Consider the following 72089-nt stretch of genomic DNA (forward strand, 5'->3'; position numbering starts at 1 on the left):
TATTCCTAAAAGTTACCTGTCCTATTTATATAATACCACCATTATATAATATATATAAAACAATGATGGCCATTTGCAACTGGACAAGCAATTGAGTATACTAATTTCTCCCAAAGGAAGGGCATCTCTCTTGATCCCAGTGTTCCTCAGTTGCTTATAGTTCTATCTGTTGTATCGATGAGCAGTTTTCTGATCACTATGAGATGTTCATTGCTGTTATCTTTATGAAGGAACATGTTGATTGGAGCTTGTGCTTGTCTAGAATTAGCACTTAAGACACAAGGAACTTAAACAACAAAGAATCCCCAAAAATATATGACTAAGAACTGATATAGTAGGAGGTTTTAAAGAGGTAAGTAGAAAAACTTATTCTTTAATTATTTGATCCAAAACCATAATTACTTCATAGGTAAACAGAATTGCTTTTGTTTCATGTGCATTCTGTACCTGAAAAGATGGAAAACCATTTGCATTTGCCTGTTCTTACCCTCCAATATACTTCCTTTATGCTGTGAAGAAGACCCCAACTTCTCTAAGTACGAACATTTTGCATAGGTATATGTGTCTACTGCTTTCTATAACTGTGAGTCCCTCTCCTTTCTTATTTCTGGAAGGTTGCATATATGATATTATTCATTACCCCATACTGCTAGTACTTGGCTGTTTCTCCTGATGAAACCATAAGTGAAATAATAGAAAAGGAATATGAAAAATAAAAATGTATTCCTATTGATAAACAGCTGCTCCATGGTATTGTACTCTAAGGACTATTGTAGACAATTTCTGATGCATATATCACTTGAACTGCCTGACAGTTAAATCCTTATTGTAGTTTTTAGTCTTCACTGTGATTGTTGCTATGATACCTATTCAACAATGTCAATAACAGAAATGATCCTATTTATAATTTTCATACTTAGTTGCCATCTCTTGACTGAAGCCGCTTTGTTAATGTGCCCATCATGGCAATCTTAGTATGATCATTGAGGTGTTGACTATTGATCAGTTTGATAATTGTATTGCTTTACAAATGGATATATGCTCTATATGAATTTCTAAATGGTCTTATTAAATTAAAACAAACAAACAAAACCATGAAGCCAGATATAGGGCTGAAAACCTGTGAGATCAGGGAAATAGGGAAAGCTACTTCCTGTCTACCTATGGCTACATGTCTTACTGTTCTGCCATCTGATTTACTCTCCCTGTCCAGCTACATCACTTCCTCTTCCTGCCTAGCTCTGTTACTTCCTGTCTATCTGTACAGACCTCCAGACCTCCATGGTTAACTAGTGTTGAAATTTAAAGCATGTGCCACCACACCTGATTCTCTTCTCACTGTGGCCTTTAACTCACAGAGATTCAGACAGACCTCTGACTGCCAAGTGATCAGATTAAAGGCATGTGCTACCAATGCCTGACTTCCATATAGTGGCTGGCTTTTTCCTCTGATCTCCAGGCAAGTATTATTTTATTGGAAGACACAGTATATTGGGGAACAAAATACATCACCACAACATGCTCTCTGGTAGATGTTAAAATAAAATAACAACAATATATGTGTGCTACTAGAGGCTACCTCTATAAAGAATCTCATAAAATTTATCTACCTATCCACCTGTCTCTCTATCTTTATCTATCTATCTATCTATCTATCTATCTATCTATCATCTATCATCTATCTATCTACCTGTCTATCTATCTATCTATCTATCTATCTATCTATCTGTCTATTTATTTTAGGAGTGTATGCATGAGAGTACATTTCACAGTGTGAGTTGGAGATTTGAGGACAACATGTGGGAGTGGGGTCTCTCATTCACCATATGGGACCAGGAATAAAACTCTTTCTTTTGCCAACTTCAGAAGTGCTGTCATATGATAAGCTATATTATTAGCCCAACAATTTATTCCAAGTCTTCTTGGTCAGTTGGAACAGCAAAACTCCAGTGGCAAGGAACTTCTATTTATTCCACAAAGTGTAAGGACAAGAACAACATCTGAAGTTGGGGTCAAAGAGAGAAATTCCTACAATCATTCTTCACAAAACTCCAATAAGGAGAAGAATTGTTAGTTACCAATCATGTATGATCTGTGTTTATACAGGAATGTGCCCCACAACTAAAGTGATATTAACCATATTCATGGAGTGACAAACTGACCACTACTAGACTTTAAATCCAGTATTATAATAATGTTCTGAAGCACAAGAAAAATAAGGACAAGAATAAGTTGTTCACAACATCTAAGAAACAGTGTAACATATTTTATTATTAAAAATAGATTTTATAATATAATATATTCTGATTATGCTTTCCCTGCTCCCAGATACTTGTCCCCTTAAACACATATCCTTTATTGCCATTTGAAAACAAACACTAGAAGGCAAACATGTATCTAAATTAAAAAAGAAAAATAATACAAATTAACCATCAAACAAAAAGGCACAAAAAAAGCACAAGAAACTTATGTAGACTTGAAGATACACAATTTACATTATTGACACCCACAGAAATCCCCTAAAACCACAAAATTAGATACCATAGTATATAAGCAAAATACCTGTAGGAAAAAAAAGAAAAATAAAATACAAAGAATACAAAAACATCAGACAAAGCATTATTAAACAAAACAAAATAAACAAAAAAATAAACTCAGATTTATCATTGAGTTCCTTTTTTGTTGGCAATCTGCTTCTGAACATATGGCCTAGCCTGAAGACTATTTCTTACACCAGGTGAGACTCTTGTAGAGAAAACTTATCTTTCATTTGTAGGTTTTTTTCCTCCTTGCTCTTTTAGGGGCTCACCACCCAGCTGCCAAATAAATTACATGGAGGTTTATTATCATTTATGAATGCCTGACCTTACCCTGGCTTGTTTCTTTCCAGCTTTTCTTAAATTTAAATTATCCCATCTACCTTTATCATCTGGCCTTTTTCCTTTTCTTATATCTCCAATCTTCCTTTCACTCTTAAATAGTGGCTGGCTGTGTGTCTGTGTGAATGGCCCCTAGCATCCTCCTCTCCTTGTTCTCTTTCTCTTCCCAGTGTCTCCTTCTATTTATTCTCTCTGCCTGCCAGCCCTGCCTATCCTTTCTCCTGCCTCCCTATTGGCTGTTCAGCTCTTTATTAGACCACCAGGTGTTTTACACAGGCACAGTAACACAGCTTCACAGAGTTAAACAAATGCAACATAACAGAATGTAACACATCTTTGCATTATAAAACAAATGTTCCAGAGCATAAACAAATGTAATATATCATAAAATAATATTCTACAACAGGAGGTGATTATCAATTGGTGATAGATTTTGTGTTAAAGCTGTGTGCTCTTGGCCACTTCCTCTGTCAGCATTGGGACCCCATCATGCCTAGAATTGTTCGGACCCTGTGCATGTCACATCTGTGAGTTCATTTGCTCATTAGACAACTATATTTAGAAGTCCTTATTTACATTGGTGTTCTCTGTTCCTTCGGATTCTTACAATCTTTCCAACTCCCCTTTCACAGGGTTCCTCTAGTTGTCAGATGGGGGAAGTGATGAAGACATCACCTTTAGGACTGAGTGTCCAAATTCCTCTCAGTCTCTGCATATTGTTCAATTGTAGGTCTCTGTATTTATTTTCAAATACTGTAGGCAGAAACTCTACTGACGATAGTTTAAAAAGACATTGTTAGAGGGAGATATGTGATTGGTATGTAAAATGAATAAAACATTTTTCTTAATGAAGAAAATTACATCAGATCAAAACAGAAAAAAGACATTGTTTTATGAGTATAGTAGAATGTTTTCAGGGTCATTTTGTTGTTATATTCCTTTAGCAGAAGAGTAGGGTTTGGTTTTTCCCAGATCCATTGCCTAGTCTCAGGTTCATGGCCACCCTAGCAGTGTTGGGCATGAGTTCCATCTCTGGAATGGCTCTTACTTTCAAGCAGATTGTGGTTGGTTACTCCCACAACTTCTCTGCCACTATTATACTAGTTTATCTTATAGGCAGGTTACCATTGTAAGTTGAAAGGTTTGTGATTGATTGTTGTTTATCTTTTTCTCTTGGTAGGGTGTAGAATATCCTTCAGAACCATGAACACTAGGCAGTAGGGGTGAAGGTGAAAGTTGTATTGAAACGTAATACTTTAGAATTTTCTGAAATATATACATATATTAATGGGGAATAAAGTGCCCCAAATTGGACATTTTCATCACAAAGTGAAGCTTCCAGTTCTGGGAATTGCTCTTATCTATTAGAATTAGTGAGCAAAGGGCCTAAGGAGAACCCCAAACAACTCAGAATGTAGTGACAGTTTTTCTTTGCTGGTGAAAAACTGTAACTCATGCCCTATTGCTTAAGACAAGACCAAGACAACCCACTGAAAGTGGAAAATATCAAGCTGATGTTTGCTTAGAGCAACTTTTAAAAAAGGAATTTAGTCACAAATTTATAATTTAATAGAATAAATCTTTGTGTGCATCAGTTTAATTTTGTATCAAGTTTACTTGCTAAGAGCCCCTAAGTGGGGTGGTAATATGCCCTACAGCAGAGACTACAATTTTCGTTTTGTGGATCATGTTGCCTTTTAAATATGCTTGTTTACTCCTATGGATTAATGCCATGTCCAGCATTTATTAGGTAATTTTCTTACTATAGCTTGCAGCTATTAATAAACCAATAAGCAGTCAAAGTGCCAAGAATAAGTAATGGTAGAGTGCTCTTATATAGAATATCTATACTATTTTCAACAAGATATAATGAATATCATGAAAAGGAGAACAGAGAATGTAAGAGAATAGAGATGGGGAGATGTGTAGCAAAATGATGTCTTCCTGACATGATGTAGCTTCCCTCTGTCAAACTTACTGTAATTGTGATGATCTTTACAACATCTTCATGTTATCATAATTGTTCAAATTTTTTCATAGCTTAAGGAACCCACAAGCCCCATGCTTGATGGAATGTGGGAGTAGCATTCCTCTCAATGATGTAGCCATCATTAATTTTCTCTTCCCCCAATAAATAAGTACTCACATACAATCAGTTAAGAAACTAGTTTAATCAGTGAATCGCAAAAGTATGTATGAAAGTAGAAGGGGAACTTTAAGAAAAAAATAAATCTTTAAATGAGTGAGGTATGAAAATGAGAGAGGAGAATGGGAAATTATGAAATAGCTGTATTTCCTTATACGAAAGATGAAATAAAAAATGTAGAAGACTTAATAATAAAGTGTATTTCTACACTAGCAATATTAGTTGGACAATGCATGTTTAGAAGAACAGGACCAAACAGTACTGAAAGGGTTGTCAGTTAGCCTCATATTCTGCTTACAATGTTATGTATGTTATGCTTAAAAAGTAAACTTGAAATTGCAATTGAAAGAGGTCATATAATTATCAATGAATTAAAACCATGTTAATTAGGGTAATTATTTGTGTTTTGATGATAGAATCAAAAGAATAACTTCAAAATTCCAACAGAATTTGTTATGAGCATTGGCAATTTAAAAAGAAAATGTATTAGAAATAAGAAAAGGTCCTGAAAGACTGCCATGCATTTTAGGCAGAATAAAGGAGGTGCATGTTTCCCTAGATAAAAATGGTTTATTATGAAAATGATAATGGCTAAGGAAATGTAATTTTAGCAGGAGTAAATGCAAATTACACAATTAAAAAGAACAAAAATAGAACAGATAGTAATAACACTAATTTATTGAAAAGCAGAATGTTGAGTAAAGGACAACCTTTAAAGTGAAGACTGTTGGGTCAATGGTGTAACAGCAGCCTGTCTGCCCTTCATGATCAGGGTTAACTGCTCTTGACAATATATTGTCTCCTTTTATTGCCTGTTCATCCTGGGTAGCTCACTAAATAATATGATTTATTGATCCATGGATATCCTTACTGCCATATCTCCTTTTAGTAAAAATACTTCTTTAAGTGTAAAAAATGATTTTGCATCGTCACAAGGACAGTGCTGCAAACACTGTCAAATCCTCACTGGACAAGCTCTTTCACAGAAAAAAGGCAGACTCATGTTGCCATGTGGTATGACTACTGAGCTCTGCTTCCTCATAGCGAATGCTAAATATGTATATACATTTTAGTTATCCATAATTCCCTTTGAAATAATCAGGCCTATTTCTAATCTCTTCTCCTTGGTGATTCCATATCCACAGCAGATTTAGCTAGGCAAGCTTATCTATCCAGGAGCTTATATTATTGGACCATTGATATCCCTGATTTATAACATTATGACTACTTCATATCCACATGCAGTGCCTGTTATGGTTAGCCAATGGCTAAGCCTTGCTAATGACAGCTTGTTGAGTTGCTGTTTCTCTGTGGATGTCTAGACATCAGTTTTTCTGGAATGCATGCATCCCAGCAGATAGAAAACATAATATTAAGTAACTCAAAACTTACTATGCACATACATCCACCCACATTTTATACCCAGATCTAGACATGTCTGTCTAAACATTTTGATTCAGATTCCAATTAATTATCTAAGTTATTTCTCACTTACCATAGGTCTGTTTATTCCTATCTGGTGACACTTCTATTTTTGCCCCAGTGGAATTATCTGTCATGCTGCCAATGCTCTGCTTTGTGGAAAGATTTCTGCATGTTGCAGACTATTAAACAAGAATGTAATAGGCTATATGGATATTGTGCTTCCTCACACTAGTGCTTAAAAGATATGAAAGCTTGGAAAGCTTGAATGGATAAAATAAAAATCTCAAAAAAAAGGTAAAATTAAAAGGGAGTTGTGAAGAACACTATGATATTTTACAGAAATTGGAATCAGGATTGAAAATTAAACTTTCCCTGTCAGGAAGTAGAAGTGAATGTTTTATCCTAATAGGGCCTCTAAATAGTATACACAGCTCCAGTGTGAGGCATTCAAATGTGTGTGTGTGTGTGTGTGTGTGTGTGTGTGTGTGTGTGTGTAATGGGATTTCTGTGACTGCCTTTTCCTTGAAACTGTTATCCTTAGGTAGTGCTCCTATTTGGAAAAAAATGGTTCTTGTTTCCTGAGATAAGAGGAGAAACAAAGCACACCATACATTTTATGAAGAACATTACAGTAAATAAATACAATGCAAATGACTACCACATAAAACAGGACTAATTGTAAACACTGCTGACTATTGAAATATTCTTTTTCTAATTATATAAGAGAATGAATGTAAAAGCACTTGGTATATTATAAGCCTTACACCAACACAAAGTGCTATCGTTATTAAAAGAAAAGCTTTAGGGCACTATCTGTCTTTATTTTCTTATGCTCTAATAAAAAGAAGCTGTTGTCAGCAGGCATGTGAACTGACTAAATAATTTAAAGCTCTGTAGTATTGGTTAATAAATACATAAGAAATAGGAGGGATCTTGTTTTCCTACTTAAAATGTGTCAATTCTCCTTCAATGTTCTTAATAAATAAAGTATAAGAAAACCTTTCAATTTATCATAAAGCCTGAGAGCAAAGAATAAAATAATGTTCGCACACATTTTAGGGCATCTAATATTACTGTGGTACATTATCGCAATCAATGCACTCATATTACTGTATGATCAAAATTCATTCATTATTCAGATTCATCATTTACCAAGTATCATCTTTCTGGTTTTAGTCCCTTCAGGATACTTCATTACAAGGAGCCATCACATTTTTTAGGCACACTTTGTTCATGCATTTTTAAGACAGCCTTGATGACCTTGGTTGTTTTGAAGATTACTAGAGAATTAGTTGCTGCAGGAATTTTGATCACACTGTGAAACTGAGACTGTTAAAGTGTTAAAGCAAAGTTGACCTTGAACCAGGGTGTAAAGCTAACAACTAGCTGACCGGAATTGGCCACAGAGAAGCCAAGAATTTGGATAGAGAAGATGCCAGAAAAGAAAGGATGGGGACTTGAGTTTGGCAATTTATTTTGGTTTTTTGGACAGGTGATGAAGCGTGTCTTTTGCTGAGTCAGTCTCTGGGCAGAAAGCAAAGTCAGGTATTTGTTTCTTGGCTGCTCTTGTCTAGAAAGTTTTCACTCCTACATCTGACTTCCAAGTCTTTGTTGGTAAATACAATGATAAAGACTGATTTTAAACCTACACATTGTGGCTAAGGCAGAGCCAGGTCCATGGGACCAAAATGCCCTCCAGGCTGTGACCTAAGTGGCCAAATGGTGTTGACTGCAGGACTATGGGGGCCACAAAAAATAATTAAAATATCAGTAGATTCAAATGTGGCCACTAACATGACTGATAAACATGTATTTTAGTTATCACTGAATTGCCAATTCCCAGAAGGTTTTATATATTTTCTGATTTTTTATAATAACAGATATCATTATTTCATTATCACATCAGTAATTATATGATTTCACTATACTATACTTTATACTTGTGTAGTTTTCAGATATTTCTAGAAATAATCTTAATACATTTCTATAATCAAAATAGAGATTGTTATTATTGCAAGATATATGATGGTGGTATATACTAACAATTAAACAAGAAATCTTTGCTGTTGAATACAGAGCAATGACCACACATGATTCCTTCACCTGGGAAGATTTACTGGTAACTTTTGCTCTGACACCTTTCTTAATGTTTTAAAACATCAACAATTGATAGAAAAAGTATCTAAACAATAAAGTGTTCTATTTTATAATCATTTTTAAAATTTAATTAATAAATATTGGTAGCCTGTTCATATTTTTCTATTTCAGCTATTGAAGGAAATGTTTATTAGTATAGCAATTATGAAATCACTAAAGCAGTAGTCTGATTCTTCAACAACTAAAAATTGAACTGCCATATAATCCAGCATTTCTTTTATGTTCTTAGTGAACATACAAAAAGATGAAATCATGATACCAAAAGATACTTGCACTCTCATGTTTACTTCAGTATTATTTAAAATAAATAAAGTATTGTTTAATTACAGATGCCATTGGGTGGATAAAAAAATGAGTGTTGTATATACACAATCATATGTTCTTTAGCTATAAAAATAGATTAATTATTTAATTGTCATTTTCAGTGGCATGATTATTACTAGAAGTCATTGTGTTGAACAAAATAAGCTAGAAACAGAAATAGAAATACCATGTTTCCACTCATTTGTGGAAAGTAATGAGTCAATCTTGCAAAAATATGGGATGGAGTAGTGTGCTCCTGTACACTGGAAAGGATGCAAGGAGGAGACAAAGATTCAATTAGTAGCCCAAAAATACAGTATGGAAGATTTACTTCTGGTTCTTCCTCAGGACAGTAGGGTAATGATCACTTAAAGCAATGCATGATGCATTTTAAATAACAAGAGTGTACAAAATTATTAATGCAGTTAACTTGTTAATATTAGATAAAGTAGAAACTATTATTTTAATTCATTTATAACACAATTGTTTAGAGGTAATGAAATAACACAACATATCCCATGAACATGGGTACATATTATGTCTATATTTATAAAATCATGATTCATGTTATGATAAAGAATTATGGAAAGCAGAGCAGTTGGGAAAATAGACCTTCAGATTCAATTTTACTTCAATACTCTTACTTCTTTTTCTATTTTGTTTATTTTTAAGGATATGAATTTTATTACAAAGAGATGGAAAATTGTGAGTCAGTATGTTCTGAGACATTATTGTTAAGGAATAAAATATGTAATTTTCTTAGTTTCTTTGTTTCAACACAACCAAGTTCTCAATCAAAGGTCATATTTATGACCCACTTACTCAGTGGGAAAGCACTACATTAAACATCAGAAAACACAGGCACCTGCAACTCACACTAACCTAGAAATTGCTTAAACCCTGTTTTCCTCATGAAGAAAATCAATAACTTATAGTCTTCATAAGTTTCTTACTTTCTTTTCATTTTTTTATTTCTGTTGTTGGTAGTGCTGTAGTTTGTTTTGTTTTTGTTTTTGTTTTTTCAAGACAGAGTTTCTCTCTGTATCATTGTCTGTGCTTCTGCCCAGATTTAACTATGCAACCACACTGTCCTGGAACTCACGGAGATCCATCTGCCTCTGTGTCACATTTGTTTGGATGAGATCTTTCTTTTTCTTTCTTTCTTCCTTCCTTCCTTCCTTTCTTTCTTTCTTTCTTTCTTTCTTTCTTTCTTTCTTTCTTTCCTTCCTTCCTTCCTTCTTTGCTCCCCCCTCTCTCTCCCTCCCTCCCTCCCTCCCTCCTTCCTTCTCTTTCTCTGTTTCTTTCTTCATTTCATTTAATGCTTATTAACCACCACCCCCTTTCTCCCTTTAATTCTCTGGTATGATGACTATGAGGAATGCAAGCAGGCATGAACAGTTGAACAAGGACGGTTAAGTTCTCCTTTTCACAATGCTTAAATTTTCCCAAGTGACTTTGATAAAGAGAATGGAATGATGTGGACCAATAAGAAAAATATTATGGACACAGAATTGACTACAGTTTATATCTTATATGCAAAGCATACAAAAGAAAGAAGCAAGGGTTACTCTTTCAACTGGGAACATAAGCAGAAGGTGGTACCATTCTTGAAGACACAGAAAATCAAGAGTGTCACAGACATTTTTCACATCTCCTTAATTGAGTTTGATAATCACAAAATTGGGAATTGGATGTGTTTAGGTGAAAAGAGGTAGAAAAGATATATAGTTGTAGAGTGGTGAATGTCAACTAAGTAATTAAATATGAGATCCTAGACCTTAGGGTAGAGGTCAAGGCCAGGGGCTGATATTTTGAGATTCACCATTATATCAGTTCAGTGGTCCCTTAAAATCACTTAAGAAACCTCTAGGCTTCATGACTCCAAAGTTAGTATTCATTAATGTAGTAATGATCCAAAGTGGTTTATAATTTGTAAGCATAGAAACTGTGATATGATTACAGTGTCATCTGTGAGTTCACTTGGGATGCCACAGGGAGATGAATGTAATGTTAGTTTGAAAGGTTACAATATTTGGGTTTTTTTTAATGTGTATGTTTCTTTTTATTGCTAACTTTAAGAAAAATTTACAAATGCAGTTTCCACTATTGTGTTCCAGACTCAGACCATAGACCTGGTGCTTCCCTCTTTACCAACACCACAGGAAATCTGACTTTACAGTTTATCTATTTCCTGTTTGGCTACTAATATCTCTATACCTTGTGCAATATGGATCTACAGAGCATTGTTTTACACATTTTAAATTATGAGAATGTTGACTTACATATTTTGAATATTACTATAAATCTTATCATGTCTTCAATCGACCTGCCTCTCCTTGTCTCCTACTGTTTTCCCCATTCAAATTGAAAGTAGATCTTTTTCTCATACAATATAGCTTCATTATGGTTTCCCCTGCCTCTAATTTACAACCTACCTCCCCTCCCATCTGGATCCCAATCTAAACAGAGTTCTCAACAAAGAAATCTCAAATGAAAACAAAACAAAACAAAACAAACAAACAAACAAAAACACTTAATAATGTTCAACATCATTAGCTATGTGGCAAGGTACAGATTTATAGAAATGGGTTAATTTAAGATGTAAGGACTAGATAGCTAGAAGCATTAGCCATTAGGCAAAACAGTTTAAATAATATAAGAGTCTGTGAGTTTACTATATAAGTGGGCTGCAGGACTGCCTGGACTTGGCACACAACGAATGGGCAAGAGTTTCCATCTAAAACCTGAGAAAAAAGATTCTAAAACAGAGGTAAAAACAGCTTCCTAATTGTCTCTCTCAAGTTAGCAGCAGCCTTCTGGTTTGAGCTACTATGGCAGGTTCCTGGGTGCATGCTTGACCTGCAATATGGTGGGAATGAGGCATCTACAAGTGACACATTATGCTGTGTGGTGAATTTAGTCTTTGCTAGCACAAAACAAACAAACAAACAAACAGACAATGGTTTCTGGGATACACACTGCTTTTATAAAAGCATAGACCCACTGTATCTGAGAGTTGATGGCTCCCAGAGCTGGCAGTAAGTGTACCTCCCAAAGGGGGTGGAGCCTGCAGCCACAGCACTGTTTCAGTCTTAGAACTCTTCAGTTTAAAGCAATAGGTTCACATTAAGACAGATTCAGATCCTGCCCTGGAACTCCCACCTGGACCAGAGGTGAATGCCTGGGGTTACACCCAGAGGTACCTGGGTCACAGCCCAGGGCACCAGCCACTCCAGGGAAGACCTTCCCAACTGGGCCCAGGTTCTAACCATACAGCAGGACCCCCCATCCCAACCAGGAAGGTTCCCCCTCCAAGACCCTCTGGTGAACCCTACAACCTCCACCCCCTGCTACCACGCCCTGCTACCACGCCGATCTGCCCGAGACCCCAGCCACTTGCTGAGACTTAGAAACCAGGCCCCAGCTTCCAGCTGGACAAGAAGTAAGTGCCTGGGGATGTAGTCAGAGAGGCAACCACCACTGGGTCCCACCCCTGGGCACCAGCCCTCCCAGGAGGACCTGCCCAACTTGGCCCCAGTTTCCAGCCAATCAGCAAGCCCTGCAGGAAGGCTCCAATTTCCAAGACTGCAGGCAGACCCTGCAGTATCCACACTCTGCCCCCACACCCATTTGCCTGAGACCCCAGCCACTTACTGTGACTCACAGACCAGGCCCCAGCTCCCATCCTGCCCTAGAACTCTCATCTGGACCAGAGAGCTCCAGCTACCATATGCCCTGGAATTCCCATCTGGACAAGAGAAGGAGACCCCAGGGACTTCCTGAGACTCAGAGTCCAGCCCCCCAGCTCCTATCTGGCCAGCACTCTCATCTGGACCAGAGCTCCCATCAGGCCCAGAGCTCCCATCTGGACCACAGAGAGGCTCCATAAATCTGTCAGGTCTGTGTGGACCAAGTACACTGACAAGATCAAGAACTAACCCAAAAGGAGATGGGAAGACATCAAGGCAGAAGTACATAAAACAAAATAAATAGCAATACAGCATCACCAGAACCTAGCCCTTCTCCAAAAGCGATAACTGAATTTCACTGAATGGAAGAAGAAGAAAACAACCTTATAAGTAACATCATGAAGAGGCTAGAGCCTTATATGGAAGAAACCAAAAATAAGTAGAGGAACAGACAAACAAAAAATGGGAAGAATGCTCTAAAAAACTAGAGGAAAGGACAATTAAAGCAGAAGAAAACAATAAGTGCCTGAAAGAAAATCATGAAAAAGCAAGGGAAACAGTCCAAGACCTGAAGACGGAAATAGAAAAAAATGAAGAAGACACTAGCAGAAGGAATGCTGGAAATAGAAAATCTGAGTAAACAAATAGGAACTTCAGATGCAATTATAACCAACAGAATGCAAGAGATGGAACAGAGGATCTCTGGTGTTGAAGATACGTTAGAAGAAATAGATTCATCAGTCAAAGAGAACACTAAAACCAACAAAGTCATGACTGAAAATGTCCAAGAAATTTGGGACACCATGAAAAGACCAAACCTACAAATAATAGAGATAGAGGAAGGAGAAGAATACCAACTCAAAGGCACAGAAAATCTATTTCAAAAGATCATAGAAGAAAACTTTTCCACCTTAAAGAAGGAAATGCCTATGAAGATACAAGAAGCCTATAAAACACCAAACAGACTAGACCCCCCAAAAAGACCCCTCACCACATAATAATTAAACAACTATACTTACAGAATAAAGAAAGAATATTAAGGGCAGCAAAGGCAAAAGGCCAAGTGACTTATAAAGGCAAAACTATCAGAATAACACCTGATTTCTCAATGGAGACTTTGAAAGACAAAAGGACCTTGACAGATAAAATGCAGACACTAAGAGACCAAGAATGCCAGCCTATCCAGGAAAACTTTCAATCATTACAGTTGGAGTGAACAAGACCTTCCAAGACAAAACCAGATTTAAATAATACTTATCAACAAACCCAGTCCTACAGAAAGCACTAGAAGAAAAATTCCAACCTAAGGAAGGAAGATATACCCATGAAAACACAGGCAATAGATAACACAACAGCAATAACCCCAAAGAAGAGAAGTACACACACACTACCACCAAAAAATAAAAATAATTACAGGAACAAACAGTCACTGCTCATTAATATCCTTTAATATCAATGGACTTAATTCATCTACAAAAAGACACAGACTAAGAGAATGGATATGAAAACAGGACCCAAATTTATGCTTCATACAAGAAACATACCTCAAATTCAAAGACAGACACCTCCTAAGAATAAAAGGCTGGGAAAAGACTTTCCAATCAAATGGTCTTAAGAAGAAAGCTGGTGTAGACATCTTAATATCCAGCAAAATAGACTTCAAACTAAAATCAATCAAAAGAGATGATGAAGGACAATACATACTCATCGCAGGAAAGACACCAAGATGAAGTCTCAATCCTGAACATTTATGCCCCAAACACAAGGGCACCTACATATGTAAAAGAAACATTACTAAAGCTTAAATCATATATAAAACCCCACACATTAATAGTGGGAGACTTCAACACACCACTTTCACCTCTGGACAGATCGGCCAAATTGAATCTTAACAGAGCCATAAAGGTCTTAACTGATGTTATGGCTCAAATGGACTTAATTGATATCTACAGAACATTCCACCCGAACAAAAAAGAATATACCTTTTTCTCAGCACCCCATGGAACCTTCTCTAAAATGGACCACATACTTGGCCACAAAGCAAATCTAAACAGATACAAAACAATTGTAATAACCTCTTGTGTTCTATTGGACCACCATGGTTTAAAGTAAGATTTCAACAAAGAAAAAACTACAGAAATCCTACAATCTCATGGAAACTGAATAATGCTCAACTGAGTCACCAATAGGGTAAGGAAGAAATAAACAAAATTAAAGATTTCCTAGAGATCAATGAAAATGAATACGCCACATACCCAAACTTATGGGACACTATGAAAGTAGTGCTAAGAGGCAAATTCATAGCACTAAATACCCACATAAAGAAGCTGGAGAAATCTCACACTAGTGACTTGATAGCACACCTGAAACCTCTTGAACAGGAAGAAGCAAAGTCTCCCAGGAGGAAAACATGCCAGGAAATTATCAAATTGAGAGCTGAAATCAATAAAATAGAAATAAAGAGAACAATACAAAGGATTAATGAAACAAAGAGTTGGTTCTTTGAGAAGATCAACAACATAGACAAGCCCTTATCAATACTAATCAAAAGACAGAGAGAGAGCATCCAAATTAAGAAAATCAGAAATTAAAATGGGGACATAACAACAGACAATGAGGAAATCCAGAGAATCATCAGGTCATACTTCAAAAACCTCTACTCCACAAAACTGGAAAATCTAAAAGAAATGGATAATTTTCTGGATAGGTACCCCATACCTAAGTTAAATCAAGACCAGATAAACCATTTCAATAGTCCAATAACCCCTAAGGAAACAGAATCAGTCACTAAAAGTCCCCTAACCAAAAAAAGCTCAGTACTAGATGGTTTCACTGCAGAATTTTACCAGATCTTCAAAGAAGACTTAATACCAATACTCTTTAAATTGGTCCACACAATAGAAGAAGAAGGAATATTACCAAACTCCTTCTATGAGGCTACAATTACCCTGATTCCTAAACCAAACAAAGATGCAACAAAGAAAGAGAACTACAGACTGATCTCCCTCATGAATATTGATGCAAAAATACTAAATAAAATACTGGCAAACAGACTCCAAGAACACATCAAAACAATTATCCACCAGGATCAAGTAGACTTCATCCCAGGAATGCAAGGGTGGTTCATCATATAAAAGTCTGTCAATGTAATACACCATATAAACAAACTCAAAGAAAAAACCAACATGATCATCTCACTAGATGCAGAAAAGGCATTTGACAAAATCCAACACCCCTTTATCATAAATGTCTTGGAGCAATCAGGAATACCGGGAACATACCTGAACCTAATAAAAGCAATCTACACCAAGCCAACAGCCTACATCAGATTAAATGGAGAGAACCTCAAAGCAATACCACTAAAATCAGGAAAAAGGCAAGGCTGTCCCCTGTCCCCATACTTATTAAATATAGTACTTGAAGTTCTAGCCCTAGCTATGAGACAACATAAGGAGATTTAGGGGATACAAATTGGAAAGGAAGAAGTCAAACTTTCCCTATTTGCAGATGACATGATAGTATACAGGAGTGACGCCAAAAATTCAACCAAGGAACTGATGCAGCTAATTAGAACCTTCAGCAATATAGCAGGATACAAGATCAACTCAAAAAAATCAGTAGCCCTCCTATATACAACAGACAAACAGGCAGAGAAGGAAATCAGAGATACATCACCATTTACAATAGCCACAAATGATATAAAATACCTTGAGGTTACTCTAACTAAGCATGTGAAGGACCAATATGACAAGAACTTTAAGTCCCTGATAAAAGAAGTTGAAGAAGATGTCAGAAAATGGAAAGATCTCCCATGCTCATGGATAGGCAGGATTAACATAGTAAAAATGGCGATCTTACCAAAAGCAATCTACAGATTCATTGCAATCCCCATCAAATTACCAACACAATTCTTCACAGATCTGGAAAGAATAATACTCAACTTCATATGGAAAAACAAAAAACCCAGGATAGCCAAAAGAATCCTGTACAATAAAACAACCTCTGGAGGCATCAAGATGCCTGACCTCAAGCTCTACTATAGAGCAACTTTAATAAAAATAGCTTGGTACTGGCATAAAAACTGACGTGTGGACCAATGGAAACAAATTGAAGACCCTGACATTAACCTGCACACTATGAACATAAAATTTTTGACAAAGAAGCCCAAACTGTACAATGGAAAAAACAAAGCATCTTCAACAAATGTTCCTGGTATAACTGGATGTCAATGTGTAGAAGGCTGCAAAGAGATCCATATCTGTCACCATGCACAAAACTTAAGTCCAAGTGGAACAAAGATCTCCACATAAATCCAGTTACTCTGAACCTGATAGAAGAGAAAGTTGGAAGTACTCTGAACGCATTGGCACTGGAGATCACTTTCTAAATATAATACCAGTAGCACAGACACTGAGAGAAACAATCAATCAATGGGACCTGATGGAACTGAGAAGTTTTGTAGAGCAATGGACAGGGTCAACAAGACAAAGCGACAGCCTACAGAATAGGAAAAGGTCTTCACCATGCCCACATCTGACAGAGGGCTGATATCCAGAATGTATAAATAACTCAAGAAATTAGACATCAAAGTGCCCAAAAGTTCAATTAAGAAATGGGCTATAGAACTAAACAGAGAATTCTCCACAGAGAAAGATCAAATGGCCGAAAGACATTTAAGGAAGTGCTCAACATCCCTAATTATCTGGGAAATGCAAATCAAAACGACTCTGAAATACCACCTTACACCTGTCAGAATGTTTAAGATCAAAAACATAAAAGACAGCTTATGCTGGAGAGGATGTGGAGCAAGGGGAACTCTCCTCCACTGCTGGTGGGAATGCAAGCTTGTACAGCCACTTTGGAAATCAATATGGCACTTCCTTAGAAAATTGGGAATCCATCTCCCCTAAGACCCAGCTGTAGCACTCTTGGGCTTATACCCAAGGAATGCTCAATCATACTACAAGGGCATTTGCTCAGCTATGTTCATATCAGCTTTATTTGTAATAGCCAGAACCTGGAAACAACCTAGATACCCTTCAACTGAAGTATGGATAAAGAAAATGAGGTACATATACACAATGGAGTCCTACTCAGCAGAGAAAAACAATGACATCATGAGGTTTGCAGGAAAATGGATGGATCTAGAAAAAATCATCCTGAGTGAGGTAACCCAGACTCAGAAGGACAAACTTGGTATGTACTCACTCATAGGAAGATACAAGATGTAAAACAGAGATGACTAGACTGCTACACAACTCCATGGAGGCTACATAGAAAACAGGACTCTAGGAAAGACACAGGGATCACCCAAAGACAGAGAAATGGATGAGATCTACATAAACACCCTGGACAACAGTGGGAGTAAAGAAGGGCAAGTTTCAAGGGAAAGAAAGCTTAGGGGAACAGGAGATACCAGCTGGATCAAGAACAGGAAGGGAGAATGAGGAATAACAGAGCATGATAAATGAAGACCTCATGAGAACAGGAATAGGCAGAGTGCTGGAGAGGTCCCCAGAAATCCACAATGATACATCCTCTGTAGACTGCTGGCAATGTTTGAGAGAAAGCATGATGTGACCTAGTCTGGTGATCAGATGGCCAAACACCCTAACAATCGTCTTGGAACATCATCCAATAACTGATGGAAGTGGATGCAGAGATCCTCAGCCAGGTCCCAGGTGGAGCTCTAGTTGTCCATCTGTCGAGAAAGAGGAGGGACTATAAGAGTGTGAATTGTTGAGACCAAGTTTGCCAAAAGCACAGGGACAAATAGCCAAACAAATGGAAGCACATGAATTATGAACCAAAGGCTGTGGAGCCCCCAGCTGGAGCAGGCCCTCTGGATAAGTGAGGCAATTGAATAGCTTGAACTGTTTGGGAGGCATCCAGGCTGTGGGACTGGGACCTGTCCTTAGTGCATGAGCTGGCTGTTTGGAAGCTTGGGCTTAAACAGGGACACTTTGTTCAGCCTGGAATGGGGACTGGACCTGCCTATACTGAATCCATCAGGTTTAAATGAATCCCCAGGGGAGTCTTGGCCCTGGAGGAGATGGGAATTGAGGGGAGGGGCTGAGCAGAAGGTGGGGCAGGAGCAGGAGGGGGGAGTATAGGGGAACCCATGGCTGATGTATAAAATTAAAACACAAATATAATAAAAAAGTAAGAAAAAAAGAAAAAAGACAGATTCAGATGTAATAGTTTACAATGTGTGTAAAATATATGTAGGCTTGAAAGAGACCAAAAAAAAAAAAAAAGTGATATATACAGTTATATAAAGAAATATATAGTTTTATGTACCATGGAAAAAAGAAAGCATCTTCAAGAAATGATGCTGGTATAACTGGATGTCAACATGCAGAAGGTTACAAATAAATCCATATCCGTATTCATGCCCAAAACTCAAGTTCAAGTGGATCAAAGACCTCAACATAAATCCAGTTAAACTGAACTTGATAGAAGAGAAAGTAGGAGGTAGTCTGGAACAAATTCACACAGGAGACCACTTCCTAAATATAACACCAATAGCACAGAAACTGAGAGTGACAATTAATAAGTGGGACCTCTTGAAACTGAGAAGCTTTTGTAGAGCAAAGAACATGGTCAATAAGACCAAACAACAGCCTATAGAATGGGAAAACATCTTCACCTACCCCACATCTGACAGAGGGCTGATCTTCAAAATATATAAAGAACTCAAAAAGCTAGACATCAAAATATTGAACAATTCAATTAAAAAATGGGCTACAGAGCTTAACAGAGAATTCTCAACAGAAGAATTTCAAAGGATTGAAAGACATTTAAGGAATTGTTCAACATCCTTAGTCATCAGGGAAATGAAAATCAAAACAACTCTGAGATACCATCTTACACATGTCAGAATGGCTAAGATCAAAAACACTGAAGACAGATTATTTGGAGAGTATGTAGAGCAAGGGGAACACTCCTCCACTCTTGGTGGAAATGCAAACTTGTACAGCCACTTTGGAAATCAGTATGGTGGTTTCTCAGAAAATTGGTAATAAATCTTCCTCAAGACTCAGTTATACCACTCTTGGGCAAGTACCCAAGTAATGCTCAATCTTACCACAAGAACATGCTCAACCATGTTCATATCAGCATTATTCGTAATATCAAGAACTTGGAATAAACCTAGATGCCCCTCAACTGAAGAATGGATAAAGAAAATATGGCACATAGACACAACGGAGTACTACTCAGCAGAGAAAAACAATGATATCATGAAATTTGCAGGCAAATGGATGGAACTATAAAATATCATCCTGAGTGAGGTAACCCAGACTCAGAAGGACAAACATAGTATGTACTCACTCATAAGTGGATACTAGATGGGAGGGAAGGGATGGTCAGACTGCAACCCACAACTCCAGAGAGGCTAGCTAACAGGGAAATACCCTAGGAGGGACACATGAATGACCTTGTGAAGGAGAAGTGGATGAGATATACATGAGTGGACTGTGTGTAGGCGGGTGGCAGAGGGAAAGGAGATGGGGATGAGAATATTGGGAAATGGGAGGGTCAAGCTGGAACAGGGATAGAGTGGGAAGGCAGGGAGGAAGATTCCATGATAGATGAGGACATCATGGGAATAGGAAGAGGCAGGGTGCTGAAGAGGTCCTCAGCAATCCACAAGGTTGACCCCTCCTTGGTCTGCTGGCAGTGGTCCAGAGTGTACCTGGACTGGTCTACTATGGTGACAGCCTAGCAAATAACCTAGCTGTCATCATAGAGCCTTTGTCCAGTGACTGATGGAGGCAAAAACAGAGAGTCACGGCCAAGCATCAGGCTGAGCTCCAGGAATACAATTGATGAGAGAGAGGAGAGATACTGTGGGTGAGGAATGTTGAGATCATGATGGGAGGATGTGCAGAGATGACTGGCCACATCTGTGGAACACCAGGAACTGTGGACTGGTGGCTGTGTAGCCTCATGGGACTGGACTAGGCCCTCTGGATTTGGAAGACATTGTTTGGCTTGAACTGTTTTTTTTGGGGGGGGGGCATATAGGCAGGGGGATCAGGATCTGTCCCTGGTCTATGGGTATGCTTTTGGAATGTGGTGCCTGTGGTGTGACACCTTGCACAGCCTTGGTGCAGTGACAAGGGGCTTAGACCTGCCTAGGCTCAGAGTGCTGGGCTTTGCTGACTCCCCATGGGAGACCTTTATTTGGGGAATGTGGGGATGCCACATGGCTTGGGAAAGAGGGCTGGGAGTGGAAGAAAGGAGTAGGGGGGATCTTTGAATAGTATGTGGAGTGGGTAGAAAATTTCTTAATAAAGAAAAATGAAAAAAAAACAAATATATAGTTTGAAAAATAGAGTCTTTAAAGAGACAGTAAAATTAGTATAAGAAATAAGCCATGGAAAGATGGATACATAGAGAGAATCTGGATTATATAAAATTCTCTTTGTTTCCCCATAAGAAATAGCACCCCTATCCAGCAGGAAGTAGTAAGAGAAGCTACACCCAAATTTCCAGATATACCAAGCTGGCTTTGGAGATGGATGGAATTGGCTCACTCCTTCTCTAAACCCAAACATATTGCTTAAATAAATAAATAAATAAATAAATAAATAAATAAATAAATAAAGTTAAGAGATTCTTTTGTCCCATATCAGAAGAGCCCTCTGGTGTGTGACAGAGAAAAACCAATATTTTTATTTAAAACAGGTTGATTATAAGTGAAATGTCTTTCTAAACAAGAAAAGGAGATATGATATAGATATAATAGGATAAAAGGGTAGATTATTGAATCTACTTTTAAAGAACAACTTTTTAAAAATGTTTTACATTGCTGTGGACTTACAAATATAAGAAAGATAGGATATCTTCTTTAATTTTTCCAAATACAAATAGACTAGATATTATAAATAGACTAGATATTATAAATTTAATTCTTGTTTGATAATTGTTTTGTTATATGTAGTTTTACTATGTGAAAGTTAAAACCTTCCTTTATGGAAAAAAGAAAAGAAAGGGGAAGTGCTGGATATTGCTTTGTATAAATAAAATGCTGATTTGCCAGTAGCCAAGCAAGAGGTATAGGCAGGATAGGCAGAGAAGAGAATTCTGGGAATAGGAAGGCAGAGTCAGGAGATGCTGCCAGCTGCTGCCAATTTGTAAGATACTGGTAAGCGACTATCCATGTGGCAAGGTATAGATTTATATAAATAGGTTAATTTAAGATGTCAGAACTAGATAACTAGAAGCCTGAGCCATTAGGCAAAACAGTTTGAATCATATAAGAGTCTGTGTGATTATTTTATAAGTGGGCTGTGGGGGCTTGGCAGGAGCTGGAGAGAAAATCTCCAGCTACACACGAACCCAGAGAGGGTAGGTACAATGACAGATCTCTCCCTGAGAGGGGAATTAGAATAGATTTTATGGATAGGCTGGTAGATAGGACAAAACAAACAAGGTAAATACCCAATAAAAAAAAAGCACAAGAAACGTATATAGACACATATGTTCACACACCGAGAGAAATCCCTTAGAACCTGAGACTAAACAACAGAAATGATCCTGTTTTTCTTGCATGTTGTCACATTCTCTTTTACTTAAGTTACCAAATACTTACATCTATCCACTTTAGCACTAAAACTCAAGAATAGTTCTCATAAATATACTTTTTGAAAGTTTGAGCCAATGTACAGCAGGAGAAGATATTTTGAAAATAAATGTTAGGTAAGAGTCAAATAAATACACAGAAACAAAAACTAAGATGATAATTCACTACACCTGTCTCTTGAGTTCAAACATTATTTTTATTGGTATGCATTCATTGAACACACTGATGAATTGTAAGAGGCCTCTTCTTCACTGTTATTTGACCATATTTATGACCCATTACCCTCGCTTTTACTCTTCACTACTCCAGTTTGTCTATTTCCTTCACCCAGACTGTCTTACATTTGTTATCATGTCATGAATATATAAATGATTTAATGCATACCAATAAAAGATAGAGTGCACAAATAAAGGAAATGTGGAGTATTTGTCTTTCTGAGAATTTATTTATTTAAAAATTGACCTCAGAAAAGAAGCATATATCATATTTTGAGAGTTTCAATTGTTTTTTGGTTTGTTTGTTTGCTTGCTTGTTTTTTTGAGTCAGGAGTTCTCTGTGTGGCTTTAGAGACTTTTCTAGAACCCATTCTGTAGTCCAGGCTTGCCTTGAACTAATAGAGATCCACCTGCTTCTGCCTCTTGAGTGCTGGGATTAATGGCATGAGCCACCACTGCCTGGATCATTTAGGTTTTATTGTGATACAATATTAATATTTCCACATATATTTTGAAAAATTATTTGGTCATGTTGTACTTAAGTATAATACTCTATACTACCTGGAAAAATTCTAAGTATTTATCACTAAAATTTATATTTTCATGATTATAGACACAAATTGTAGTTTTGACATAAAATAGTCTAATATGTAAATACTTTGAATTTTTAGATAAATCCTGAGGCATACTGCAGTACACAAATATGTAGGAATCCAATTTACACAATTTTTCTGCATTTGTAGCTATGTACTTAACACAGATAAAATATAGAAATATAATATCTTTGTGTAAAAATATTGCCTTATGAGGTATGAGATTAAATGGAATAAAATAATTGCTATTATAATTGGAAAAACCAAAGGCTATCAGAACTGAGATGAAGAGTCACAATTTTAGACAAAAATATCATTTATTGAGCCAAAAGACAGTATTCTGTCTCAGCCCTCCAAAAGTACCCAGTCCATTTTATATGACAAATATAATATTCATTGTAACTTGGAGAATTGGTATAGTCAGAAAAGTTTCAAATTTCTATAAAACTACAGAGTCAATGTTCTACTGAATGCTTAACACAATTCTTTGCAAAGAACTTCTAAAATTGAGAATAAGTTCCAGCATTTCTACATAATGACTGAGAATTTTGTTTTACAAATGTATGAAATATTATACTATCATAATCCCATGTATTCTAATCAAAAACTAGAGCAAATATTTTATTATATTTAAGAATCTCTTTGTGATCATCCTATTATTATATTGAACATCTATTTTAAAAATAAATGGTCATCAAATGTTCTGGTTTTTAAAAAGTGAACTGTTTCACCTTTGAGTGGGGAAACATATTTTTTTAAATTTTACTTAGCTGTCTAAAAAGCACTTAGAGTTTATTTACTAACTTGTACAGAGTCAGGTTACTTGCAGAAGTCTTTTGATTATAGTCTTTATTGTTTACATAATTTCAAACTAATCTAATTCATATTAGATATGTGATTGAATAACAAGATCAGTACTCTTGATAAAATCATTTTGTATTTTTATAGAATATTAAAATAGAGTCATTGTTTTTCTTGAATCATATAAAAACATATACATAGGCACACATAAAATAATATTAAATATTATCGAATTCTGTTATGGGCTAAACACCTCTTCTATCCAAAATTCATTTGTTACCATCAACAACTCTATGTACTGATAATGAGGAAAAAAATCTCAGGAGGAAATCTGGATCAGATAACATGAGAGTAGTACTCTCAGAAAGAGATTAGCATCCACCATGAGAAGACCCTTTTCTGTTTTTTATTCTCTGGCATCCCAGGGGAAGAGTGAAAAGAATACATTTGATAACACAGCGAATATCATTGACCAGATACCAACTATGTTGTCATTCTGATATCTAATTCCCAACATGATGACAAGTGAGGAAACTATAGATTACAAAATAAAAGTCTTGCATCCATTACTGTAAGAATTTATTTCATGAGTTAATGCTCAGAAGAGGGCCATATTGACCAAAGAGTGAAAAGTCAAAATGTAAGAGTTTGGGGAAGCTTAGCAGATCGATGCCGAAAAACAAAACAAAACAAAACAAAACAAAAATGGATATTATACTCAGGCAAAACTGTATATATTGCCGGACTTTAGTTTTCTGCTTATTCATTTGATTCCTTAATTTGTCTGATATGGTTAAATTCAAATTCTATACACACTGACAGTTTCTTGAATTTTTAGTTGTAGAGAGGATATAGTTGCTTTTCAGTAAAATACAATGGAAACCATTTCTAAAAGTAAATGTAAGCAAACAGAAGAACACATCACTTTACTCTTCAAAATAAAAGTGACTTGAAACCAATGTTTTGATGGTAAGGTTTGCAGGACTCAATCTCTTTGAAGAAATACCTATTCAGGATTTTTTTTTTTTTTTACTAGCTTTCTCCTCCAGAATTTTCAATTTGGCTTCGTGATGGGACGAGTGTTGAGAACATATTTACAATTCAAAGCTGAAACAGGACAGTTGTGCTTGAAACTGAAACACAAGGGAGTCACATGCAAAATGTCTAAAGTCTTTCTGCTATACATTTTGATAGTGACTTTGAAGTTCCTGAGTATGTAAACTATAATACCTTTTGTGCCGAATTCTAAAATAACCCGTTATAAACACAGTGTTCTTATGTTCTTTCATTTTCTACTTAAGTAGATAATAAATGTGTTGTTTTTTTTTTTAAAAAAAAAACAACGGCATGTGATTAATAATGTAAAATAGATGCATTCTTACAAATAACATTATGAATGGAAACCACTTGCACAAATACATACACAACAGTTAAAATTTGAAAAAGAAAATAAACTGAGACTAGCAAACCAAATCTGCTTACTTTAATGCAGTAAGGCAAGCAGTACTCCTCCATGGCTTCTGCATCCTTTATTGCTTTGAGGTCCCCAACATCAGGTCCTGCACTAACTTCCCCTGAAAATGGAATATGGTGTGGAAGTGGAAGTGAAATAAACCCTTTCGTCACCATATTTCTTTTGTTCATGTTGTTTTGTCAGAGCAATGCTTACCCTAACAAAGATAGAAATTGGTGTGAGCAGTGAATTATTGCAGTGACATACTGGATCATATATTTTGGATTGATTAAGGAAAGATTTTTGTAATGTGTGCTTATAATATAATTGAGTGTTTTGAATTCCATGGGTATTATATGAACTTTCAAGACAATTCTGAGCATAGTCCAGTTGATTGAAGTCTAGCTTATATAGTTTCAGAAATTTGAGAGTCCTTTAAACAATCTACTTGAGCCTTCGGGTGATATTTTGTATTAATTATCCGTGATGTCTGGTCAGTTGGAGCTAAAGAGTAGGCTATGATTAGCTCGGGACCAATCCTACTAAAGTAAAACTTTTTCTTTACTGGGACATTTGATGCTGGTTAGATAGAACTGATAAATCACTACGATGAAGAGACCATCGTCATGGATACAAAGTATTTTTGGCACTTATTTTAGGAAAGGTACTCAGGCTGCCCTCAGGGGGCTTCGTGACATAGACCTTTCCGTGCTTTTATCTGAAGAACTCTGTGGCTACATCGGTGGTAGCGTAGAAGAAGGTGCAACTCGTAGCTTACGCAGATATTGGTACAGATATTAGTTTAACTTTACAGGGAAAACAGATAAAAGTTAAAGGATCATGGGGTTTCTTCCACAATTTCAAAGAAATGCCTAGTAGGCTGGACAGATATTGGTACAAGTATGTACAGAAAGGACACAGGAGATTGTGGTGGTATCGTGTTCCCCAAAATATTGTGTACACTAATAAACTTATCTGGGGTCAGAGAACAGGACGGCCACAATATTAAACATAGAGGTTAGGCAGTGGTAGCACACCCCTTTAATCCCAGCACTTGGGAGACAGAGCCAGGTGGATCTCTGTGAGTTCAAGGCCACACTGGAAACAGCCAGGCAAGTTGACACAAGCCTTTAATCCCAGAAAGTGAGCCTTTAATCCCAGGGAGTGACAGCAGAAAGACAAAGATAAGTAAGGCGTGAAGGCCAGATACTAGAAGCATTTGCCTGGTTAAGTTTTTAGGCTTCTAGCAGCAGTTCAGCTGAGATTCATTTGGATGAGAACTCAGAAGCTTGCAGTCTGAGTAAGCAAGACCAGCTGAGGAACTGGCGAGATGAGGAATCTGTGGCTTGTTCTGCTTCTCTGATCTTCCAGCATTCACTCCAATAACTGGCCTCAGGTTTGATTTTATTAATTAGACCTTTTAAGATTCCTGCTATAGGAGATAGTTTCAAGTCTGTCCATGGAAGTGAAACTTCACTGGAGGGGACATTATTCAGTGCCTAAAGCCTACTTTGGAAGGCAATAAGAGGGGTAGTTGGGTGAAAAGGAAAGTGGATGATAAAAAGATTTCATGAGCAAGGCATAAAGATGACCATATATGAAAGACTGTAAAATCCACTGTTTTGTTCAATAACTAAAGCATTAATGATATATTTAAAATTTTAAAATATAATTTCTTGGAATGCAATGATATAGCCTATGATCAGAAAACCACAAGTTTAATGGCATGCTTAGAATTTGGGATTCTAGTTCCCGAGTAGTATGCCTGTGATTCTGGATGACTTACTTTTCATTTTCATGAAAACTTGGCTGGAATTTGATCTTGCTTTGGACTATCAACTTAACCCAGTTTGCTTATTTCTTTCTTTGGGTAGGGAGAGTTTACACTATTGTTATCTCACTATAATATCTCGAAAGTATTCATTTTCCACAAGATATTACAAGTGTAAAATCTGTGCTTAATCTATTATGAGTGTACTTTGCACAGTGAATAATGCAAGATACATGTAAAGACTGGATTGTTGGAGATGAAATAAGTGTATTTTGCCTTGTGAAAAGAGCAACAATCCCTCAGAAAGGAGTCCAAAGTTATGTTTAGATAGTTTGAAAAAATGTGCCCCTTTTGGGTCCACATATTTAAATTTAATAACCATTGTTAGGTATTAAGAGGGTAGTGACATAATCCAAGGATGATGCTTAGAGACAAGGCCTTGCAGATGTGATTAAAATTAAAGTTTGGGGTCCTAGTCAATGATTTCCTCTGTTTTAGGTAACATATTGTTTAAAAATTATGTGACAAAATGTCAATCCCCTAGATAACAATGGACTGTCTCAGTATTATTGGTTAGCATGATTTACAATACAACTGTACAGATAAAGCTTTATAAAAAAGAGAGTAACAGAGAAGAAACATGGTATGTTCATTGTCCCCTACCAATTGATGCTCTGTGCTACCTATTACTCTGCCCCTCTGAAGGTCACATTAGACTTGGGATGATTGGCAATAGTTTGTTATGGAAGGGAGTATCATGTTTTATTGGTGAAATTATTAAGGTCATTCCACATAGTTAAAAGGGAGATTTATTTTGTGGGGTAACTTACAAATGAAGGGATAGGGTGTAGGGTCTGGCAAAGGTATGGCGCAGTCCAGCGGTGTTCTCTGGAGAACTCTGCTAGGTCTACCTCCAGCATCTAGGGTCCCAGAACCAAGATAGATCTCTCCTCTCAATCCTGGGTCTCCAGCTTCCTCCCTCAGCCCCGCCTTGTGGGCGTGACCGTTACAGAAGCCTCAATGGGGGTTGGAACTTCCAGGCCAAGGCTGGGATGGCTACCCACTACAACATTCTTCATTAGTACTGTCACTGTTGAGTTGCTATTGTTCCAGTATTTAAGCTCTAACACATGCTCAGGTAAGAAACTACAAAGCAGGAGCTTGGATGTGCTGAGAATTGATTGAGCTGAGATGAGGGGATGAGGAAGGGGGGTTGAAGATTGAAAACAACTAAAACTAATTATGTAAATATATCAATGTTAAAGAATAAAAAGAAAATCAAAGCAAAGTGCAGTGTTCTAGAAATAATTCATATTATCAACTTATTGTTAAAATTCAAATTTCTGTTATATATTGCAACAAAAATTAGCAGGTGCCGGGCGTTGGTGGTGCATGCTTCTAATCCCAGCACTTGGGAGGCAGAGGCAAGCAGATCTCTGTGAGTTCAAGGCTGGCCTGATCTACAAATCGAGTTCCAGGAAAGGCACAAAACTACACAGAGAAACCTTGTCTAAAAAAAAAAAAAAAAAAAATTAGCAGGCAATCTCTAGAAATTTTTGTTGCCATTATTGAATTATTTTAGTATAACTTTCAAACTATTAGTTTATCTGGAAATCTAACTAAACTTGAATGAAATTGTTGAAAAATATTCAGAGGAGAATATATAATATACTCCAAAAGAAAATACTCTTAACAATTTATTTGAAGTAGTTAAACTAGATCATAAATGCTGAATTGGAAAGTATGTGGCATAAGACTGATGATGTAACAGAAAGTTTAGGAGGTCAGCAGGACTTCCTCAGGCAGAAGAGATCCAGGAGAAGGGGTAAAACATCAGGGCCACTATAGAAAATATAAATGGTTGATAAGAATACACAAACCTGTATAAGAAAGTAAATATTAAAATGGACAGTTGTATATTTAAATCTATCTTCTTTGTAGCATAAATGTGCATCAATTCAATGAGGAAGAGAAGAGAGGAAATGTGTATTTTGAGCAGAGCAATACTCAGAAATCTTGATATGGGATATTAAAGATCCAAACCACTGATGGTGAGAAAAGTATTAAGAAGTTTTGGTAGCCACCAAAAAGCATTGCTAAATTTCTCTTGTCTGTATTATAACCAATTTTGTTTGGCAAAGTGTTCCTTTGCTTCATCAATCTAGAGGGGTTTCTTATGTCTAATGCTGTTTATTTAGGAGCACACTAATTATATGTAATTTTACTATATTAAAGTTAAACTTTCCTTTTTGGTTAGAAAGAAAAGGGGAAATGTTGTAGGATGTCTTTCTGTATGCTGTGAATATGTGTGCCTCTGATTGGTTGATAAATGAAGCCATTTGGCCTATGGCAAAGGAGCTTAAAGGAAGGTGGGAAATCTAATCAGAGAGACAGGAAGAAAGCAGAGAAAGACGCCAGCAATATTAAAGGAGAGGCAATATGCCAACAGACCGGTAAAGCCATGGAACATGTGGCAAAACATAGATTAATAGAAATGGGCTGACTTTAGTTATAAGAGCTAGTTCTCAAGAAGATGGAGCCACAGGCCATGGCCATGCAATTTGTAATTTAAAAAAAAATCATTCCAGAATAATCTCATGAATGTGTCTTTAATACATACATTGCTAATTTCTTAACAGGGTATAACCACTAATTTGAATATTAATGCATACTTTATTTCCATACTTGATAGTTCTCATCCTAAATTCAGTGGTATAGGGAGGTGTACTTTCTGTGCTCTTCCCACCTCCTGGTATCTACTTTGGAAACACCTAAGGATAACAGGTGTTGATGAACTGAATGTAGGAAAATACTTTCTGTATGCCTGGTGCAACACTACACAGTGCATTCCCTAACTGAATTAGACTTCCCTCCTCTCACGTCTGTTCTCTGGCTCTGTGAACATTTCCTTCTTTTCACTCATCTGACATTTTAATGACTATTTTAAATGTGAGAGAAAAAAAGAGCTTTGCTGGACTGGATTTTTTTTTCTTCAGGTGTTAGTATAGAACTTGTTAAAAGCGCTATCAGTATTAAACGTCTTTTAAAAGAAAAACTACCCTAATTTCAAACAGAATTTACTTACACATATTTTATTTGTACAGTTGTACTATCAAACATTTAATAATTAAAGAAATAAACTGGAAATCATTTATTTTCAGAAATCCTGAAGACTTGTAGAGTTCTTATATCCTAGGTATTATTTTTACTTAAAATTTTCTAATTAAACAACAAATACTTTCTGGAAGGGATTGGGAGGATAAAGCAGAAGAGGGGAAATGGAGAAATAACTAACACTAAAGACCTCAGAAAAAGCCATATGGAAAGCTAGTATTGCTGAAACTTTCTAAAATATATGCATGTATAGTTTTCTTTAGAGGTATAGCCCCTGCCAATATGCCTTTATTTTAGTAGATGGTCATATACTCATGTACACATAGGCAACATAACTGGACTCAGTAGATTAAAAAAAGCTATCATAAAGGTGAGAAGGGAATATGTTACGAGTGTTCCATAGGAATAGGAGGGGGATAAATGAAAGGTAGATATGATGAAAGTATAATGCACATATGTTTAAATGTTCAAATTATAAACTGAAAGGCAATTCAAAACACAACCTAAAAGGACACAATATATTAAATAAATGATCACTCAATATCATATGTACACATACACATATATATCATATATACACACACATGTGCACAGAGGAGCAATATTTTACAAATATCCTTAAACTATGCAGAGATAGCATTGATAATTTGCCAAACATTGTTAATTATGAAACTTTGAGTATTGGCATGAAGACTCAAATGAAAAACTCAGGCTCTGCCCTCAGATAATGTATCATAGTCAAGACACAGCTACCATATCACCTTCACTAAGACAGGCATTGAATGAAATTACCTGCAGAAGATATGGATAAGGTATGTATTATACACAAAGATATCATTTGTTTAGGTTTGTGTGCTATATCAAACATTTCCTTAAATATGTGAGAATACATATATACAAATATAAAAAAATCGAAAAAACCCCAAAATTTAAAAGCAAAATATATTTACCCCAAGTATTATAAATAATTATATTCATGGTAATATATATCTAATGTACTATTCTGTGAATTTAATAAATGCTTCTTAGCCAGTACTTTTAAATCCTCAAACCACAAAGACATGCAAAAATGTTTTTCAAGTATATAAAATGTTCATGCCTTTCACAGTAGTCTTGTGATTTATGTGGGAAGCAGCTCCTGTTAACAAGGCCTTGTGTGGCTTGGTTATGCAACTCTGTTTACAGGCTTATGTGCTGAAAGTGGTTCTCAGGTGGTAGATCCAGGCACTGATAGACCATGGACCATTGTTGTTCTACTCTCTTCAGGGCTTCAAGCCACAAATGAATTTATGGTCTTATGGCATTGTTGGTAAGTGGTTGAAACATCTGTAAAAACTGGTTACCTAGCAGAGAATGTAGCAGTATGAATGTAATTGGCACCCATAATCTCATAAGGAGTGGTACTATTAGGAGGTGTGACTTAGTTGGGGTGGGTATGGCATTGTTGGAGAAAGTGTGTCACTATGAGGGTGGGTTTTTAGGTTTCCTTAAACTCAAGATAGAGCCCAGTGTCACAGTTGACTTCTTGCTGCCTTTTGGTCAAGATGTAGGTAGTACCATGTCTGCTGGTACACTTCCATGATCTCTGCCATGATATTAATGGACTGGATTTCTGAAAGTGTAAATGAGCCACCCCCTATTAAATGTCTTTCTTTGTAAGAGTTGTTCTGATCATGATGTCCTTTCACAGCAATAGAAACCACAACTAAGACAGAATTTGTACCAGGGACTGGCCTATTGCTGTGATAGGCCTGACCATGTTTTTGGTTGGAGGAATTTGGAATTTAGTTCTTTTGATTTGGAAACAATTAGAAAGCTTTAATGCTGCATAATGGGCCATACTAGTAGGAACATAAGACAGTGATGGTGAATGTGATTTGATGAACTGTGGAGATCAAGAGGTTACAGGGGAGAAGGATTCTGATATATTATCTAGAGAGTGCTCTTGTAATATTTTGGTGAAGAAAGTGGCTGCTGTATACCCTTGTCCAAAGAGTCTGCCTGAGGCTAAAGTGAAGAACTTTGGAATAATTATGTTGGTAGAAGAAATCTCAAAACAGCCTAGGAATCGATTCTGTTTTGTGGTCACTATTGTTAACTTTAATAAACATATATAGGGAAATGGAAAAAGCTGAACAAGGAAAATTTTTGTGGAGAAAAAGAGCACCAGAAAGTGGAATGAAGCTAAGGTCTGTGTTCAAGGAAATAAATAGGTTAAGAAGTTAATTAAAGGAAATGGTGGTATAGGATAAGATCCCACCCAGCGAAGTTTCCAAATTGTGAAAAGAAATTAAATAAAAGCTTAAAGCAGGGAGTAGTGGTACACTCCTATAATTCAGCATTTGGAAGGCAGAGACTGGCAGTTCTCTGAGTTGTAGGCTAGCCTAGTCCAGAGATCCAGATTCAGGACATTCATGCTTAGGTAGTGAAGGACAGAAAACTAGTGAAGATGTAGTTGAACAAGGGAGGCATGTTACAGCCCCTGCAAGGACCAGAAATTGGCAGCTTCAGCCCCATGGTTCTGGAGTTAGGGATAAAAGAAAGGAGCTCTGTTATTTGACCCAACTATATGGAAAAGTGTCCCTGAATGGAGGCCTGGAGAGGCCATTGTGTGAAGCTGTGAAGTTGAAGCTGGGATTGTCTTAGAGACCTGAAGATGCTGGAGATGCCAGAGAAATAGGATACCTGCTGAGGAGAGCTGCTAACAAGGAATGTAACCAGCCTAAGGGTGAGAAGTGTATTGTAGTCAACAAAGCTGAAAGGAGGCAGAGATCTGAAGAGCACTTTGACATCAAACATGTTGATGCAGAATTTGAAGTTTGCCTAGCTGACTTTTGGTCTTCCTTTGGTCTAGTATTTCCTCACTATGCTCCCTTCCCTATGTTTTGTAATGGTAATATATATCCTGTGCGATTATGGATTGGAAGTATATTATCTGATTTTTTTTTTTACTTTGATTTTACAGGGAATTACAGTTAATAGGTTGCATGAGTCCTAGAAGAGACTTTGAATTTCTGACTTTTAAACATTGTTGAGGCTGTGATATACTATGGAGACTTATGAAGTTGGACTAAATGCATTTTCGTTATTATATGAGTACAAGCTTAAGGGGGCTTGGGAGTGGAATGCGATAGTTTGAATGTAATTGTCCCCAATAATCTCATAGGGACTGGGACTTTGTTTAAGTGGATTTGGCCTTGGAGTTAGTGTGTCACTATGGGGGCAGGCTTTGATGTTTCCTATACTTGGGATAATGCTCAGTGTAGCAGTAGACTTCCTGTTGCGTTCTGGTCAAGATGTAGCCAGCATGACATATGCCTGCGTGTTGTCGTGCTCTGAAACTGTAAGCAAGCCACCTCATTTAAATGTTTTCTTTATAAAAGTTGCCAAAGTCCTTGGGTTTTTCTCAGCAATAGAAACCCTAACTAAGACAGGTAGATCACTTGGGACATGCTTTGGGAGCCACAGAGTGTCTCTATTCTTCTGCCACTTTCTCTATTTCCCTTCTGCCAAGGAGTGAATGTTTTTGTTATATCATCACTCTTCTAGCCTGATGCACAGCTACATCCATCATGGGTCTACAGGAAAGAGGACAATTAAACAAGGACTCTAACCTCAGAAATCATGAATCAAAATAAGAATTTGCTCCTACAAACTGTGTTAGATTTTGTCACACAGACAAAAAAAAAAAAAAAAAAAAAAAACCTAACACACTAATCTCATACTTTATTTTTAACTTTGATACTTAATGCTCACATGATTTGAATATATGAGATAGTCAAGAAATGTATCTTTGAAACAAATTGTATTTCTTTATATTATTATCTTTAAATTAAGAGGTTAATATATGTGAGACAGTGTTTGTCATATTTTCTAGAAGTATTTAATTAGATTACTATTGGTTTGCTGAACTATTACATTGGTTTCATTTTCTTAATTTGTTTAAAATAGACATCAGACACACCATGTCAATCTGTGTAGGAAGCAAGCATTCACAATTTTACATTTGTTCTTTTTGGCCAATTCTGAAACAATACAAATGTAAGCATTCACCAAAGACAAAGTACTCTCATATGTACTACAGTAACGTCAATAAGGGATACATGTATATTGGTTCTAGCATTGAGCAGGGGAAATGTTGTCAATAAAACTGAAGATGAGATTTTGGCCCATTTTTTTTTTTTTTTCTAATTTTTCCCTTTCATCATTCAGGCTTAGACTTTAAAAAGCATGGGTTTTAAGGGAACTAAAAAACAGTAAAGCAGTGGTTTATGAATATAAAATTGAAAGAGACTATGCTGTGGTGGCTTGAATGAACATGGCCCACAGAAGGCCAATAAAGAATAGGATTATTTGAGAAGACTGAGGTCTGTGACTTTGTTGGAGGAAGTGTGTTACTGGGGGTGGGTTTGGAGCTTCAGATGCCCAAGCCAGGCCCGGTGTCACCCCCTTTTCCTGCTGCCTGCAGAACCAGATGTAGAACTCTCAGCCACCTCTTCAGCACCATGCCTGCCTCTATGCCACAGAGATTCCCTCTATGATGATAATGTACTAAACCTCTGAATCATAAGCTAGCCCACAATTAAATGCTTTTCTTTATAAAATTGATATCTTCATAGGAATAGAACCCTAACTAAGACATTCATTATACTGAATAAGTGGTCTACAGGGAATATACTTCAAATTTGTTAGTCAAATAGTTGGTGATACTGGGACAACCTTAATATGGAAGAATGTATCAGAAATTAGTTGCCTTAATGTGACACTAAAGAGAAATTTCACAGAAGTTTGTCTAGTTCTGTAAATTCTGTCATTTGGAGTAAATCTCTCTGCACAGAAACCTTATTTTACCATTTTCTTATTTTCAAAATTTCCTGGCTTTTATTTTCCTACTCCATTTGTCATCTACTTCAGAACAGTGAGAAAGTGATGATTTCTCACACCCTTATTTAAGGAATCATTATTCATATAGCTTGTCATTTGCTCTGCACTTGACATTCCGGTTAAGCCCTCGAAAATATAGCAAGGTAAATCACACTGATGAAAGGTAACAAGGTTTCTTTCCCCACATCAGTGTTTATTGTAAATGGATGGGGAAAAAGGTCTTTATTGAAACTTATAAAACCAGACTCAAATACTAAAGTTCACTGTGTGACTCCAAGAGCCTTCTCATGACCTCTTTTGTAATGTACTTAAATCACTTAAGATTCAAGGAAAAGTTATAATTTAGTAAGTACAATTCCTCAAGGCAAATCAGACTCAGTTTTCATTGTTCGTTTCTCCCCTTGCTCCGAAATTATCACAAAATACTCTTCTATATTAGCAATGACATGACAAGTATATCAATCATGATAATTATAACTATCAATCAAAAAGTTAGATGGGCAATGATATATATCAGTTTATTCTGCCAAAGTATAATTAACTTCAATTCTCTTAAGCCTGTATAAAATAAATCTTAATTTGGGACCTCTTACTGCAGCACTATGAGAAAACATTCTAGGTTTTTGTGAATTTTCAATGTATCAATCTACATGACAACGTCTACTATGTGCGCAAGAGAATACAGCAGTAGCCTAGGATGGAGGGGTTGAGATCAGTTTTTCATGAATTTTTTAAAAAAATGAATTAAGTATGGAAAGATAAATATTATGACATTATTTGTGTGGCTATCATCATTGAACTCATCATTATCTTTTCAAAAATATTCTTTTTTTACTTCTTTTCATTTTTGATTTCTTAGAGCAGGTAATTTCCCATTAACCAAGCATGTAATAGCAGATGTTCTGTTATAAATGAAAGCGACATTTTTTTTAAATTTTAAATATTTTTACTTTCTCATCTTGGACAGCTTTGAATGTGATGAGTTTGCATTTATTTATGGAGCTAAGTAAAATATGTAGAATAATAGTATATTATATGTAATCATTTACTTACATTCTTCTTTAATGTAAAAATAAATACTATAAAGTATGCTTTTTCTATGTTCATTTTAAATACAAATTTACATTAAAGTTTCAATGTTAATATATTTAATACTTTTTCATTTTAAATTCCTCAGTATACTAGTTAAAAGACAAAACTTTAGATAGAGGACTCTCCATTGAGGTGGGGAGAGGGGACTTTTTGAAAAGTGTCTTTCTATTCTTTGACTCAAGAAGCATTCTAGCAGGATGAGATCATTCTGGGCTCTTTCACTTCATACAATAGGAATCACACTTCCTGAACTCTGGTGACTTGTTAGTTTACTCTATATTAGGTATAAGGCATTTATCCACATCACTATTTTCATTTATCAGTAAACACTTTAATGTTGCCTTTACAATTGTATATAAGATAAGAATGCTATATTTACAGTAAGACTGAATTTGATTGCTCAAAGCATGATTATAAAAATAATACAATCTTGTTCTTTTCTAACTGTTTACAAAAATGCTTATATTTAGTATTTCTTTTATTTCACTTTGCCATGATACATTTAAATTGCTTGACCTTATACTCTTTTGATGTGCACATTACAGTAAGACTTGTAAGTATACATTATTTAGTAGATATATTGTGGTGAGATTTCAAAGAAATACACTCATAAATTGAGAGTAAATTACATGCATATATTATTTACTATACATAAAAAGTTCAAATTTGTATTATGTAAGATTGAACTTTTTTATCTTAAACTTACATTGGAACAGATTTAAAGATATAACAGCTTCACAGGTAATGGTATTCATTGTCTATTTGAAAAAAATTCAGACACATAAAACTAGTGAAGCTCATAAAGAGAGTGCTTCTGTGTGTCATAAGCAAGACTGGAAACTTTCTGTTCCATTCTGTATAGAAGACTAGAGACTGCACCAAGATCACCTGTTGTGTGTAGGTATGCAGATGTTAGCACGGATTTTGGAATTAATCCAATTTGAAAAAAAATATTACAACAAAATCAATTTCAGCAGCATGAGCGTGAAAGAGGAATGGGGAAAGGAAAAAGTGGACAGCTGTAGAAAGGTGTGGAATTAAGTATATGGTCTTTTTAAAAATCTACTTTTATTATGATAAACTAGAACAGTTTCAAATTTTTAAGTAAAATACATTTAGGTCAGATTAAACAATTCAAGAAAGAGAGGAAATAATAAAAAATGCAATACTCCTAACATTTTGAAATATGGCTTTTAAGACAGAAGTCAGTGAAATCAGAGAAATAGTGTTTACAACTCTCCTCATTTAGATTTAAAACCTTCAGCATGAAGGAGGTTGGAAGACATCGAAAACTTCACATAGGAGATTTCAATTTATTTTCTCTTATTTATTAATCAGAGTATAGATATTTTACATGGGGAAACATATTAATAGTATCAAGAGCTTGTGACATTTGAAGGCACAGTTTTCTTGAAATTCTAACATTGCATTTCAATTAGGTATTTAGCTCCAGAAAACTGTCTGTTCTCTTAGTTTTTTGTCTTAAAAAAAAAAAAACAAAATGATTGCATCACTTTTAAGGCTTTAGAATGAACACCACTCATTCAGTAGTAATCCCTGTCTCCATGTAATCTGATAAAATAAAAAGTTTAGTTTTAAAATTGAAATATAAATGAAACAAATCTTAAAAACACTATTAGAGAATACAGAAACCCTATGTTAACTATTAAAGCTGATTTTGTTCAGAAAAAGACTTTTTAAAGATCAATATGCTGGTCAAATGATCAAGACCTACAAATAAGACTTTATGCTTTTGAAATACATTTTATGTGAATAACACAAAGTACTGCTTCATCTGGGAACACTTGATTTAAAGTGTACTGCCTCTACGGAATGTACCAGGCTCTGCTGACACCCCATAGGAGGCCTTCCTTCTTGTAGGAGGGAATGAGGGGTGGGTTGAGGAGGAGAGGCTGGAGGGGTGGGAGGAGAGAGGAGGGGGACCTTTGATTGGTATGTAAAATGAATAAAACATTTTCTTAATAAAAAGAATTAAAAAAGTAAAATCAACTACAACAAAACTGTCTTAAAGTTTTAAAAGGATTTGATAATACATGTTTGATTTTTAATAGATCACAATTTTCACACATATAAGAATTGTATATGTATACATGAAATATGTTTGAGCTACATATAAATATTTTAGAGGTGTCATATATGCATTAATCAACACCAGGATGATTCTATATTGTGGCTACTGTGAATAGAAGGAAAATTAATATTATAATGAAAATATCTATTCAACATAATAATATTATACACATATTGGAAAATAAGATTTAAGGGTACTATTGAAAATTTATTGTTCCAGTTTTAAGAATCCAGTGTCTAGCTATAATAACAAGTGTAGTTTAATATTCTACTCCTCTCATGTCAGACTTCTCCTTTCTCTACATATAGTCCCAATTTGGAGTAGGCATTTTTGTAGCTATAATTATACTTTTGATCTGCATTCTCCTTCTTTGCATTTTTGTGTAAAAGGTAACAATTTGCATGTATTCTTTTCAAAAGTTTTAGCAGAACATTTTTCAGGATTTTTGACCATACATGTCACTGATTTTCTATAGAAAGCATCTTCAACTAATGGTGCTGGCATAACTGGATGTCAATGTGTAGAAGGCTGCAAATAGATCCATATCTGTCACCGTGCACAAAAATTAACTCCAAGTTATAGGTAGAGTCCTCCTGCCTGGCCCACAGTCAGGACAAGTCTCTCTCATAAGCCAGGGCCACAGTCACTCAGACTCTACCAAGTAAGGACACAGAGACTCATATTGCCTACAAACAGCATGGCCATGGCAGGCTTCCCGCTATCTACTCCTTCTATCCCAAATTAACCCACTTCTATTAATCCACACTTTGCCATGTGGCTTGTGGCTTACCAATCCCCCCAATCCCCTCCCCTATCATGGTGGTGGCTGGCAGCGTCTCTCTGCCTCAGCCTTCCACCTCCCAGCATTCTCTTCTCTCTTTTACCGCCTATAATTCCTGCCTGGCCACTGGCCAATCAACATTCCATCCAAACAGCGATATCCACAGCACTTCCCCCTTTCTCTCTCTCTCTCTCTCTTTCTTTCTTTCTTTCTTAAGGAAGGTTTTAACTTTTACATAGTAAAATTACATATAACAAAACAATTATCAAGCAAGAATTACAGTTATAATATTAAGGAAGATATCCTATCTAATATTTGCGAATCCAAGGTTTTTATATCTAACTTATCTTTTAGCATAACTAAGGAAAGTTGTAACTATCTAGCTTTAATTACATCAAAGACCTCAGAAGGATATAATATTACCTGAGAAATGGGAGAAGGATGCAAGCAACTTTTGGGAGTCTTACAGGGTAGACAGAGACAGCTGGCACTCTGGACAGTCACCTAATGTTCCTTTGTAAAGTTGGGGCATTTGTCTTCAGCCCACAGGGCTAGAGTCTCTCGGTCACTTCTCTCAATATCCTGTAGAATGTCTGGCAGTTTCCTCTGTGAAGCAGGAACCATAAGGACCATTTTGTCAAGCAAATTTCAGTGGTCACCTTCTCTGGGTCCTGCATGTTCAGTCGATCAGGCAGTCCAGGCAAGTTTCTTGCCCAAATGTCTATTTTTTCCAAGGTGAAGATAAACTCCATATGAAATCTCCCCTCTGAAGTAAATTGGTGCTGCCAGGAGCAGACATGTCTCACTGTTCAGAAAGTCTAAATTTTTAAAAATATTTTAAATGCCATATTCTGTAGGTCTTTGAAGTATTTGAAGATTACCTATCTATCTGATATTAATCTAGGTATACCTAGAATACCCAACTAACATGCCTATGAGTATGATTATCATAGATGACTAATTATTAATCTATTTTTTAATTATCCATTACAATTTTAAATGAGCTTTACAAACACAATACCTTAAACAAGAGTAGAAATATACACATAGCCAGGCAGTGGTCGCACACGCCTTTAATCACAGCACTTGGGAGGCAGAAGCAGGAGGATCTCTGTGAGTTCGAGGCCAGCCTGGTCTACAGAGCAAGATCCAAGAAAGGTGCAAAGCTACACAGAGAAACCCTGTCTCACAAAACCAAAAAAATAAAGAAAGAAAAAAAGAAAGAAAGAAAGAAAGAAAGAAAGAAAGAAAGAAAGAAAGAAAAGAAATACACACACAGTAAAACAAAATAAACTTTAAGTTTGTATCAATAAACTAAAATCTATACCAATGTAAAATACCTTAAACATTTTTTTAAACTGTTTGGCCATTAGCTCAGGCCTACCATTGTATAGCTCTTACACTTATATTTAGCCCATTTCTAATAATCTATATTATGACACGTGGCTCATGGCTTACCAGTACTTTACATCTTTCCTGTCATGGCAGTGTCTGGCAGTGTCTCTCCCTCATCCTTCCGGTTCCCTGAATTCTCTTCTTTGCTTGTCCCACCTATACTTCCTGCCTGGCTACTGGCCAATCAGAATTTTATTTACACAGAGCAATATCCACAGCATAAAGTGGATCAAAGACCTCAACATAAATCCAGTTACTCTGAACCTGATAGAAGAGAAAGTAGGAAGTACTCTTGAACACATTGGCACCACAGATTACTTCCTAGATATAACACCAGAAGCATACACACTGAGAGAAACAATCAATCAATGTGACCTCTTGAAACTGAGAAGTTTTATAGAGCAAAGGACATGGTCAACAAGAGAAAGCAACAGCCTACAGAATGGGAAAAGGTCTTCACCAACCTCACATCTGACAGAGGGCTGATATCCAGAATCTATAAAACACTCAAGAAATTAGACATCAAAATGCCCAACAGTCCAATTAAGAAATGGGCTATAGAACTAAACAGAGAATTCTCAACAGAGGAAGTTCAAATGGCTGAAAGACATTTAAGGAATTGCTCAACATCCTTAATTATCTGGGAAATACAAATCAAAATGACTCTGAGATAGCACCTTACACCTGTCAGAATGGCTAAGATCAAAAACACAGAAGACAGCTTATGCTGGAGAGGATGTGGAGCAAGGGGAACTCTCCTCCACTGCTGGTGGGAAAGCAAGCGTGTACAGCCACTTTGGAAATCAATATGGCGCTTCCTTAGAAAATTGGGAATCCATCTCCCCCAAGACCCAGCTGTAGAACTCTTGGGCATATACCCAAGGAATGCTCAATCATACCACAAGGGCATTTGCTCAGCTATGTTCATATCAGCATTATTTGTAATAGCCAGAACCTGGAAACAACCAAGATGCCCTTCAACTGAAGAATGGATAAAGAAAATGAGGTACATATACACAATGGAGTACTACTCAGCAGAAAAAAAATGACATCATGAGGTTTTACAGGCAAATGAATGGATCTAGAAAAAAATCATCCTGAGTGAGGTAACCCAGACTCAGAAAGACAAACATGGTATGTACTCACTCATAGGAGGGTACTAGATGTAAAACAAAGATGACTAGACTGCTATACTACTCCAGGGAGGCTACCTAAAAAACAGGACCCTAGGAAAGACACAGGGATTGCCAAATGACAGAGAAATGTATGAGTTCTACATGAACAACCTGGATGTGAGTGGGGGTAATGAAGGGCAAGTTTTGAGGGAAAGAGAGCTTAGGGGACTGGAAGATCCCAGTTGGATCAAGAACACAGAGGGAGAACAAGGAATAACAGACCATGATAAATGAAGACCACATGACAATAGGAAGAAGCAAAGCACTAGAGAGGTCCCCAGAAATCCACAAAGATACCTCCACTGTAGACTACTGGCAATGGTTGAGAGAAAGACCGAACTGACCCAGTCTAGTGATCAGATGGCCAAACACACTAACTGTCATGCTAGAAGTCTCATCCAATGACTGATGGAAGTGGGTGTAGAGATCCTAGGCCAGGCCCCAGGTGGAACTCCAGGAGTTCAATTGGCAAGAAAGAGGAGGGATTTTATGAGTGAGAATTGTTGAGACCAAGATTGGAAAAAGCACAGGGACAAATAGCCAAACTAATGAAAAAACATGAACTATGAACCAAAAGCTGAGGAGCCCCCAACATGATCAGGTCCTCTGGATAAGTGAGACAATTGATTAGCTTGAACTGTTTGGGAGGCATCCAGGCATTGGAACCAGGACCTGTCCTTAGTGCATGAGCTGGCTATTTGGAACCTGGGGCTTATGCAGGGACAAGTTGCTCAGCCTGGGAGGAGGGGACTGGACCTGCCTGTACTGAATCTACCAGGCTGAGCTGAATCCCCAGGGAAAACTTTGCCCTGGAGGAGATGGGAATGGAGGGTGGGCTGGGAGGAAGGTGAAGGGGGGGGTGGAAGGGGGAGGAGAGGGGAACCCATGGCTGATATGTAAAATTAAAATAAATTATAAAATAAAAAAAGAAAAAGTAGGAAAAGCATGAGTACAATGCAGAAATCCCACCAAGAAGTCTGGCCCTATGTATAAATGTCTTTGAGTTAGACAAATGCCATTTGACTTGGAGTTGGAGGTTAGGGGAATAAAACAAATGTTTTCTCTTAATTCTAGATATCTGAACTCTTAATTTTCTATCATCTTGTATAGTTTCACATTTTTTGGAATCTATATATTCTCTCATATGACAAAATATAGTCAAGTACTACTACACACATTCTACAACTGAAAGTCTTCAAAATTGTGAACCAATTAACATAAATGCCCTATTAGAAGATTATTTTAAATTCCATCAAAATATTACACTCTTGTAATCTTTTTCTTAATATTTTACTTATTAACAATAATATATTCAAAAATACAACTAGAAATGATTCCTTAGCAGTGAAAAATGTTTTTCTTCAAGGTGTAAAATAAAACACTGATAAATGATAATCTGTGAGGATTGCTGAGTAACATTTTCATTCCCATATTTAATTACTGTCAGAGTTCACTTCCCAACATTTGAACAAGCTATTTTCTTCCAAATTATATTTACTTCATAAACATCAAATGCAGCTCATATTAGACCGTTTTAATGTTTCTGTTATGAAAATAAAGTTATAGTGACAGAAATAACTAAGACAAAGGCAATAAGTTATTTTCCTGACAATTAACTAAAGAAGTTCAATTATGTTATAGTGAAATGCAAATATATTTACTCATTTTGGTAGCTACTTAGGGAAATGAAACTCATTTTTTGGTTATGATTTCAGAGTTATTTTAGATTTGTTATTTTTAAATAATATTAATAATATATTATTTCACACAATTTCTATTAGATTTTTTTGATAGAATTCTAACTTAGTTTATGTTCACAATAAATATTGTAGATGAATTCCTAAACAGTCTTATTAAATAAGAAACACAGAGTCAAATACAGGGTTAATAGCCAAAGAGATCAGAGAAATAGCGAAGAGCCACAGATTAACCTTAGCTTACCACCATGCTGCAGCTTCCCAAGAGAGAGCTTCTTCCTGTCTAACCTATGGTTTTATTGCCTTCCTGTTCTGCCTTCTCATTGGCTCTAACTAGGGCATTTATGTTAAACATCAATTCCTCATCATTTCCTGTCTATACAGACTTCCAGGTCTCTATGGTTGGTACTGGGATTAAGGGCATTTGTTCACCAGCTTGACTGTGTTCTTGAGCACAGAAACTCTTCCCGCCATGTGATCAGATTAAGGGTGTGTGCTACCACTGCCTGACTTCTGTTTATGGCTGGCTATGGCCTCTGCTCTCCAGGCAAACTTTATTTATTAACATACAAATAAAATATCACATTTCAGCACAAATAAAATATCACCACAAAATATTGTCTTCTGGAGTCTTGTTCTTTGTTTATGTAAAGCAAAGACTGTGGAAATATCCAGATAACATAAAAACAAACCATTCCAAGAGCAGATTCATATTTTATCTGCATTAATCCTATTTATTGTCAGGAGAATACTCAGTTTAAACTGTTCTAAGTTTTTCAAACAATGTTAATCTACAAATTTCCTTCAGGTACTCTGCATTGTTGTATTGCAAAGGACATGATCTCACTTTGATATGTTATGTTTAGGACTACATCCAAAACAAATGGAAAGCAAAGCTGTAGTCAAGCTGCCTAAATGAATGTGTTCTTTGAAGAATGCCATCCACTCAGAACACATGGATATACATCAACCTGCTTCAGGTTTCCTCAGCTTTTAGTGAGCCAAACCAATTTCCTCATCATATCTGCAAAATGGCTAGAGCATATGTTATGCAATGTGGTTTCCAAAACAACACCCCTTTGACATTTAGAATACGATTTTTGTAAGTAGGAAGAAAAATGGTGTAAGTTTTACTTGATGTAAATTATTGTAAATCAACAATACATAAAATCAATTTCATGTTGATAAATGAAACGTAAATGCTCAGTGCTATTTTCTTATTGGGTGACATGGGCCGTGCTGGTTCCACATACTGATTTCCTGACATCATTGTGCCTATTTAAGAGGCTGAGAAAATAAATAAGTAAGATCTGTGGAATTGCTCTGAGGGAGTCAAATAGGAGGAAAAGCCTGTAGGAGCTGAAGTAGATTTAAACATCAAAATGTATGCATGTGCTGTGGCCCTCAACCCTGAATCATACACTAAATGACATACTCAATAAAGTATGAGGCATTTAAAGGACAGCATAAATATAACCACAGCTAAGCGTATCTCCTCTTTCCATAGTTGAGTATTTTCCTTCATCAAATTTCCCATAAATTCAAAGGCTTGGCAAACAATGAAAAGCTTGTTATTTTAATTCTTTCAACGTGATTGCCTTCTAAATGAGTATTTTTATGTCCAGTGACCTCAGGTTTCAACAGCATGAGTAAGTGTAATAAAATATTTTACATTAGTGCAATACATAGTAGTTTTCTTAAGGACAAGCACCATACAGAGATGACAAAATTCAACAAGTGCATCATTTCCTTGCCTTGATGACTGGAAACCAGAAGAGGCACCTGCCCAGGGAGAGGAAAATCCAAGGCTGACGCACATAGGGGTCTGAGTGAAACTCTGCCCATTTACCACTCATTTGGTTCTCATATTTAGGAATAACTAATTCAATTTTGTAATTTCTGATGAAAAAATGAGAAAAAAGGATCCACCAAACTACAGAGAGAAAGATTTAAAAGTCAGTGTTTTCTGTTTGCGTGTTTTATGACCCAGTCTCCGCACTCTGCAGGACTGCAAAATGTAAGACCTTTTCCAAGTTGGAGAAAACCCAGATAGGGATGATGTATAAAGCAGATTCCAGAAAACAGTTAAATAAATTGTGAACATTATAGCTGGCACATTGTTTGTTATAATTATAATACAGGTGTCGTGTAAGACCATACAGGTTTACAAAACAGCATCTTGTTACACTTAGAATAGGATTTTAGTAAGTAGGAAGAAAAAATGTATTTTTTTAAGAAAACATTTTTTAATCTTATGCATATATGCATTTTGTTTTAAGTATATGGGTGTTTTGTCAACACATATGTTCGTACACTGTATGTGTACCTGATGCCCTCAGTATCAGAAGGTGTCAAATCCTCTGAAGCTGGAGTTATAGACAATTGTAAGCCGTGGTATATATACTGGAAATTGAACCAGGTCTCTCTGCAAGTGAAGTAAGTGCTTTCAGTTATTGAGCCATTTGTCTAGTTCCATGACTATTATCAATATTTCAACTTTGTAATAGTACACTAAAGGGCAAGTAAGGCATTAGTAGTTTGTGCACTGAGGAACTAGTTAGATATATTCTAAGAAAATTTTTATATAAAATTTTGTTCATTGGTCTTTTTACATTCATACTTGTCTATATGTTCCTAACATTGTCAAAAATTAGACAAACCAAGCCAGACAAAAATCCCAGCACAGAGATTGGAGTTGAACATGAAACCACACACCTTCCAGTGGAGCTTTTAGACTGACAGCTTTGAATGTAGCTTCAGTAAGTTGAGCACACTCCAGTGGATGGCCACACAACCAATACAATTCAGGTAGCACAGATTGGCTGTGAAGAAAGAAAATACCCAGAGTAGGCTAAGAAGGAAAAAAAAAAAAAGGTGGATTGGAGAAGAGTTGGGAAGGGATCAGGAATATGATCAAAACATGATGTATAAAAATGTCAGAGAATTAACAAAACATTTAAAAATATTATACAACTGAAGTAGTAATGGAAAATATATATAAATTTAAAGGATAGCAGGAGTATTAACAGAGGTATTTTCTCCAAGATTAAGGTCCAATATTGGTCTATGTACTTTAAGCAACCTGCTGAAAATGTGAACACTTTTCTTGATTACATTGAAGAACAAGGGAGAATCCCAGGGTGACCTTCCACACTGAGGTTTTCCTGGACCTAGAAAAAAGATTAAAGAATATTTTTGATTTAATGTCCAAATTTTTCATAGAAAAAGAAATGAAACAAGGAGACAAAACTAAAACAAATGTAAATTATGAGATAGAAATCAGGATACATATTTAAGTTGAAGAAACAAGGACTCCCAAGTATGATGCCTATTATGTAAGGCACTATGGAAGATTCTACTGCATTGCAGAGGGCTGCATTTTGACCATCTCCACATACTGTATAAAGAAAGGTATCGCTGATGTAATTAAATGGATCTTATTTATGGAAATGTCCTTCTTGTAAACCAGGTTACTCCTAAGAACTATAATTCTAAATGTATTTGCTACAGTCTTTCCAAGAACATTAATTTATGAAATGTGTGGGACACAAACATTTACTCAGAAACATTTTCTGCAAATTATTAAATAGTTTATGGTTGGCTGGTCTTCTAAACAGGAGGGCCTTGTACAAACATAATGTTGGTAAAGAAAACAAATCATAAAAGTAGCTATAGAAGAACAAAGCCTTGCCTAAAAGGGAAGAAGTATTACAAAGTATTCATAAGAAAAAAAGGACAACAGTTGGAAAATGGCATAACATTTTTCAAGTCCTAGAAACAAAACCAAACGAATCCTAACAAAAGAAGCAATCAAATGAGAAAAGCATATCTCCTAAAAATATTGTCAGGAATGATAGTGAAGTCAGACCTTCTGAGTAAACAAAAATAGTGAATTCTTTCATGGCAGATCTGTAGATGGATTCAAAAAAGTGTTTTTAAAGATATTTAAAAAAAACCTTTGAAACACTATGATGAATAAAAAAAAGAAGCAATGACTTGCATAATCATCAATGAATTTAATTCTTAAAATTTTGATATTCTAAGAAAATTTTAAATCTGATTGTTAAAAGAGTGTTTATTTTTAACGTATATGTGTCTGCTTTTCTCTGTGTTTACAGTGTGTATGTGTGTACCTAGAGAATCCAGAAGACTTCACTAGGTACTATGGAAGGGGCATTATATATGGTTTTGAGCCATTATTCATAGGTTTTGGGAAAAAAACTAATGTTCTCTGAAAAATCATCAGTCTTATCAGCTGCTCAGTCATTTTTCTAGCTCCCTGATAGATACCTAAACATCTATAGTAAACATTTAAGATATTATAAAGAGAACTTTCATAACTTGAATAGGAGTGAAGTTTTTTAAACTTTAAATGACCTGAGAAGATATTAATCTCAGATTTGTATAATAGATAAGTAGGTAAATAGATCGCTAGACAGATCAATAGATAGATGATATATATAGATGACAGTTCATGTTTTTATAATATCAGATGAAGAAAAGTCACAAAAATTTCTACCATTAAATATTTTTGAAAACCTCACAGATACACTAAAAATGGACGCACTTCCATACAAGAGCGGTCATGAAATTTTAGTTTCAAAGGCACTGTGACTCTGCTTAGATATTGTGGTTGAGCTTATAAAATTTTAGATGGGGGAAATACAGTAGATGATAGTGTTAGCAAAGAGGTGAGGGCAGGTGTGAACCTGAGAGTGCACAATATATATTTACAAAGCAATAACAAGGTAAGTTTGTGATAATGGATCACAATGGATCTTTGTGTGTATAAGGTACTGTGTATATATACTTTGCACACATATGTATACTTTGTTATATATATTGGAGTCATATTTATGCATAAGCATATGTTGAAGTCATATATGTGCTTATGACATACGTGTTCATATAACATGTTCAAAATCTTTATGAATTTTATGGATTGTAGCCAGAGTAATCTTGAATTCTATGCTATCCTTTAGTTGCATGAGAGTGTATCTTAGCAAGAAATAAAGTGATAGCTACACAAATTGTACTGTGCTATTTTTACATCTTCCTGTGATCACATATATTTTTCCTTAATAAAAGCACCACAAACAAACAGATACAGATAAAGATTCTCCTTATGTAAGTGTAAATGGACTGAAAAGTAGGTATAGTAAAGTAAAAAAGTGAGACTTATTGACAAAGCTTCAAAGAAGACATTTGGTTTCCCATAAACTACTATAAAGTACATGATTTAACATCCATGTTCACAGAGAAAGGTGAAGGAACTCAACAGCACATTATTACTCCATTTTGAAAAACTACTTATAATTTTGTGCAATTAGGTATGAACTTTAGTATCTTTTTCAGCATGTGTATATTGTTTATAAAGACATATGCTCGAGATGATAGTCCAAGAACAGCTATCTTCGGCAATCTCATTCTCTTAGTAGTTATCAACTGCCAGTAGCTCCTCTGCTAGGTATAGAACATCATGAAATACCTCCCACATCCATACTGCAGTTTTGGACAGCATGTTCCTCTGTAGGTCTGGTTCCAGCAGCTGGCAAGCACTCTATAGGCTCTTGTGGACATATTGATCAGAGTCCATCTCTGTATTAATTGCTGACAACAGTAAAAAGATGTTTCTCTGATTAAGATTGGCAGGTGAGCCCATCCGCCCTGGAACTCCCATCTGGACCAGAGGTGAGTGCCTCGGATTATGGTCAGAGAGGCAACTGCCCCTGGGTCCCACCTGTGGGCACCAGTCATCCCAGGGGGACCTGCCCCAGTCTCCAGCCAATCAGTGGGCCTGGCCAGAAGGCTACTCTTTTTCCAGGACTGCAGGCAGACTCCGCAGTCTCCACTCCCTGCCCCCACACCCATTTGCCAGAGACCCCAGCCACTTCCTGAGACTCAGAAAGCAGCCCCCAGCTCCCATCTGCACAGAACTCCCATCTTGACAAGAGCCCCCAGCTCCCATCTGCCCCAGAACTCCCATCTGGACCAGAGAGACACTCTGGGGGACACTACTACCTCAACAACTTGCCCACACACCCATCTGCCAGAGACCCCAGCCACTTCCTGAGACTTAGAAACCAGCCCCCAGCTTTCATCCTGCCCTGGAACTCCCCTCTGGACCAGAGCTTCCATCCTGTCCCAGAACTCCCATCTAGAAAAGAGGAGCTCCCATCTGGACAAGATAAGGAGACACCAGGGATTTCCGGAGACTCAGAGTCCAGACCCCCAGCTCCTATCCAGCCAACACTCTCATCTGGACCAGTGCTCCCATCAGGCCCAGAGCTTCCATCTGGACCACAGAGAGGCTCCCATAATCTGTCAGCTCTGTCTGGACCAAGTACACTGATAAGACCAAGAATGAACCCACAAGGAGATGAGCAGGTGTCAAAGCAGAAGTACATAAAACAAAATAAAGAGCAATACAGCATCACCAGAACCTAGTACTTCTCCAACAGCTAGACCTGAACATCACAGTATGGAAGAAGAAGAAGAAAACAACCTTATAAGTAACATCATGAAGAGGCCAGAGCCTTATATAGAAGAAATCAAAAATAAAGTGGAGGAACAGACAAACAAAAAATGGGAAGAATGCTATAAAAAAACTAGAGGAAAGGACAATTAGAGCAGAAGAAAACAATAAGTCCCTGAAAGAAAATCATGAAAAAGCAATGAAACAGACAGGAAAACAGTCCAAGACCTGAAGAGGGAAATAGAAAAAATGAAGAAGACACTAGAAGAAGGAATGCTGGAAATAGAAGATCTGAGTAAACAAACAGGAAATTCAGATGCAAGTATAACCAACAGAATGCAAGAGATGGAAGAGAGGATCTCTGGTGTTGAAGATATGGTAGAAGAAATAGATTCATCAGTCAAAGAAAACACTAAAACCAACAATGTCATGACTCTAACTGTCCAAGTAATTTGGGACACCATGAAAAGAGTAAACCTACAAATAATAGAGATAGAGGAAGGAGAAGAATACCAACTGAAAGGCACAGAAAATATATTTCACTAGATCATAGAAGAAAACTTTCCCACCATAAAGAAGGCAATGCCTATGAAGATACAAGAAGCCTATAAAACACCAAACAGACTAGACCCCCAAAAAGAGTCCCCTTGCCACATAATAATTAAACAACTAAACGTACAGAATAAAGAAAGAATATTAAGGTCAGCAAAGGAAAAAGGCCAAGAGACATATAAAGGCAAACCCATCAGAATAATACCCGATTTCTCAATGGAGAGTTTGAAAACCAGAAGGACCTGGAAAAATACAACGCAGACACTAAAAGACCAAGGATGCCAGCCTAGACTAACATAAACAGCAAAACTTTCAATCATCATAGATGGAGTGAACAACAACAACTTCCAAGACAAAACCAGATTTAAACAATACTTATCCACAAACCCAGCCCTACAGAAAGCACTAGAAGGAAAATTCCAACCTAAGGAAGGCAGATACACCCATGGAAACACAGGCACTGGATAACACTACAGCAGTAAAACCCGAAGAAGAGAAGTACACACCACGACCACCAAAAAATAAAAATAGTAACAGGAACAAACAATCACTGGTCATTAATATCCCTTATTATCAATGGACTTAATTCACCTATAAAAAGACACAGACTAACAGAATGGATACGAAAACAGGACCCATCATTCTGCTGCATACAAGAAACACACCTCAAATTCAAGGACAACTCTTATAATAAAAGGCTGGGAAAAGACTTTCAAATCAAATGGTCTTAAGAAGCAAGCTGGTGTAGCCATCCTAATATCCTGCAAAATAGATTTCAAAGTAAAATCAATCAAAAGTGATGATGAAGGACATTACATACTCATCACAGGAAAGATCCTCCAAGATGAAGTCTCAATTCTGAACATTCATGCCCCAAACACAAGGGCACACTCATATGTAAAAGAAACATTACTAAAGCTTAAATCACATAAAAAAAACCCACACATTGGTGGTGGGAGACTTCAACACCCCACTTTCACCTCTGGACAGATGGGCCAAATTGAAACTTAACAGAGAAATAATGGTCTTAACTGATGTTATGGCTCAAAGGGACTTAATCGATATCTACAGAACATTCCACATAAACAAAAAAGAATATACCTTCTTCTCAGCACCCCATGGAACCTTCTCTTAAATCGACCACATACTTGGCCACAAAGCAAATCTCAACAGATACAAAACAATTGGAATAACCTACTGAATTCTATTGGACCACGATGTTTTAAACTTAGATTTCAAAAACAACAACAACAAAAAAATATACAGAAATCCTACAATCTCATGGAAACTGAATAATGCTCAACTGAATCACCAATGGGTTAAGGAAGAAATAAACAAAGAAATTAAAGACTTCCTAGAGATCAATGAAAATTAATACACCACATACCCAAACTTATGGGACACTATGAAAGCTGTGCTAAGAGGGAAATTCATAGCACTAAATGCCCACATAAAGAAGCTGGAGAAATCTCACTCTAGTGAATTGACAGCACACCTGAGAGCCCTTGAACAGGAAGAAACAATGTTTGCCAGGAGGAAGAGATGCCAGGAAATTATCAAATTGAGAGCTGAAATCAATAAAATAGAAATAAAGAGAACAATACAAAGGATTAATGAAACAAAGAGTTGGATCTTTGAGAAGATCAACTAGAAAGTCAAGCCCATATCCAAACTAACCAAAAGACAGAGAGAGAGCATCCAAATTAACAAAATCAGAAATGAAAAAGGGTACATAACAACAGACTGAGGAAATCTAGATAATCCTCAGGTCATATTTCAAAAACTTCTACTCCACAAAACTGGAAAATCTAAAAGAAATGGATAATTTTCTGGATAGGTACAACATACCTAAGTAAAATCAAAACCAGATAAACCATTTAAATAGTCCAAAAGCACCTAAGGAAATAGAATCAGTCATTAAAAGTCTCCCAACCAAAAAAAGCCCAGGACCAGATGTTTCACTGCAGAATTCTACCAGATCTTCAAAGAAGACTTAATACCAATACTCTTTAAATTGTTCCACATATTAGAAGCAGAAGGAATATTAGCAAACTCCTTTTATGAGGCTACAATTACCCTGATTCCTAAACCAAACAAAGATGCAACAAAAAAGAGAACTACAGACCGATCTCCCTCATGAACATTGATGCAAAAATACTCAAAAAAATACTGGCTAACAGACTCCAAGAACACATCAAAACAATTATCCAACATAATCAAGTAGGCTTCATCCCAGGGATGCAAGGGTGGTTCAACATACAAAAGTCCATCAATGTAATATACCATATAAACAAACTCAAAGGAAAAAAAAACCCACATGATCATCTCAAGAGATGCATAAAAGGCATTTGACAAAATCCAACACCCCTTCATCATAAAGGTCTTGGAGCGATCAGGGAAACAGGGAACATACCTAAACATAATAAAGGCAACCTACAGCAAGCCAACAGCCAACATCAAATTAAATGGCGAGAAACTCAAAGAAATACCACTAAAATCAGGAACAAGGTAAGGCTGTCCTCTCTCCTCATACTTATTCAATATAGTACTTTAAATTCTAGCCAGAGCTATAAGGCAGCATAAAGAGATTAAGGGTATACAAATTAGAAAGGAAGAAGTCAAGATTTCCCTATTTACATATGACATGTTAGTATACATGAGTGACCCCAAAAATTCAACCAAGGAACTTATACACCTAATAAAAACCTTCAGCAACATTTCAGGATACAAGATCAACTCAAAAAAATCAGTAGCCCTCCTATATACAATAGACAAACAGGCAGAGAAGGAAATCAGAGATACATCCCCCTTTACAATAGCCACAAATGATATAAAATACATTGGGGTTACTCTACCTAAGCATGTGAAGGACCTATATAACAAGAACTTTAAGTCCCTGAAAAAAGAAATTGAAGAAGATGTCAGAAAATGGAAAGATCTCCCATGCTCATGGATAGGAAGGAGTAACATAGTAAAAATGGCGATCTTACCAAAAGCAATCTACAGATTCAATGCAATCCCCATCAAATTACCAACACAATTCTTCACAGATCTGGAAAGAATAATACTCAACTTCATATGGAAAAACAAAAAACCCAGGACAGGCAAAAGAATCCTGTACAATAAAACAACCTCTGGAGGCATCAAGATCCCCGACCTCAAGCTCTACTATAGAGCTACCATAATAAAAACAGCTTGGTACTGGCATAAAAACCAACATGTGGACCAATGGAATCAAATTGAAGACCCTGACATTAACCTGCACACCTATGAACATATAATATTTGTCAAAGAAGCCAAAAATATACAATGGAAAAAAGAAAGCATCTTCAACAAATGGTGCTGGCATAACTGGATGTCAATGTGTAGAAGGCTGCAAACAGATCCATATCTGTCACCATGCACAAAACCTAAGTCCAACTGGATCAAAGACCTCAACATTAATCAAGTTACTCTGAACCTGATAGAAGATATAACACCAGTAGCACAGACACTGAGAGAAATAATCAATTGGATCTGTTGGAACTGAGAAGCTTTTGTTGAGCAAAGGACACGATCAACAAGACAAAGTGACAGCCTACAGAATGAGAAAAGGTCTTCACCAACCCCACAGCTGACAGAGGGCTGATATCCAGAATATATAAAGCACTCAAGAAATTAGACATCAAAATGCCCAACAGTCTAGTTAAGAAATGAGCTATAGAACTAAACAGAGAATTCTCAACAGAGGAAGTTCAAATGGCTGAAAGACATTTAAGGAATTGCTCAAGATCCCTAATTATCTGGGAAATGCAAATCAAAACGACACTGAGATACCACCTTACACCTGTCAGAATGGCTAAGATCAAAAACACAGAAGACAGCTTATGCTGGAGAAGATGTGGAGCAAGGGGAACTCTCCTCTACTGCTGGTGGGAAAGCAAGCTTGTACAGCCACTTTGGAAATTAATATGGCACTTAGAAAATTGGGAATCCATCTTCCCCAAGACCCAGCTGTAGCACTCTTGGGCATATACCCAAGGAATGCTCAATCATACCACAAGGGCATTTGCTCAGCTATGTTCATATCAGCATTGTTTATAATAGCCAGAACCTGGAAACATCCTAGATGCCCTTCAACTGAAGAATGGATAAAGAAAATATCAAACATCTACACAATGGAGTACTACTCAGCAGAGAAATCAATGACATCATGAGGTTTGCAGGCAAATGGATGGATCTAGAAAAAAAATCAACCTTAGTGAGGTAACCCAGACTCAGAAGGACAAACATGGTATGTATTCACTCATAGGAGGATACTAGATGTAAAACAAAGATGACTAGACTGCTATACAACTCCAGGGAGGCTACCTAGAAAACAGGACCCTAGGAAAGACACAGGGATCACCCTATGACAGAGAAATGAATGATACCTACATGAACAACCTGGATGACAGTGGAAGTAATGAAGGGCAGGTTTGAGGGAAAGAAAGCTTAGGGGAGCAGGAGATATCAGCTAGATCAAGAACAGAAAGGGAGAACAAGGAATAAGAGACCATGATAAATGATGACCACATGAGAATAGGAATAGGCAGAGTGCTGGAGAGGTCCCCTGAAATCCACAATGATACATCCTCTGTAGACTGCTGGCAATGGTCTAGAGAATGCCTGATCTGACCTAGTCTGGTGATTAAATGCTCAAATACCCTAACAGTTGTGCTGGAACTCCCATCCAATAACTGATGGATGTGGATGCAGAGATCTCAGCCAGGCCTCAGGTGGAGCTCCAGGAGTCCAGTTGTGGAGAAAGAGGAGGGACTGCAAGAGTGGGAATTGTTGAGACCAAGATTGGAAAAGCACAGGGACAAATAGCCAAATGAATGGAAGCATATGAATTATGAACCAAAGGCTTTGGAGCCCCCAGCTGGATCAGGCCCTCTGGATAAGTCAGACAATTGAATAGCTTGAACTGTTTGGGAGACGCCCAGGCTGTGGGACCTAGACCTATCCTTAGTGCATGAACTGGCTGTTTGGAACCATGGGCTTACATGGGGATACTTTGTTCAGCCTGGACAGAGGGGACTGGACCTGCCTGTCCTGAATCTCTCAGGTTTAAATGAATCCCCAGGGGAGTCTTGGCCCTGGAGGAGATAGGAATGGAGTGGAGGGTATTGGGGGAAGGTGAGGGTGGGGCCGGAAGGGAGGAGGACAGGGAAACCCATGGCTGATGTGTAAAATTAAATCACAAATATAATAAAAAATGTTTAAAAAAATATAGATTGGAAGGTGAATTAATCTATGAGTATAAAGATAAGTAATCTGGGGTAGTTGGGTACTATATTAGCAGAATAATATTGCTTTCTTCTCCCATAGGTTTTATAAGCTCCCCAGTTAAAGGTTTTGGTCTCAGTTACCAGTTTCACACATGACTTACATCTTCTGGAATAGTTCTAAAGGACATTCAGAATGCGGTTGGTCATGCCCCGAAAATTCTTGATACCTTTGTTTCCAATGGAGATGTCTTGTTAGCTGGTCATTATTATAGAAAATCACAGAGTTCACAGCTGTGTAAGATTTTAGACAATTTCTCTTTCCCATTATCAACACTTGTGCCTGTATCATAAAAGACAACAAGCAGTTATGTGGCTTTCAGGTTGATACCTTTTGATTTCTATATATCTTAACAGTAGAATATGTGGTATCATAAGCAATAGAGTCTTACCATAAAGTTCAGTGACCACTGATTGGCTGCCTACATGCAATTCGATGGTCCTATACCCATGCAAATGCAGTCAGAACTAATTGGAATCAGTAGGTTTAAAAAGCAAACACAATGTTAGGAGGGTAGCCCAGTAGTGGGAATAGGACACTAGTTGGAGGAGAGAAACTAGCTTGAATATATAAGTAGTTCTTAAAGAACAAAACAGAAATACTACTTAAAAAAAAAAAAACAAAGAAAGAAAGAAAAGATATCCACATGAAGTATGTACTAGGAAACATGGTGTAAAAGTTAAGATTCTATGATTTTGTAATGAAGGGGTGATGGTAGACTGTTTCTTGAAGATGCTGAAGCAAATAATTATTATTACATATATAAATTATATTGATATCTCAACCCCATAGAGTAATTGATCAGTTTTTGGCTTCTTCATCATCCAGATAATTAATATCAACTGGGGCTGTTTTCCATTATGAAGTCATGAGCTCAATTCTAGAATGAATCTAATATAGAATTTTAGATCACCATCCATATTTAATGGACTATGTGGTAACAATCTTTCACATGTTTACATAACTCACTTATGCACAAATTCGGCTCTGTAGAACCAAACATTTAGAAGTAAAGAAATACGTTTCTAAATATTTTAAAATAAAATAATACATTTCTGAGATGTTTTGTAAGACAATTTAATGAAAAAGATTTTATAATGCAAAGCATGTTCTAATCACCACAAAATGAAACTAGAATCAATTGCTTCAAGAACAAGGACGGCAGATCTAAACTTCAGCAAATCATCCCTGTAGTCTAAAGATTAATGTTCCAATATATAAAAATTATGTAAATCACTATGAAAATTAAGCAAAAAGGCAATATATGAAAACAACAAAAGACACAGTAAGAAAAATAAATAAGATGTTGAATCAACAAAGACTTCTAATGAATACAATGAAAGAAAACCTGTATATATTAAGCATCTCATATACACTCTTGGGACTAAGGTTAAGTAAAATTTTATTGAAAGCACTGTTAACATAAATATTGCCATTGTTACAAAAAACTCCTAAGCTTGTACATAGCAGGAAGTGCATGCACATACATTCCTTGCTTCTTAAAACCATCACAAACCACTAGAAAAAAATATTTCACTGACAGGAGAAATGTCTTATGGTAAACTCACATATGCAAAGCATTTTTAAAGCAAAAGGTTCATGCACCTGGGGTATGTACTATGTTAATGAAATACGCCCCCTCCACACACACACACACAGGCACACAGACACATGGACACATGCAGAAACACACACAGTCACACTCTAGAAAAAGAAAATGAACTTAAGACCTCAAAATAATTGACGGAATACACAAATATTAGTACTTTAAACCTGAAATTTTATTGTAAATATTAATAGCAGAAAAATCAATAAATGACATGATGTTTTTAAATTTCAAAGGCTATTATAATTATGAAGCTTATGTGTTAAGATTATATATGTATTCAGTTTTACACAGGATTTAAAAAGAAATGGACACAAATCTTAACTCACAAAGTCTTGAAAGATAAAAAATAACTACTATTTTTTTCTTCTTAAAACTATATATTATTTTCACAAGTAATTTAATAAAATTTAATACAAAAATGATATGATATGTATTTTTCTTTTCACTTCCTTTGCTTTCTCTTTTGAAAATTATCTAACCTCACAATGTGTGCTGTCAGAAATTATTTTTGTCAGATTGTTACCATTGATTATAGAAGTCATTTAATAATATGTACATAAACTTTTTCTGGATTTCTTTATGTTTTATCTTAGTAACCTAAGTAAACACAACACATCATTTTTGCAATAAAAAATTATATAGGCAGAACTTTCTTTTTCCTTTACTAATTCATTTTTATGTAGATATAGTTAAAACACTTTCATCTAAAATTTTGTCATTGAATAACAATTTTAAGAATTGGATTTATTTTAGTGTCATTTATATTATTATTTTTTCAACACAGAAACTGACCTGCCCTGAAAAACTTGAGACATTCTGCTTCTTTATGAACAAAAAGAAGTTTACAATTCACAATACCCTATAGGAGTTCTGTACTAAGGCGAGAAAGTGGAGCTCTGTGAGTTATGCAATGACTGCTTTTCAGAGTTTCTCAAGATACATGTATTGATTTGCTCACTAGAACTCAGGCATGCCCAATTTAAGTTCATCCTAAATGTAATAAGAAAACCATCTAAGTTAGTCAAAATTTTAAAAAATCTGATGGCAAAACTGTTGCTTATCAGAACAGCTAGACCAATGTAAGCTCTCATGGGAGAAACTGGGAATCCAGAGATGGGAGAGGAATAGGATGAGGTAGCAGAGATACCAGGGATGCCTTCTGAAAACAAATTGACATGCCAGCATATCAGAAGATCATTGGGGGCCTTCCTGTTTTGTTTGTTGTTTGTCTTTTTTTCCCCCCAAACCTGAGCTTCAAAGTTTCCTTGGAAACAAACAAACAAAAGCCGAGTGAATCAATATTTCTATGTCTTCATATTTAGTGTTCAGCTCAACAACTCTCAAATCTCATGTGTCTAATAGAAAACAATTCTGTGTGTGACCCAGAACATTGAAAGGGAGGGCTGCAGTGGTCTCATGATATATATTCTGTATTCTGCTCCTATCTCATGTTAATAGATGCAAGTAACTTCTTCATTATTATTTTTCTTCCTCCTGTAGCATATTTATTTTTGGAAAAGATTGCAGCTTGGCTGGGATGATTTGAAAACTAAACTTTCATCTTTGTTTCAATGACTGAAAATTTAGTTGCCTGAACACAAGGAATACATTTTTAAAAATAGTGAGGAACATTTTATCACATTATAAGCTCCACATTCAACTCAAGAGAAGCCATCAAGCTGCAGCTGCTATAATTTTAAAGAGAAAAAATTTATGTCATCATTACTCACATTTAGAAACATGAATATTAGCTGAGGAAACATGTCACTCTCTTTACTTTTCCCAACTTTTGCTTTGAATGCCAAAATATACTGCTGAGGAGAGAACTAAGATATTTGTTCACCAATTTATTCATAACAAGAACTCACAGTGTTATACATAGACATATGTTTCAACAGCATATCTGCAAATTAAAAATTATTGTAATTTTGATTTGAATAGAAGGACAAATCATGATTTACACTATTAGGAAATCTGTTAAGGGGGTGAAATAACATACATACTTGAAATTTCAATAACAAAACTAAATATTTTAAAGCCAACTGATAAGATTACAGAAATGTTCTTCTTTCTTTTCTTAAAAGTAGACCAATTTCCTTATGTCATTTAGAATAACTTACTCAATAGAAAAAGTTTGCAGGAATTACTTGTGAAAATTTATAGAAAACAAAGTAAGTGTTCCTATTTAAAACTTAAGGATTAATTAAAGAAGTATAAGATATCAAAAATTGTCTGAAAGTAAGAATATATTTCTTATCTTTTTATTTTACTATAATTGATTTTCATTTCTGATTAAAATTATTTGTTCCTTCCTTTTCCCTCTCTTCCTATATGCCCCTTATCACATACATATTCTGGGTATGATATAATCATCTTACATAAATTTATGTAACAGCAGCTTAAACAATTATATGTATTTTGCTAATTGCTATTTAAAGCCTTAAATATAGTTTGATACATAGTAAGAATTCTATGCATTTTCTATTTTAATATCACTTATAGAACTTTAATATGTAGGAAAGTGGTAACCTGGAAATGTCACTAAAATAATAAAAGAAAGAAGCATTTGTGTTTATGGTGTGTCCTAGGTTTACATGAACTTTCTAGTTTCCCTTGGTAGATTGACATGTGCAAGCCAGCAGCAACTGGAGAGAAGGCAGTGCAATGATTCAGCAGCCCCCTCAAGACCACATTGGTAGCAATTCCCCCAGGAACTCTGTCTTTCAAGAATGGGTTTGTGGTTTTGTAGTACTGAGCAGAGCAGAACTTACCTTTTGTAGAAATACATTTCATCTCCAATCCAGATATGCTTTGCTCAAATTCACCTTGCTCCACCCATTCTTACAATATGAAAACTACTCTCAATACATTTTGATGAGTAAGGAAATTAATTACAAATAAGTGAAATAACTAGTATTACATTTTATCTTAACGTCTGATGAATTTTCATGCATTATGAGAGAAGTATGTATTTCTTTGGTCATGGGCCACTGCACCTAATGAACAGAGAAGCTGCTCAGTTGCACTAAAATATATCGATGTCCTATTTTTATACTCACTTTTGTCCTCCAAAGCACAAGGAGAGCAGACCTATATTTATGTTTAAGGGATTATTTTTATTTTTTCAATCTGAACACAGTACTCAAAAGAAGAAATACAATGACTTAGAAATATATCAAAAATTGTCTGGCATCCCTAGATATAAGAAAAAAGCAAATTGAAATATGTTTGAGATTCTTATCTTACCAAATCAGAATGTTCAAGATCAAGGAAAGAACCAACAAGAAATCCTGGGGACGATGTAGGGAAACGGTAAGTTCAGTGCATGTTGGTGGGATTGCAAATAGTTACTGTGTCTACGGAGATGAGTGGGGGTAATTTCAAAAAGGTAAAAATAAATGTAACCATGTTCATCATTCCTCTATTCACAATAGCTAGAAACCACCTAAGTATCCTTCAGCTTTAAAGGAAGAAAAAAAATCATAAAATTTTCAGGAAATTGGTGGAACTAGAAAATATTATTTTTAGTGAAGTGACCCTGACCCAGAGAGACAAGAGAAACAATTTTTTTTTCTAATTTGTGGTTTCTAGCCTCAAAACTTTAGAAGTGATGTTGTATCCTGGAGCAACTGCAGAAATCAGAAAGTAAAAACACACTGCTGATGTAGCAGGGAGTACGGATTCTAGAGAGGACAACAGCATGTGAGTTCTGAGAGGGGATTAATGGGGGAAATGGAGGGGATTATTAGTGTTCCCAAGCTAGCCTATAAAATAATTGTTTTTATTATGAGGGTTTTACATACTTTGTTCTTATCATTGTCCTTCCATGCTCTATTTTCCCCTCTGGCTGAGACCTGTTTAGACCCAGGTATCCTGCCAGTATCTGTGAGTTCAGATGTTCAGGAATCCTGTTTTGTCTATAAGGATTGTTTCCTCACTGACTCACATGTATGATCTAGTTTCAGTTTTTAGCCACCCAAGCCCTGTTCTTCTTGGTCTCTGATGAAAGACGAAAGTAACTCAAACACTGCAAAATTGTGTTGTAAAAATGTTTGCTTTTTTGTGTCTACCTCCATAAAAATCACTGAACTGCACTTTTTTCTTGATCATTTTCTATAGTTACTAAGTCTACTTCATTTGAATAATTTCTCTTGTATGGGCTATCTAGATAGATCAGAAGAGTTGATCATCATCTAATGGACTACACATTTATAGTAATGGCCACTTATATATTTGGGAATTTTTCAATCTTGTCCAAAGATCCATCATTAATGTATCACTATAAAGATATTATGAAATATAGTATTAATTTATAACTATAAAATATAATACCACATAGTGACTATACAGACAGTAGAAACATAAACAGAAAATTTGGAATATAATAAAGTATAATTGTTTCATGGGGCATTAAAAATAAGAAGACTTTAAAATTCCATAGATAGAAATGTCAAACCATAACTAAGACATTTCAAGTCTAGAATATATAAATCAAAATGTATCCTATAACTATATCAAAATTCAAGTGGTATAATTAAAGCTGGAAAGTTGTTTGATTAAAACATAGTCTAACTATGTCATAATGAGGTCAAATAGCATCTTAGTGAAAGCACATCTGTTGTGATTTGGATGAGAAATATCCTGCAGAAACTATTGTGTTTAGATGTAAATCTTTTGGAGTGTGATATGAAAAAGAACCCTGACAATAAACAATGGGACAATGGATTCCTCCATAGATGAATTCATAGCATAACAGAATATTAGAAGATAATGAAATCTTCAGGAGATATTTTTAATACTTTTAAAGAGTATAATTATATAGTATAAATAACAAGACATACATATCTAGACATGAGTTGAATTAATATCCCTTGATTTATTCCTCTAAAGGACATATTTGGTCTTTGCATAGTTTACATTCATTATCCAATCGCTATCTCTTTCTGCTTGTAGCTGGCAAGAGGTAAGCAGACTTTATCCCCCAATATACCCTCAATATGATATTCTATTGCACAGAAAGAGTGAGTCTTGGTGACCTTGAACTGTCCTCTCAGAGACTGTAAGTGCAACTGATTTTTGCTTTAATTTGATTTTCTCAGAACAACAGAAAGAGAGACAAAGTACCTTTTTATCAGAGAAAGTGAACAATTATCTCACACCCATCAAGCTAGATAGATCCTAACTAAATTCAAATTCACAAGTAGCAAGTGTCAACAGATATATTTAGAAATATTCCAGCACTTCTAATGGGATTGTAAATTCCTGAAAATGATGAGGAAATTACAAGAATGATGTTCAATTCCATGAAAATTTAGTGAGCATTTTAAGGAGGAATTTTAGTATGGGATACTTATATAAAACTAATTGAATTAAAGATCTGAGAATGACCGGGCAGTGGTGGTGCATGCCTTTAATCCCAGCACTTGGGAGGCAGAGCCATGTCTATATGAGCAAGATCCAGGACAGGCACTGAAACTACATGGAGAAATCCTGTCTCGAAAAACCAAGAAAGAAGAAGAAGAAGAAGAAGAAGAAGAAGAAGAAGAAGAAGAAGAAGAAGAAGAAGAAGAAGAAGAAGAAAAAGATCTGAGAATGTTGCCTGCTCATAAACATTTATAGAAACACCATTTCACAATTATCAATGTTGAAGAAATTGAAATTTCAAATATAAATGATAAATATATATGCTGCACATGTGGTAAAATGTTATAAATGTTTTAAAAAATAAATACTGTGACCAGTTAAATCTACATGAGTAGCTTATAGAAAATCCAACAATCTAGTAACAAAAGGACAATATGATTCTTATTGTTTGAGTTATATAAAATAGCAAAAGTCACAAGAGTGGAAAGTAGAATACTAGGCAGAAAGGGATTAGGAAGGAGGGTAAGTAGTAGTTCCCATTTAAATAGTATCGTATTTCAATTGTTCAAAGTAAAATTATAATATAAATATGTTTCAATACTGCCAGATGTATGTTACAACAGTATGACTTATAATTTTTATCCTTTTTCCTAAAAAAGTAAATGATAAGAAATAGCCTATGTCCTTCATGGGAGCAGAAAGAGTTAAAAATTCAGAGTCGAGAAATATTAAATAAATAATATGTGTCTTTTCCTAAAAGTTTTTTGGTAAATACGTTCATTAAGGTTTTATTTTTCTAAAGCAAAACTGATTGTGTAATGAATGTATAAAAACATCACAAAACACCAAGTGGTGGCAGATGCCTCTTTTTCTAGCACTCAGCAACTGGAAAGAGGAGAAGTCCTAGTTTAAAGCCATATCTGGAAATGATCTTAAAATAATCATAAGCCACCCTCCCCTCAAATGGGTGGTAAGTAAATGCCTGTAATCCTAGTATTTGGGAGGCTGAGACAGGAGAATTATCAGTCAAGGCCATTCCAGATAGCAAAATGGTATTATGGCTTATGAAATAAATGTCTTTCTTGAATCAAAGAGAATGACTCAGTGGTTTAGATTACTTACTGCTATTACAGAAGATCTGGGTTCTATGTGCACAACTCACATGGTGTCTCTGATCTCCCTGTAACTCCAGTTGAGGACATCTAATAACCTTTTCTATCATAAATATAGTACCAGGACATATTGTGGTTCATATATATATATATATATAAAACCAATCATAGCTACAAAATAAAAATGAATAAATCTAAACCAAAGTAAATGGATGTCTTTATTCATGATGCATTTAAGACTACATTATATTTCATATTTTTTATGAATTACATAGTAATTTAAAATAGAAATTCATGAGCCCTTTAAATAGAAGAGGATCTCATTTGAAAACATTTGCACCCAGTACTAGAACCAAAGATATGATTGCTTTAGTAGAATTGAGTTTTTGTGACTTAGACATTTTGTTTGTTTTTTTGAGACAGGGTTTCTCTGTGTAGCTTTGCGCCTTTCCTGGAACTCCCTTTGTAGACCAGGCTGGCCTCAAACTCATAGAGATCCACCTGCCTCTGCCTTTCGAGTGCTGGGATTAAAGGCATGTGCCACCAACGCCTAGCTAATGGCTTAGATTTTAAATAAATCAAGATGGTTTTCTTGTACCCTATAAAGCATTTTGACTGTTGATTCTTTTCAGCTTCTAAAAATTTGCAAAAATTGCATACAGTTTATAACTTCCATCACAGAGTCTAGCTACACCTTGCAATATAGGCAGATTGATAATGATTATCTCTAGATCCCTGTAGTACTATTATTAATAATGGTGATCTAAATTGGAAACCTTTTGAATATGAGTTAGTGGTTGTAAAGATGAAATTTCAACCTGATGAACTCACATATAATCACCTATATTTATGGGTTGTCCCTAAGGACATAGAATTAAAAGAATTTATTCATTTGATTTTCAGTGTATGAGCTTCTTTTAAATAGCAACACTTATGAAATGAAATGATTATCCCAATCAAATATTGAAATTTGCTTTTAAAAAAGGAATGACTAAGTATAAATTATCTTAACCTATGGTACTGATTATTAGTCAGTGATGAGCACACTTTTTGTACTTTGTGCTTTTGCTTTTACTGAAAGTAGAACTTAGGAAGGATTTTGAAGTCCTTCCAGAATTTTCTGGGTTGTAATATCAGAGAAGAAATATCAGATATTGCATCAGGCAAGATGGGCCCAATGATACAATAGTGACCTGGCCATTATAGAGGTCACCAGTAGTTTACTGAATAAATTCAAGTCTAGCTTCATAGGAGGAATTTTATGCCTGGTAAAAGCTATGGCTGAAGAGGTAATAGATATTAGTGGAGAAACTATGGTTGTTTTGCCAAATGATAATATTGTCAAAATGGTAACTGTGTGTATTTATACCCTTAGATTTTGAGCTTCTATCAACTTTGATCAGGTAATTGTTTTTTACATTGGTTAGTGGTTAAAGCAGAGACTTATAACTGTCCAAAGTCCTGAGAATAAGTGACTGTGAATATTCACATATGGATGGGTCATATATATCATCTTTCCTATGTGAGGTTCAAGGAAAATCATTCAAAGGGGGTAGAAACTATGTAACATGTAGAGTATGGAAAACAAAGCTATAAAATGCTGTCTTCTTTACATCATATACCTATTTAATACATAAACTCACAGCTGTAGTGACTATATATACAAGACTCATTGTAGAACAAGCCAATCAAAATGCTCGTAACACAGTAATGATAAGTGCTCCCAAATATCTACCTCTACATGTAGTAATTGGCTGTCTGATGAAACAGAAGGAACTGCGGGGGCAGGCCATAGCCACTGGTAGTTTATCCATGTACAATTGTGACAAAATAAGATATGAAGTTGGGAAACAGATATGTTGGTGGGGAGGTAGTGAAAAGTAAAACAAAATACATTTCAAAGAAGAAGCAGAAATATAATTTAATGAACAATGTTAAAAAATGAGCTTCAAGGGAAAAATGACTGAGGTAAGAAGGAAGAAACAATAAACAATTTTATTATAACAGTATCTGCGTAAAGGAAACATGGTTCTATTTGGACTTCCTTGTATGTTTTATTGAGTCTCCTCTCTTTATTGTAAACTATAAAGAAAGGAAATTGAAGCATGCATTATGTATTTACTATCTACCTTATTTGATTTTTTTCTGAAATGCAGTATCATCCACATTATCAAACTCCACTTATACCTCTTGGTCTGTAGTAGGACAGGCCTATAGCGTCAAGGAAATTGGCTCAGACCAGTTGCCAATGCATGCATATAGTGTACTTTCTTATGAGCTACCCTGGATTGCACCTGAGGGCCTAGCAACAGGTGATGTTAGAGTTCCTGAGCATGTGGAATCTGCCTCAGTACCTAGCAACATGAGTTCACTGTCAGAGTTCCTGATTGTGCCAAGCCAATGAGGGATGACCATGCAATGTCACCAGATTGGTACACAGCTTAGACACTGGGAGGAGGGTATATAAGGACTTCCCCATTATTGAATAAAGGAGTCTGCTCTTTGCCTGCAACTGACTCCTGGTATCTAAATCATTGACACCGTCATGCCTTCTCACCTGCCCCACCAACGGAGCCATTAGGATCCAGCAACATTGGTCTTCAGTCTTATTGTAAATTAGGTAGACCATAGCAAATAAGAATAAACATTACTGGTATAGACTTGAAGTGCTTTTTAGCATTAAGACATGGAGATTTAATGAAAAGCTATCTATGAAAAAGAGACATACATAAAGTAGAGGATTTATAGAGAACATGTATACTTTCCTTGTAAGACACAAACAAGCATCTATTTGACTCAGGTAAGGTGCAAAAGACAGACAGAAGAAATAATTCTTCTAAATCCAACTTGGTTAATCCCTGAATTACAGGGTCACTGATGAGAGGAAACTCAGAATGGTATGGGTGCCTCACAAAGAGATGAATAATGGAAAAACTCACTCTTTCCTGACCCCATAAAAATTGCATCATGGAATGAAGCTTCAGCCATTTTCTATTACCTCTATGCACCAGAACACCAAAAGTCATGTACAAGTTGAGTAAAAGAGAATCAATTTTCAACTCTAAAGAAGAGTCTTATAAATTCCTTTCAATAGTCTGTGCTAATGGCTGCACTGAAATGACCGTAGATTCAGTTGACTTTGTACCATTGGTTTATTTTATTGCCACTACTACTGGATCAAGAACTCCATATGAAAGTATAGTAGCCACTCTTCCATGATCATTGTAGTTCTTAGTCACGTCATGCTCAGAGGAAATTGGTCTAGTCTAAGTGCCAACCTCTACTGTTGCCTTCTATCCCTGTAGTAACCCAAGATTCTCTAATTCTTTCTTTAATAAATCTGAAACAATATAAAAAGCTGATAATTCTTCTTCACAATCAATATAAAAATGTATTTTGTGGAAAGTCGATGTCATGAAGCCTTCATTGATATTGCCCATCTCTGTCCTGAAGGTCATTTTGTAGATTTCCTATCTCAGTAGCTATATTCACTATGAGTCAAAGTTCATTTTATTTTTGACAGGCCATAATTGCTAAACTCATTAACTCCAGGAGGTCAGCCTAGTGTTTAGCTGTGGATCTCTGCATCTGCTTCCATCAGTCACTGGATGAAGATTTTATGATGACAATTAGGATAACCATCAATATGATTAGAAGGGAAGGGCAGTTCAGGGACCCTCTCCACTATTGCTTGGAGTCTTACCTGGAGTCACCCTTGTGAATTCTTGGGAATTTTCCAAGCACCAGGTTTCTTGCTCCCTTTATCAAGATATCTTGTTCATTGCTCCCTCTTTCTTTCCCTCCCACAAGTTGATCATCTTGTTCTCACTCCTCCTTCTATGCTCCCAGTTCACCTAGGAGATATCTCTATCTCCTTCCTAGGGCTATATATTCATGTCCCTCTTAGGGTCTTTCTTTTTTACCTAGCTTCTCCAGGGTTGTGGATTGTAGTCTTGCTACTATCCTTTGATTTATGTCTAATAACCACTTGTGAGTGAGTATATACCATGTTTGTCTTTCTAGATCTGGGTTACCTCACTCAGGATGTTTTTTTTTTTTTTTTCTAGGAATCTAGTCAAAGAGAAGGAGAAGGAGTTATGTGAGCAAGGGGTCAAGATCATGATGGGGAATCCACAAAGACAGCTGACCTCAGCTAGCTGTAGTTCACCGACTCTGGAGTGACAAGTGGGGAACCTGCATGATACCTAACTAGGCCCTCTGAATGTGGGTGACAGTTGTGTAAATTGGGCAGTTTGTGGGGCCCCTGGCAGTGGGACCAGGATTTATACCTAGTGCATGAACGGGCTTTTTAGAACCCATTCCCTGTGGAGGAATACCTTGCTCAGCCATGATGCAGGAGGTAGGGGCTTGGTCTTATCTCAACTTCGTTGACTCCACATGGGAGGTTTTATTCTCTCTGAGGAGTGGATGGGTGGTGGGGTCAGGGAGACCAGGAGGAATGGAGGGAAGGAAAACTGTGACTGGTATGTAAAATGAAAAAAAAAAATCTTTTAAATTGAAAAAGAAAATAAAAAGATAATTAACTAGATAATTAACTAATGGCATTTCCAGAGTCCAAAACACCACAAGATACATGGATAACATAGTCTTTCCTTTGGCACACTTTGTAACTTGAACTTCCTCTAAGCAAACAGGAATCTTTGAGCTCTCAGTGCCAAAGGGATTAATATCACCAACTGGAAAGCTGTAGAGCAGAAAGAAGAATAAATCTTGTTTTCATGTATTTCTTCATTTGTTGAGGACATGAATCACTGTCTTTCAATATATGGATATGTCTCTTCAATATACCAAACTTCCCCATTGTCCATGAGGAAATACATAACCTTTTCCTGTAAAGTTATGTGACCTTATTCTAACGATATTGTCTTCTATTATGGCATAGGTTTATGTTGCCTTCACTTTCAAATGATGCTCTGCTTTTGAGAAAACACTTTTTAGGAACTTTATTTCCAATATAGCTGTTTTGTAATGCTTTGTGTAGAGCATGTCTTTAATTACAGTAAAAATATCTAACTGTTATCATATCAACTAATAATTCCTGGCATGTTTTTTCTCCTGGAGCCAGCTGAAACATGACCATAATTGGAAGAATCAATGAGTTAAATATCATAATGAGGTTACTATGGCTTATATTCTACATGAGCTTCTAAAGTCAGTGGCTCATATCCACAGAGATGTGGGCACCAAAGAGCCATCTGTGTAAGGATGGACTCACCCTTTGATTTCTACAGCTACACGACAAATTCTTAAAACAATGTAGAACTTACATGACCAGAAAGAATCATTCCTAGACCTTTCAGAGATAATACAGTCCTGCTGTGATTGTGATTTCAAGGTTTTGTCATTCAGAATTGTAAAACAATAAGATTCTATTGTTTTAATCCAAGGAGATCCTCACAAACTAATATAAAAGCAATGTGATATGAGTGATATCAGACATGTGGATATATTTCTGAGCAGACATCATCACCCAAACAGACTATTTGCTCCTGGCAAGACAGAAAGTTGTCATCTACACTTATAATGAATATATACATATTTTTCCATTCTTTAATGTCATCTACTTATATATTTAGCATGAATTATACTGTCACATGAGACATTATGTTTAATTTTTAAGAAACTGTTATAATTTACATCCATCATTGTACATTTTACATTGCTAGTGACATCTAAATACTCTCAGTCCATCTCATCAGTTAAACCACATGCCAATGTTGTTATTTCTTATCTCCACTGTGGTATTTGAAAATTGATACATTTTTGCTCTAAGATTCATTTTCATAATGAACTGAGATGTATAACATCTTTTTGTGAACTCAATTACTATATGTACTCTTTGTCAAAGATGTATTCAAATAAATTACATTTTATGTGTTATTTTCTTAATGGTTGCTCTGATGATCACAACATAAGGTTGAAGTAGTTTTCTTTAGCAATTGACAGTCTGATTTGTTATGGCAAAATGTCATTCTATTATTTTTTGCATGCATTATATGCATGATATATGTCTGATGGTATTAATAAAACATTTCCACTTAAACATCATTTTTATTTGATTCATTTTCCTTTTACAATTTCATGGATATAAATGTTTCTTGATCAAGGATTCCCCCATTATATTCTATTCTCCATTTCACTCTTCCACAAAATGGGTCTTTTTTTTTCCAGGCTGCTATTCAACCTACATTTCTCATTTTTGTTGAGACACACTCACTGTGTTTCAGTCCGGTTCTCTGGATCAGCATTGGTAGAGGCATACTTTATTTGAGAGATAATGATGTACCAGTGGCTACATCACTGAGAAATACAATTCTCCCTCTCCTCCAACCTTCACTTGTCTGTAGCTACTCCTTATGAATGCTTACTTCTGAGCGCCTCTGCTCTTCATAACAGAAATTGGTGGGCTCACCTTGTTCTGGTCTTGTGTGCTCCAACTCTGATGCTGTGTTCATGTCGTGTTATATCCAGAAGACAGCATCATCTATCATTTCCTTTTATCTTTATGCTATTACATTTCACCACCTGCTTTGAAGGGTATGGTGGCTTGCATAACAGTAATCCCATTGGCCAATATATTAGAGTGCTTGGTCATTAGGGAGTAGAATTACTTGACAGGGATTAGCAAGTGTGTCTTTGTTGGAAGAAGAATGTTACTGGAGGTGGGCTTTTGTGTGTCAAATGTCCAAGCTAGGCCCAGTGTTTCTCTTTCTTCCTGCTGCCTGCCAATTTGGATACTGTCAGTGTTTCTGAGACCAATGCCATCCATCATGATGCAATATTATTCCCACGGCTATTCACTAGTAATAAAAGTATGGATGTTCCATACCTCCCTATAGACCCAGAGGAAGCTCCTATAGGAGAAAATAGGTCTTTTGATTTAAACGGAACTCTTTGTTTCCAAATTGTCAGAAACAGAGTGTTTTGATATATAACCAGATGGCTGGATGGTTTGATTTGCCTGGTCCAGGCCCTTGTTTTTCAGCCAATGCCTCTTAGGTGTCTGGATGGTGGCCTGCTAAAGTGTTGGGAAATGATACACCTAGTCAACCAAAATGGGCCCCCTTTTGTTGGGGTCAAGATGGAGGGAACGTCTGGCCCTGGACAGGTTGTCAGTCTCGTACTGTGATCTGGGCCAATCAAGGGAAGAGTTTCACTGTTTCTTCTGGAATAAGCACAGACTTTAATCAGACTTTTGCAGGTAGTAATTATAGTGAGCAAAATCCCTCTCAGTTGTATACTTCTAATCCTTTTGATAATTGGCTATTGTGTGGCATTAATGGAAGTTGCATGAATTTAGAGCCCCTAGTTATGATTGCTGGGGGAATGCATGGGATTAGTCAGTTTTCATGGAGTAGCTCCAAGCCTTGGGGCTCCTGGGATTCTGTGCCTGGCCCGTTATCCACAGACATCACTGCCAGAACTGATGCAGGCTGTGCGTATGACAGAGTTGAGGCACTGGCTAATATTACTTATAATCCTACTCCAGTTTGTGTGTATCCTCCATTCTTGTTTATAATGAGCAAAGGGAGGCCTGTATCTTGCATAATAATACCTGTTTTTATACTCAATGCTGGAATGCTTCTAAATATGATTATGCCATAATTACCCACATTCCTCGCTGGGTGCCTATGCCAGTTGATGCTCCTAATGCTATGACCCTATTTAGACAAAAAAGAGATTTTGGCATTACTGCCGCCATTGTTACAGCTATTTCCTTGGCGGCTGTTGGAGCCACTACAGCCGCCATTGCCATGAGTCATACTGTACAGACGGCACAGACCTTGAATAATCTTTCTGCCAATGTGGCCCATGCTCTGGATGTGCAAAAGGGCATCAATGCTCAAATACGAGAAGGATTGATGGTGGTCAACCAGAGAATTGACCTGGTTCAAGGGCAAATTGATACCCTCTGGCAGATTGCCCAACTCGGCTGCCAATGGAAGTGTGAAGGGTTATGTGTGACTAGTGTCCAATATAATAATTTTACCCATGCTGCAGATTTATCTAAAAGGTTGTCTAGTTATCTTTTAGGCAATTGGACCAGAGAGTTTGATAACCTGATGGACCAGCTGAGGGGGGCTATTGTCACAGTGAATTTGACCCGAATGGATACTGGACTGGCGGAGGGATTATCTTCCTGGATTGCTACAACCATGGATCACCTGAAGGAGTGGACAGGAATAGGAGCCCTACTAGGCTTACTGGTGCTCACCTCCCTATATGCTTGTGGTGCATTTGTCGAATTAGGATCTCACAGCGTCGCCATGCTGCCATGATTATCCAAGCCTTTAAGGCCATTGAAGCAGGACAGTCCCCCCAAGCCTGGCTGGCTAGTTTAAAAGATATTTAGGCACAGGATGCGGGGCCTGGGCACTGCACTTGAGGCTAAGAT

Source organism: Onychomys torridus, chromosome 12 (genome assembly GCF_903995425.1).
Source record: "Onychomys torridus chromosome 12, mOncTor1.1, whole genome shotgun sequence".
In the NCBI taxonomy this organism is placed as follows: domain Eukaryota; kingdom Metazoa; phylum Chordata; class Mammalia; order Rodentia; family Cricetidae; genus Onychomys; species Onychomys torridus.